Source organism: Setaria italica, chromosome III (genome assembly GCF_000263155.2).
Source record: "Setaria italica strain Yugu1 chromosome III, Setaria_italica_v2.0, whole genome shotgun sequence".
NCBI classification, from domain to species: domain Eukaryota; kingdom Viridiplantae; phylum Streptophyta; class Magnoliopsida; order Poales; family Poaceae; genus Setaria; species Setaria italica.
In genome coordinates this window covers 37,884,825-37,956,632 of record NC_028452.1, presented here as the reverse complement: position 1 = coordinate 37,956,632, position 71,808 = coordinate 37,884,825, and the positions used below count along the sequence as shown (strand labels likewise).

General features: G+C 45.0%; 3 protein-coding genes across 6 annotated transcripts; all 3 read right to left on the bottom strand.

Moving 5' to 3' along the window:
• Positions 1-44,928: 44,928 nt before the first annotated feature.
• On the bottom strand, positions 44,929-46,022 carry LOC101768366 (ribulose bisphosphate carboxylase small chain, chloroplastic). The gene is made up of 2 exons (XM_004962553.2): positions 45,756-46,022; positions 44,929-45,574 (listed from the first exon to the last, which is right to left on the bottom strand). Exons 1-2 carry the CDS (start codon positions 45,897-45,899, stop codon positions 45,209-45,211), a joined length of 510 nt encoding a protein of 169 aa, XP_004962610.1. The 5' UTR covers positions 45,900-46,022; the 3' UTR covers positions 44,929-45,208.
• A 595-nt stretch (positions 46,023-46,617) lies between these two features.
• Positions 46,618-67,652, bottom strand: LOC101767169 (helicase and polymerase-containing protein TEBICHI). Of its 4 annotated transcripts, none has more exons than XM_004962549.2 (29): positions 67,516-67,652; positions 67,122-67,432; positions 66,866-67,019; positions 66,707-66,775; positions 65,694-66,617; positions 63,640-63,704; positions 63,379-63,484; positions 63,107-63,307; positions 61,808-62,005; positions 60,743-60,904; positions 60,398-60,637; positions 59,837-60,049; positions 59,350-59,700; positions 59,120-59,272; positions 58,364-58,570; positions 56,439-56,657; positions 56,233-56,350; positions 55,073-56,058; positions 54,394-54,591; positions 53,542-53,801; positions 52,156-52,345; positions 51,955-52,068; positions 51,481-51,833; positions 48,215-48,323; positions 48,000-48,140; positions 47,806-47,902; positions 47,518-47,714; positions 47,272-47,433; positions 46,618-47,197 (listed from the first exon to the last, which is right to left on the bottom strand). In XM_004962549.2, the coding sequence occupies exons 1-27, from the start codon at positions 67,549-67,551 to the stop codon at positions 47,641-47,643; spliced, it is 6,249 nt and encodes a 2,082-aa protein (XP_004962606.1). In that variant the 5' UTR covers positions 67,552-67,652; the 3' UTR covers positions 46,618-47,197; positions 47,272-47,433; positions 47,518-47,640. The 4 variants fall into 4 exon arrangements, with proteins under 4 accessions (XP_004962606.1, XP_004962607.1, XP_022680838.1 ...); XM_004962550.2 differs by having other exon boundaries at positions 47,554-47,714; XM_022825103.1 differs by having other exon boundaries at positions 46,618-47,172; positions 47,554-47,714.
• LOC111256698 lies at positions 49,059-50,662 on the bottom strand. Its single transcript, XM_022825104.1, has 2 exons — positions 50,118-50,662; positions 49,059-50,029 (listed from the first exon to the last, which is right to left on the bottom strand). The coding sequence occupies exons 1-2, from the start codon at positions 50,353-50,355 to the stop codon at positions 49,776-49,778; spliced, it is 492 nt and encodes a 163-aa protein (XP_022680839.1). The 5' UTR covers positions 50,356-50,662; the 3' UTR covers positions 49,059-49,775.
• Positions 67,653-71,808: the final 4,156 nt, after the last annotated feature.

Here is a 71,808-nt window from a genome sequence, read left to right as displayed (position 1 = left end):
TCCATCGAATCGGGGGCTTCATCATGGTGTGCCTTAATATGTGATTTTGCCTCACTTTCTTGTTGGTTTAGACACTTCTTTCTATCTTTCTATCTCCAATAAAATTAAGGCAAATGCCTAGAGAAAATATTCAACAACAACAAGATAGCCTTTCGGTCCCAAGCAAGTTGGGGTAGGCTAGAGTTGAAATCCAACAAGAACCACAAATCAGGGCTCGCATTTCTCTTGGGTTTCATCTCTGTTGGGGAATTGGCCCAGGGTCGCGGGCTGGAAGGATTGTCTCCGCCGGGACACTTCCGGAGTTTCGGAAGTTCTCCTTTTCCCTACGGAGAGAACATCCCCCTTTTTCCCCCTCTCTCTGCGGCAGCCACGGACCTTGGGGCCGAGGAGCCATGGGAACCGAGAGAACCCTAGAGCTACCGGGGGTCTCTCAAACTCAGAACTTAGGAGGCTTTCGCTGTCACCAAAGCCCTTGTCGGAACACGCCAATATCGTGCCAGCCGGTCCGAACCGTGTGGGGGCAGGAGGACCCAACTAAATAATTCGGAGCTCCTTCGAAGATCTCTACCCTACCTGGAAGCCCCACGCCTCGGGGAAGAAGAAGGATAGAGGCAGAACGCCGGTCCCTACTCCTACAGGGGCCCTGGGAGTAAGAACTTTAACTTTACTCACCCTCGGGGGAAAAGGAGTGCGCCTGCGTCAGCCCTAGATATGGAGGCTGATGCATCCACCCTCCGTACGAGAAGCGCGGGCAGGGAGACACCACGTTAGCCCTAGGTACAGAGGAGAGGGTTAGACCTTGCTACCCTTAAGACCGTACGCCAGTGGGTCCAGTGCCGAAGGCACTGTACCGCAGGCATAAGGGTCCTTAGTCCAAAAAGGCCCCGCTCCCTTAGGCTATAAATAGAAGAGTTATGGGCTCACTCAAGATACAAAATGCTAGGCACTTAGTCCCCTAGAAGCTCTTTTGGACAAGTGTCTTGTTCAAGAGCCACCATGTCTTGTTCAAGAGCCACCCTCTACTGTTTGGGCATTTCATAACCACCAACAATCTCCATTAGAATGGCTAGGTTTAACGTTGGCCTCCTTTACCAGGACTTGGGACCTGCTATGTTGAGACAACATAGGTGGAGTTAGAGAAAACATTCAAAACATGCAAAATAAGTTAGTAAACAAAATCTATGGATATGAGTGTTAATAACCAAGTCTGCTAATGTTAGTGTTCAACTGTCAAAACTATATACTCCAATGGAAACACATACTTCAATTTTTCTTGGGTTCTCCAATTTTTACAATTAACAATTATGGTCTTCAACATATATGCTCTCAAATCCTTAGTGGTAAAATTCCACCTCTGTTTACCCTTAATATTAGCATAAAAATAACCATCATTATCATTGATCATACATAATAATCAGATCATATCCACATATAGCTGTGTTTTGGAGCATACCGTGTTTTTGAGGAAAATAGCGAGATTTGGAGCATACACATTCAAGGTCCAAAACCAACAATTAGCCTAGAAGAAATGAAGACCAAAATGCCCAAAAAGGGGCTAGCTGATCGGCAAGGTCCATGTAACCACCCAAATGTATCCAAATTTGGTGAATGTTCATTCTAGGAGACTTAGGAGCAAACCACTTGGAGATCACCGGTAGAAATCTTAGTTTCCATGACGTTTTGAAACTTCGTCATTGAACAGACCACATCTATGATGAAAATCCCAAGTTCATCTTAGATCATCGGTGGTAGCCCTTAGACAATACGAAACTATGACAAAAGTAAAACGAGCATCATAGAACAACATCTCACATCTTCACAAAATGGTGCGCCATCAACATCTCCTATTTGTGATGACTGTGACTCGTCATAGAACCGGTGTGCCACATGTAGAGGTTAGACCCATAGGTCCACATGTGATGACAGAGGTACGAGTTATTACAAGACATAGCTTGAAATAAACTTAACAGTGCAGGTTAGGCAGAGGTTCTAGGATTTTAAACATAAACGGTTCAGGTGGGAGATGAGCATTTAAGATTTCTTCTAAGGGTATTGTGAGACTCATAACCATACCCTAGTTTTTCGGGGCTTCCTCCTCGGTGGATTCCTGCGGTGCCTCTGAAAATAGCCACAAGGGATAACCCTGAGTATGAGGTACTCAGCAAGGCTTACCTGACTAACCAATATAATAGTTTTTCTTGGAACTATATGATAGCTTTTTCAGTGTGCTTGGCTGACACATTTTTGGCAAAAGAGCTTACTAAGAGTGAGACCTTAGCTTTGTCTTTTATTTTGATTAAGTTATTATCTAACCATTCTAAATGATGACCAAAGATTAATTGCAAACAACAAGGTGTTAAGTCATACACCAAAACATTAGTGGAGAGATATAGCATTCATGAATTTATGCTACGATGCTCAACAGTGATCAAGTGCATTCATAACTGAGAATTGCGGCGATCCGGATCAAATTACATCCTGCAGGAGAGTACCCTGATCACCAGCTATATACGACTGTCCAGGTCGTACGTAACAACTTTTCGATTAGCAAATCCAATGATTGGGAATAAGACTACCCGAACCTAGGGACGCACCCCCACATGGGACCCCACGTCTGGCCTGATCACCATGTGAGTTTCAGGCTACGCCCCTGCCAATCTCTAGCACGTCAAGCGCGAGTACGAATTATTCCCGATCAGAGGGTTTACTAACCTACTGGGCTTTACTGGTCCCATACCCAGTAAGTGATCAGATGTCTTTCACTTGATCAAAGGTTAAGACAACGAATCGGGCCTTAACCAAATTAATCTAGCAGACAGAACTACATCCTTAGCTTCTGTATGCTTCTTATCTTCCAAGTTATCTTTCCGTAACTAACATGCCTGACTCAATATTTACCTTAAGGTTCGGTAACCAATTATTTAAGCAACTAAGCATTTCTAGACTTGGGTTATTTACTAAATGATTGAACAAGTAGCAAAGATGTCCTTGAAACAAGGTAGGATAATGCACAAGAATGGGTTTCAAGCAACTCCTGGACTTAGTGCATACATATAGCAAATAACCGATAATTGGACACATGAAATATCGACTCTAAAATAATAGGTATAATTCATCGGGGCTTGCCTTGTTCTATAAAAAGGTTAGCACTATCTGAAGGATTGGCCTCGCAGGGAACCAACTCAAAGACCTCTTCAAACTCCGGAGATCCTTCTGAAAATTCCGAGAAATCTCCTTCTGGTGCTTCGGTGTCTATGACAAAGCGTATGCAGGGGTTAGGAATGCAACTTTTTTGAATACAAGACTATACAACTTTCCTTCATGATAAAGTTGCAAGCCAACAAGGACTATATAATTTATCATGATAAAGTTGCAAGCCAACACACAAAAACCCGAAAAGATTAGCCCAACAATTTTATTTCCTTAACTAACCTTACTTAGGGCTTTTTCTTTTATTTTTAGAAGATATTATAATTATTTTCTAATCTTGAAACCTAATTTCCTATGAGTCAACAATAATTTGTGATTATGAAATGTTATTCCATATTTTATGTATTTATTAAGATTAAGCATTTATTTAATTACCTTAAAAGAAAGGCATTAAATAAATACCCAAATTTTTATTATTTTGCCTAGGGTATAAAAATTTTAATGCATAAAGGAAAATAAAACAATCCTAACAAAATTGGTTTCACTAATTTTGGACACCCCTAGAAATTTCTGTGATTTAAATGGTGAGATTCGGATTTAATCTATTTATTCTACAAAGGAAATCTAACTTTTTCCCGAAAAACTCCCCGGCCTACTTTTCTCACACGCCCTAACTCTACCCCCTCTCTCTTACGCTGGGCCCGCGGCTTGGACCCACCTCCTTCTCCTATTTATCTTACCCGCCGGCCTCGTAAACCTCTACTGGGCCTACTGGGCCATTTTCTTTTTCTTTTTCTTTTCTCCAACCGGCGATGGCCCGACGGCCCACCTCTCCTCTTCCTTCTTTTCCGCGAAGCCGGCCTGCTGGACCACCTGGGCCTCCGGCCTTTTCTTCGAACGGCCCTTCCCGCACCGGCACTTGGGCCGGCTGGACTCTAGGTCCACTTAAGCCATCGCCCGACCTACCTCCTCCCTCTCCTCTCCTCCCTGACGCACGGGCCCGCGGTACCAGAACCTTCTTCCTCCTCCCGCCAAAACCTGAGCGTAACAGGGGGCGGCGCGGCTCGCCGGCCGGCGTCCCACCGGCGACGGGGCTAGGCCGGGGAAGCATCCCCATGCCCTAGCGCACCCGTGCGCAGCGGTAACTCCCCAGGAGGTGGTCGGAGCCACTCCCTCCACGACGGCAGGCGGCGGCGCCTACGGCCGGTCGTGGCTAAGCACGACGACGGCTCGTCCTACCCCGACAACTTCCTCTACGGCTTCCTAGTGCCCTAGACGTCTACCTAAAACTGACCACAAGGAACAACAGCGACAGCAAGGGGGTGCTCACCGTGAGCAGGAGGTGCGGCGGTGGATGGAAACAACGGCGAGTACGGGTACTCCGGCAAGGATGCTGGGCAACAAGTTGACCGGGGTGTAGCTGGGGTACCTGTGGAGGAGTAGGCGAGAGGAATCGATGGGAGGTGAGGTGTGGCAGTGGAATTTGGTTGGCGGCGGTGGCTTGACAGAGAGGGCGGCGGCGGTAAAAGAACAGACGGTGAAAGTGGTGGCGGGAGCGGTAGATATACGAAAGACTTACCGCGCGCATGGGCGACACCATGGCCTAGTGCTAGGCTTGCGTGGTGAGGAGGTGGCGTAGTTGCTATGCTGGCGGTCGACCGAGAACACCGGCGGCGACACGTCGGGCTCGGCTCTATCACCCCCCCCCTTTCTTGTTTTTCTGATGCCCGAAATTCAGATCCAAATCACGGTCGATTTTGAATCCGACGGCTCCACGGTCCTTTAAGCAATGTTGTAGATAAACTTGAACTCTCCAAGTTTTATTTTTGCTCTGACCCGAGATAAACATCCTAACATAGTTGAATTTTGAATTCCTTTCCCCCTTTTAACTGAATCACTCTGAACTTGAAGTTCAGTTCGTCAGTCCTTTGAGCAGAGTCACTTACCCGACTTTGAAAAGACTTTCAGTGGCCTAATTCAATTCTTTTTAATCCAACTACTGACCAATCATACTCTACAACTTTCAATGATTCCATTTTGCCCATAATCACCTATGCTTCTTGCACCACATTCTCCTGAATTTGGCTCCAAACATAGGCACTTACCACTGGTTTCAGACTTAGAAAAATGACAACTTCAGTGTCTTGGCCGAAAATGGCAGAGTGCCAAATTTAGGCCTCAATTTGAATTTGTTTCCTTTGTGATTCTTGATCAACAACACCCAGGTCTTTTTATCCAAGGTCCATACTTCAGTATTGTATAGTTGTCTTGATCCCTTTATTTGAAAAATTCGGCAGAAATTAATTTCCAAAATGGACTCTGGTGCTGTTTTTCTGAAATTCCTATTGTCGGATGGTGAATAGTGCTTTTCTATTTTGATTTCTTCTTTTGGTTTTCTTGAAATATTTAGGTCCAGATTTTGTCCCTAGTCTTAATCTTCAAGTTCTAAACACCCTTATCCTTCCATTCCATATTTTTGCCAAATTTTTCTGAATTTTGAATTCAAAATTCAAATTTCGGTCAAATTTGACTCGAATTTGATTCTTAGCCAATTTCCTTCTCCTTTTCTTCATGATTTGCTTCTATTTCTTCAGAATTACTTTGATGACTAAATAGCAGGTGTTACAGCCTCTCCCCCTTAACAGAATCTCGTCCTGAGATTCCAGGGGTTAAATTCTTGGGTTTGAAAATGGAAAGGAAACTGCGTCAGGTCAAATATCTTTCTCTTTTCTGTACAAGGAAAGTGAAGTGGTGGCTTTTGTTCATCTGCTCCTGATAGTTCCAAATAGCTCAGGATATTTAGACTCTAGGTCTTCAGCCTATTCCCAGGTAGCTTCATCTGGAGTATGATTTTTCCATTGTACCTTGTAAAATGTAATACTCCGAGTTCGGGTATCTCTTGTCTTTTGATCTAGAATTTTAATAGGCCTTTCTTCGTAGGTTAGGTCTGGTTCGAGCTCAATTTCTAGATCTTCTAAAATCTCTTCCGGAACTCTTAAGCACTTCTTAAGCTGAGATACATGAAATACATCATGTATAGAAGTAAGTTGGTCTGGTAATGATAGCTTGTATGCTACCGGACCCTTTCGTTCCAGAATTTTGTAAGGACCAATATACCTTAGGGCTAATTTACCCTTTATCCCAACACGTTGCACTCCTTTCATCGGGGATACCTTCAAGTATACAAAATCTCCAATATGAAATTCCAAAAACCGTCTCCTTTTATCTAAATAACTCTTCTATCGAGACTGGGCTATTTCCAAATGTTTACGAATTTTTCGGACCTTTTCTTCAGTTTCCATAACCAAATCTGGTCCTAAATGTGTCCTTTCTCCTACTTCCGACCAATTCAAGGGGGTTCGGCATCTTCGACCATACAAGGCTTCGAAAGGTGTCATTTTAATACTAGCTTGATAGCTATTATTATAGGAGAACTCGGCTAGGGGCAAACATTCGTCCCATAGCTTAGGACACATGCTCTTAACATGTCTTCCAAGATTTGGTTGACCCTTTCTGTCTGTCCTCCGGTTTGAGGATGATAGGCAGAGCTTCTGATTAGAGTAGTGCCCATATCTTTTTGCAGTTGTTCCCAAAACCTAGAAAAAAACTAGGAGCCTCGATCGGAGATAATTGTCTTTGGTACTCCGTGCAAAGATATGATCCGGGCTATATAGATTTTGGCATATGTCGACACTGGATATGTAGTCTTGACGGGGATGAAATGGGCTGACTTAGTAAGTTGGAATCATACCCTTTTGAAGTAGTAGGCAATCCAACTATGAAGTCATGGAAATATCTTCCCACTTCCAGACAGGGATTTCCGAAGGTTGAAGCAAACCCGCTGACTTTTGTAGTATTGGTTTAACTCTCCGGCAGGTATCGCACTCGGCTACATATCTTGCAATTTCAGGTTTCATCCTGGCCTACCAGAATCTTTGCTTTAAATCTTGGTACATTTTGTTGCTTCCGGGATGGATTGCGAGCTTAGATAGATGTGCTTCATCTAAGATCAATTTTCTTAGGCTTTCATTCTTAGGAACTACTATCCTTTTCTTGAAATATAATCCTCCATCTTCTTCTTGAGTGAGTTCAGGAATCTTTCCTTCTATCCTTCGTTGATAAAGCACCTTGGTCCAAGGATCTTCTTTTTGGACTGTTATGATTCTTCCCTTTAAGGTGTCTTGCACAATAATGTTCTGGAGGGCACCTTGTTTTACTATTTTCAAGCTTAAATCTTCCAACTCTTCACATAGGGTCTTAAGGTTAGACTGAATAGTAGTACAGTGGCATTGGGCCTTTCTACTCAAAGCATCAGCCACCACATTAGCCTTACCAGGATGATAGTGGATTTCTAGCTTATAATCTTTAATTAGCTCCAACCACCGTCTCTGCCTCATGTTCAAGTCCATTTGAGTGAAAATGTACTTTAAGCTCTTATGGTCAGTAAAGATACGACATTCACTACCTAAAAGATAGTGCCGCCATATCTTTAATGCATGGACTACAGCAACAAGCTCTAAATCATGCGTAGGGTAATGCTCTTCATGACGCTTCAGTTGACGAGAAGCATAAGCAATAACTCTACCGTCTTGCATAAGAACACACCCTATCCCTATCCCTGAGGCGTCACAGTACACGTCAAAGGGCTTCTCTATATCAGGTTGAGCTAGCACTGGGGCTGTAGTCAGTAGCTTCTTTAGGGTTTCAAACGATTCTTCACATTCGGGGTTCCACCCAAATTTCACTTCTTTCTTTAACAACTTCGTGATTGGTTTGGAAATTTTTGAGAAGTTGGGGATGAACCTACGGTAATACCCGGCCATTCCCAAGAAACTTCTTACTTCATGTATAGAGGTTGGTGATTTCCAATCCAATATGTCCTTGACTTTTCCGGGATCTACTTCAATTCCTTTTTCGGACAGTATATGCCCAAGGAATGGAACTTTCTTTAACCAGAATTCACATTTGCTGAACTTGGCATATAACTGGTGTTCCCGGAGTCTATTTAGAACAATACGCAGCTGTTGCACATGTTCCTCTTCATTTTTAGAAAAGACGAGGATATCATCTATAAAGACGACCACAAATTTATCTAATTCTGGCATGAACACCGAATTCATGAGGTACATAAAATGCGCTAGGGCATTTGTCAGTCCAAAAGACATAACCAAGTACTCATACAATCCATATCGGGTTGAGAAGGCTGTTTTAGGTATGTCTTCGGGTTTTATCTTAATCTGATGATATCCTGACCGAAGGTCGATTTTTGAAAAGACCTTGGCTCCAGCTAGTTGATCAAATAACAAGTCAATCCGTGGCAACCGATACTTGTTTTTAATGGTTACCGCATTCAAAGGGCAGTAATCCACACACAACCTTAATGTGCCATCTTTCTTTTTAACAAATAGTGCAGGGCAGCCCCATGGTGAAGTGCTAGGTCGGACAAAACCTTTATCTAGCAATTCTTGGAGTTGAACTTTTAATTCTGCTAACTCCTTAGGTGGCATCTGATATGGCCTTCTCGAGATAGGAGCAATGCCAGGTTCTAACTCAATAGTAAATTCTACCGCTCTATCAGGCGGTAGTCTAGGAAGATCTTCTGGAAACACATCTACAAACTCATTCACCACAGGAATAGATTCTAGAGTCACTGCTCTAGTCTTTTTGACCATCTGGTCCAAACAGGGATGAGCAGGTAATTGGAGCTCAAAAGGATGGCCTTGGTCATCTCTCATACTAACGACCCGGTTATCCATATTGATTTGAAATTTATGTTCCTTCATCCAATTTACCCCCAAAATAATATCTATTCCTTGATCTTCTAGAATTAAAGGATAAGCACCCACCTTATTTCCTTCTAAATTCAAAATCACATTGCGAGCTACCTGACTTGTATTTTGAGTAGCTCCAGTAGCTTGAATAGCATATTTGACATTTAAGGTGTGCACTTCTAGTTGGTGTTGCTTAACAAACTTTCTACTTATAAAAGTATGTGACGCACCCGAATCAAATAAAATCATGGCAGGATAATCATTGACAAGGTACATACCTACCAGAATAGGCACACCTTTCAGAATCTCCTCCACATTCATATAATGAGCCTGCCTCGTCTTGGTATTCAGAAATTTGCGACGAACAAACTTCTGTCCGGTGCCTTGACCAGAGGTTTGAGCCCTCAAATTCGTGTTTCCCCCAGCTTTGGGAAAACGGCAGTCCCGGGCAAAGTGTCCCGGCTTCCCACAGTTAAAACAAACCTGTGGATTCCCCAGAGGAGTAGGGCTGCAAAATCCAAGAGGTGGCGCACTTCCAGGGTGAGGAGCATTAATAGGAGTTCTGACATTCCAGGGCTAAAATGGCCTCTGCTGAAAAGAAGGCCGATACGCGGGTCGAGGAGGACCTCGGTATACTACCTTCATCCTCTGCGGGGCATTCCCGAAGGTTCCAAAAGGAATATTCTTCCTCTTCAAGGATTCTTCTTTCTTTAAAGTTTCATCTAAGATTCTCATCTTTTCTTCTGCAGTAATGGCTGTGCTTACCGCAGAACTATAATCAACAAAGGTGCAGGTAGACAACTTCTCCTGCATTCGTGCATTAAGCCCACGAAGATAACAGTCTCTTTTTCTGGACTCTGTGTTAACATGTTCCGGTGCATACTGGGCCAAGTGATCAAACTCATTGGTGTATTCCAGAATGCTACGGGTCCCTTGCTGCAGCCCTAGGAATTGCTCCAGCTTCATTCGCATAATACCTTCTGGCACAAACTGTGTTCGGAAGGCTTCCTTGAAGTTTTCCCAAGTAACTTCCCTTTCGATCGGTTTCCTTGCCAAATAACTGGTCCACCATTCCCAACGGGACCTTGGAGTTGGAGTCCGGCAAACTCCACCTTCTGGGTGGTAGTGCACTGGGGGATCACCCGAAATTTTTGCTCCATCGTCTGAAGCCATTCATTAGCTTCTAGTGGGTGCTTAGCTCTTAGGAATATCGGAGGACGAGTTTCCAGAAACTGGGTGTAGGATACACCACGTTCTGGGTCCCGTCGGTTTCCACCATTGCCGGTGTTTTGCACAATCATCTAAAGCAGTCGAGCCTGTTCGGCTCCTGAATTCATGAGGCTGGCTATGGCATCAGCTAGTGTGGGGGCTCTAGGTAAGTTCTCCTCATGGCCCCCTGACCCCAAAGCTCGAGGACCTCTCGGATCCGTCATGCTGCCAAAATCAAATAGAGTATTAATATCTATGTTACAGTTTACTAACAGTTCCATGTGCACACTAGTATTTCACACATCACAGCATGACTATTGTAATTACACACAAACCACACTTATATACATGATTATTTATATTACATGACTCGAAGTTACTTTTTACAAAACCACCATACTACTCTGTCCACTACGTTTATCTTACATCATAACATCTCTTGGTTAATATCTTGCTTTAGCCGTCATAGGGGTAGATGCCTAGCTCTTCAGCATTTAGTCCTAGCCGGGCTATCGCAGCCTGCAGAACATCCTGGTCCATCGTCATCAATGTCTATCCCGGAGGAGTGACAGGTGGGGGCTGATTTACTGAATTCTCACTTTCCGACTCTAGCCCAGGGTCACTTGAAGTATAGGAGGTATATGATGCAGAGGTACTAACTCCAGAATTCCCCTCCATTTCTTCTAGGTCTTCTTCTTCTTCCCCGCCTTCCTGCTCGGCTTCACCCCACTGCTGCAGAGGTCCATAGCCTTGTGGATCTAACCCATATGCATTGGCATCGGCCCAGGCAAAGTGATGGTTTTCCATTGGAGCTTCACCCAAATCATCTCCCATGTCGACATCAAAACCTTCTAAATTTTCGTGAGCGTATAAATCGATCTCGGGAGCTGCAGGTGGAGCAATATCACCCTCCACTCCTACAACGTCCACCAACTGATCTGCTTCTTCTGGGTTTGGCGGTTGGGGTTCATCCGGTGGTGGAGGCGGTGGAACATTGACTATATTCTGAGCAGGTACCTGAGCCTGCATTTCCTCCAAAGCAAGACGAAGAGATAAGATTTCGTCCAGCTGCTGGAACCTTTCTACCTCGAGCCTGTTAACATTAGATTCAGCTTCTTCTCTTGCCCTGTCTGCCATATTCCTACTGGCATCCATGAATTCCTTCATTGCCCTGAGCTTCTCTTCATATTCATCTATCCTTCTAGACTGTTCTCTCATGATCTTCTCCATGTCATGTTCCCTTGCTAATGCTGCTTTCTTGTACAACTCTTTATCGTGTCTGGCACCCATCACCTCCATCTTGACATCTTCATTTCTCTTCCTCTGATTATAATATTCCCTGATGCAAGACTGATGCATGTTGTACATGGCCATCATATAGTCGGAGGCAGCAGCAACCAAAACATCATGCTCCACGCGAGACGAATTCTTCAGGGCTTTAATCCTTCTCTTCCAAATTCCATCATCTTGATGCTTTATAGGATAGAATCGAGCAGAGCTTGACCCTATTTCTACTTTGTGTTTCTCACATAGGTCTGTGAGAGCGGTCATAGCTGCCCTTTCATTTGTATCATTAAACTCGAAGCCCGACTCCATCACTTCATCAAGACGCCAATTGGGGTTGGTGTCTTCATCCGAGATATGAACATAAACAGTACAACACTGCTTATGACACATGTCCTCCTTCCTCCAATAGTACTCCGGAGGATTATGGAAGCCTAACTCCTGCAGCGTTTTCCATAACAGCTGCACAAACCCTGGCTTGTCCAAGTAATGTCCTCGGGTCCATCCGTCCTGGTCTGTGTAGCCTTCTTGGAACATCCTATAAAAGAAACGAGGTTAGGTCTAATGGCACTCACCAAACCCAAAAGTTTTTAAAACAGGCTTATGCAACATGATGCAACGACTCCTACGTACTCACAGACTCATATACACACTCGTAGAGAAATTGGTGGCATCGTAATCTCTTCCTAATAATATACTACCGAGTACTAGCGACACGCAGCAAACAGTTAGCATCTGCAAAACAAACAACCGGTTAACACTACTGTCACCTGTGACTCACGTTTTCTTTATTTAAAATAGAGTCTCAGTGTTTAAATGGTAATATCTATTGATTATCCCAACCTATGGCTCTAATACCAGCTGTGGTGGAATCGTCCAACTTAAACTGCTTTAAATGCGCCTAATCGCTGCCGATGCAGCAATTATCCGAGACGCACTTAAAACAGTATAAGCCCGGTCGTCCGTCGAGTTCCCCTAGGACTCCTCGAATGATCCACGTCACGTCTCATAGCCATACATCAGGATTGTTTCCGCGATGGGAAAGCATCAACAAATATTACATTTTTACATACATACACGAGGTACGAGTTATTACAAGACATAGTTTGAAATAAACTTAACAGTGCAGGTTAGACAGAGGTTCTAGGATTTTAAACATAAATGGTTCAGGTGGGAGATGAGCATTTAAGATTTCTTCTAAGGGTATTGTGAGATTCATAACAATACCCTAGTTTTTTGGGGCTTCCTCCGCGGTGGATTCTTGCGGTGCCTCTGAAAATAGCCACAAGGGATAACCCTGAGTACGAGGTACTCAGCAAGGCTTACCCGACTAAACAATATAATAGTTTTTCTTGGAACTATATGATAGCTTTTTCAGGCAAAATAGCTTACTAAGAGTGAGACCTTAGCTTTGTCTTTTATTTTGATTAAGTTATTATCTAACCATTCTAAATCATGACCAAAGATTAATTGCAAACAACAAGGTGTTAAGTCATACACCAAAACATTAGTGGAGAGATATAGCATTCATGAATTTATGCTACGATGCTCAACAGTGATCAAGTGCATTCATAACTGAGAATTGCGGCGATCCGGATCAAATTACATCCTGCAGGAGAGTACCCTGATCACCAGCTATATACGACTGTCCAGGTCGTACGTAACGACTTTTCGATTAGCAAATCCAATGATTGGGAATAAGACTACCCGGACCTAGGGACGCACCCCCACATGGGACCCCACGTATGGCCTGATCACCATGTGAGTTTCAGGCTACGCCCCTGCCAATCTCCAGCACATCAAGCGCGGGTACGAAGTATTCCCGATCAGAGGGTTTACTAACCTACTGGGCTTTACTGGTCCCATACCCAGTAAGTGATCAGATGTCTTTCACTTGATCAAAGGTTAAGACAACGAATCGGGCCTTAACCAAATTAATCTAGCAGACAGAACTACATCCTTAGCTTCTGTCCGCTTCTTATCTTCCAAGTTATCTTTCCGTAACTAACATGCCTGACTCAATATTTACCTTAAGGTTCGGTAACCAATTATTTAAGCAACTAAGCATTTCTAGACTTGGGTTATTTACTAAATGTTTGAACAAGTGGCAAAGATGTCCTTAAAACAAGGTAGGATAATGCACAAGAATGGGTTTCAAGCAACTCCTGGACTTAGTGCATACATATAGCAAATAACCGATAATTGGACACATGAAATATCGACTCTAAAATAATAGGTATAATGCATCGGGGCTTGCCTTGTTCTATAAAAAAGTTAGCACTATCTGAAGGATTGGCCTCGCAGGGAACCAACTCAAAGACCTCTTCAAACTCTGGAGATCCTTCTGAAAATTCCGAGAAATCTCCTTCTGGTGCTTCGGTGTCTATGACAAAGCATATGCAGGGGTTAGGAATGCAACTTTTTTGAATACAAGACTATACAACTTTCCTTCATGATAAAGTTGCAAGCCAACAAGGACTATATAATTTATCATGATAAAGTTGCAAGCCAACACACAAAAACCCGAAAAGATTAGCCCAACAATTTTATTTCCTTAACTAACCTTACTTAGGGCTTTTTCTTTTATTTTTAGAAGATATTATAATTATTTTCTAATCTTGAAACCTAATTTCCTATGAGTTAACAATAATTTGTGATTATGAAATGTTATTCCATATTTTATGTATTTATTAAGATTAAGCATTTATTTAATTACCTTAAAAGAAGGCATTAAATAAATACTCAATTTTTTATTATTTTTCCTAGGGCGTGCCTCCGTGGCTCTGCCCGTCCTCATCCTCGGGGGCTTGGAGCCTATTTCAGGTTGGCGTGCCTCCGCGGCTCCGCCAATCCTCATCCTCGGGGGCTGGGCACCTATTTCAGGTCAGCGTGCCTCCAAAACTCCGCCAGTCCTCACCCTCGAGGGTTGGGCACCTATTTTAGGATGGCATGCTTCCATGGCTCTGCCAGTCCTCGTCCTCGGGGGCTAGGCGCCTATTTCAGGTTGGCGTGCCTCCGTGGCTCTGCCAGTCCTCATCCTCAAGGGGCTGGACGCCTACTTCTGGTCAGCGCGCCTCTGTGGTTTTTCCTGTCGTCGTGTTTAGGCACTAGGATCTGCTTCTCGGATCAATTTTTTCTTCTTTGACCATTGGACCGATTATACTAATTGCGTCAATGCTCAAGGGCTACTCCTCTAGAGTGCATCTTGTGACGCCCTCCATTTCCTTCGCTTCAACCTACTAGATGTCCGCCATCCATCAACTCGGCACTCTACTTCACTCTGCGTGTTTGGCTCCATGTTCGTTGGGATTTTCTTCTTTATTGAGCATTGTGCAGCCTCTCCGTCACCATTACGCCATCATAGCTTTAGTCAACTACATTCCAAGCTTCGCTGTGATGACCTCAAGTTCCTGTTTGCCTACACATCGCTCGGGGGCTTGAGGGATATGGGTACCCCATGGGTCCCCACTGACCAGGATACTGGTCGGACTTGACAAGTAGGCCCGCCTGACCAAAACGTGCGGGCCAAGGATTTGAAGATACTTGGTGCATAAGTCAATGAGACCGGGAAATTCAAATCATCCCGGATATTGCGGATACGTATTATAATCCGATTCATATCACCTTCCATGTAACAACCGAGTAGATTGGATTCAAACCGACTTGTAACTCTAGGTCATCAGTGTGGCAGATCCGCTTCGGATTTGCTTGATTAGTCATGATTAAGCCGCCTGATATGCGACGCTCATGCCTTAACCAAGTAAACACGAAGTGCCGTCGGATTTCATCCGATTTAACCACTTGAACAGGACCGAATAGCAAACCCACACGAAGGTGAGCGGTTCCAGAGAATACAACAAGTCCACTGAGTTAACAAATTAACCGTTTAGTTTGGCCATAAAACAATATCAGAGTTTACAAGGTTCTGAAGAAAACAACAGAAGGTAAAACAACGCACGGAAGCTACTTCGTCGGGGTCGGATATCCCTGGTGAGGCCAACCGGGACATCAATGATCCCTCTCCTCGCCGTCCGAGGAGGGATCCCACTCAACCGTCCAACCCGGAGGGAGTTGGAGCAGCCAAGTGCCAGCAGAGGGAGGCTCAGAGGCAGCAACTTCACCTGAAAAAGTGGAGCCACAACAAGGCTGAGCTACTAAGCTCAACAAGACTTAACCGACAGGGAGTACGCTACTCCACCACTTCTAGACATGCAAGGCCTTTTTTGCTGAGGGGTTTGTTTGCCAAAAGCGCTAGGTGTATCCCTACTTTGAAGTTTTAGATCAGGTTCTAAGTTCATTATCCGGTCTAAGTTTGCAACCTACTTCTAAACAGACATAGAACCAACCAAGGTATATACATCATCATCAAAACCATGTCATCATCAGATTCCTTTATTACTCAGGGTGACATAGCGATCAAGCAGTCTCAAACTGTGAGAGGCAGACGAATCGATTCGAGTTTCTTAACCATGCATGGCGAACCTAATCTCACGACATCCGCGCACCACAAGGGTCGCTTCCTGTGTCGGCCGTCCCCATCAATTCCCAGGCGCGTGTCAGGTCCAAACTTCCCTTGGCATGCAATGCTCCACAGTCCCGGTCTCTATTATGACCGCACTTGCACCCACATGATGCACCATGGGAACCTCGTTCCAGGGACAGCAGGGGTATAAGCCATGCCCTAGTTCAATCAGGTACTAGGCTTCCCCATCCCATACTAGGTATGAGATTAGTACTTTCAAACACTTGATCACGAACACCACCACTGTCGGGCCTTAGCAAGTTTCATAGACAGACGGGGCGATCAACCGACCACCAAAGAGTTACCCAAAACCCTGCCCCATCCATCGTCCTTATAGTTGTAACAGAAGGGAAACAACCAACTCCTACAGCTCGCGAGTGACAGGAAATCACTCGGCTTTTACCGTTTCCTAATTAAGCAAAGCATCTACTCGGTCCAACAACTAGTGATCAGATCAAGGGATCTAAGTCATGCCTCTATGGTTCCAAACAACTCCTATACGTAAATGCACTAGCATGTTAAACAAGGCATGCGCAAGTTTGGTAAAACATAGGGGATTCATGCATCCGGGGCTTGCCTTCGAGCAAGGAGGAGGGAAGCTGCTCGTCTGCTTGGGCGGCTTCGGCTTCTGGAGGCAGGAGCTCGACTACACCTTCATCTTCTGGCGCCGAGTGCAGCTCGTAGAAGCCGTCGGTGAGACGCAGCTCTACACGAATGCAATGCATTGGTTAGCATTTAGACGGTTATTTTCAACAGCAACACTTGCAAGTTTGAGCCCAGAAACTTGCGGCAAGTTACAGGAGGGTGGGGAGGTTCGATTGAGTTGGTGGAGATCAAGATATAAGGGTCGGATGGGGAGGAACTTATGATCTGACCCTTAATCTAGAGGAATAGATGTGCTAGGGGTCCTCAGACGTAACGCTGAAAAGTCCCCAAGTTTTATACATACACCCTCGGTTCAAGGAAAAAGATACAGCCGAGCCCTCGGGCGAGGCGGAGAAAGGTCGGCGGAACAGACAGGGTCGGGCGAGACGGAACTGGGGTCGGGCGGATAGGAGGGGTCGGACGAGGCGAACAGGGGTCGGTAGCTTACCTTCGTCTTACAGATGAGGCTTGGGCGGAAAGACTAAGGCGTGGGACAGCGGTGAGGATGTCCGGTGCTACTTCGGCAGCGGAGGTGCTTCGGGTGGATCACAAGCAAGCTCTTGTGCAGCACGGGAAACAGTGGCTGGTGGATTGGGGGAAGGTGGTGTTTGAGCGGAGAGGAGGGTTCCTCAAACTTAGGCGGTGGCGCTGTGACCACGAACAGGGAGCAAGCGGGAGGGCAGCGTGGGCAAGGGGAACTCCAGCGGGGCTCCGGCATTCCATTTTATAGCTGCGCGGAAGAGGGAAGGGGGAGCGGCACGAAGGCCGGGGAAGTGCGATGGAGTGCTCTGCCGGGGCGACGATTGAGCGACGAGGGCGGTGGAGCAGGACTTCGGGGACGACACCGGCGGTCATTGGGCACTGATGTCAGGGCGGCGCAGGCGCGGGTTTGCCGGTGGTTGAGATTTGGTGGAGGTGGGCGTCGTCGTGCGGTGGATCTGATGGAAGTGATTGGGGAAACGGCGCTAGAAATGAGGGTGCATAGGTGAGAAGACAGGCGGCTGCGGTCACGCGGGCGAGTGTGGAGCAACAGATTGTCGGGGCGGAGCTTCTGACAAAGCGGAAAAAGAGCTGTCGCTGCCGCGGTCTGGGTTGGTGGAGGAGGAATCGTCGCGTAGCGAGGACCGGGGCGGCGCGACTGTGGAGGGTGACGGAAAAGACGGGCGGCATCGGGCTCTGCAGTCAGGATTTGGTGATGTGATGATAGGCGCGGGCGGCGAGGTGCTGCAGAAAGGGTGGCAGAGGAGCTTCCGCCGCGATTGGGGAAGGGGGTGCGAGAATCCATCCGGTCGTGGCCGGCGACGAGGCGGAGCGGCGGGCGTCGGAGGAGTTGAGCCACGTGGCTAGGGAACTCTGAAGCGGGCATGCAACTCGAGTGCGCCTGTCGCGGGAGATCTGGGAGAAAGATCTCGTGGGTCCACCGGTCAGCTTCGATGGTCCACGGCTCAGATTGAAGAGAGGCGTTGTGGGAAGACTTCGAGAGATCCGGCGGTGGGTTGGGGGTCGGCGGGGTCGGAACTGGGGGAAACATGGCGAGGGGTCGGATCGCAGGGGGTCGGGAGATCTGGAGGTTGAGCACTTAGGCTTGGTAAACTGAGGCAGGTGATCAGGGACTCGGATTAAGATTAACGCGAAGGGTTTCAATCGAGGTCGTTACAGCCTACCCCCCTTAAGAAGAATCTCATCCCGAGATTCGGATGTAGAAGCAACTGGTGGGGGTGTGTAGCCCTTACCTCCATGGCTGGAAAGAAAACCTGGGAAGTGCTTGTTCAAGTACTCTTCTGTTTCCCACGTTGCTTCATCCTCCATGTGGTTTCTCCAGAGGATCTTGTACATTTTGACCACTTGGCGTCGGGTGCGCCTCTCTTTCTGGTCAAGGACCTTGGCCGGGTACTCTGCATAGGTTAGGTCAGGCTCGATTTGAAGCTCCTGTTCTAAGATCTCGGTTAGGACCTGGACACATCTCTTCAGTTGAGACACATGGAAAACATCGTGTATGGCCGAGAGCTATTCTGGGAGCTGGATCCGATAGGCAACGGGTCCACAAATTTCCACAATCTCATATGGGCCAATGTAACGGGGAGCCAATTTCCCTTTCACTCCAAACCGTTGCACTCCTTTGGTTGGGGAAACTCGAAGATACACATGATCACCAATGTCAAACTGCAGGGGCCTTCTTCTTCTATCGGAGTAACTCTTCTGTCGGGATTGGGCAGCCTTGAGATTTGCCTGAATTACCTTCACTTGCTCTTCGGCTTCTACCACTAAGTCAGGGCCATAAACTTGTCTCTCTCCCGCTTGGGACCATTTCAATGGTGTCCGGCATCTTTGTCCATACAAGGCTTCAAACGGTGCCATCTTCAAACTGGCTTGGTAGCTATTGTTGTAGGAGAACTCCGCCAATGGCAGGCACTTGTCCCAATTTTTGCCATAGTGGATGACACAAGCTCTCAACATGTCTTCAAGGATCTGATTGACTCTTTCGGTTTGACCATCGGTTTGAGGATGATAGGTTGAGCTACGAATGAGTTTGGTGTCCATGGTTGCTTGCAGCTGTTCCCAAAAGCGTGCTACAAACTGAACTCCTCGATCAGAGATGATGGTCTTAGGCACACCGTGTAGGGAAACTATGCGGTCGAGGTACAGCTCTGCATACTGCTTGATCGTGTGGGTGGTGTGGACAGGAAGGAAGTGGGCGGTCTTGGTCAGACGGTCCACGATAACCCAAATTGAATCATGTCGCTGCGACGAAAGGGGCAGTCCAACAATGAAATCCATGCTGATATCTTCCCATTTCCAAGAGGGAATAGGTAGGGGCTGTAGAGTACCTGCTACCTTTAGATGACTGGCCTTGACGCGTTGGCAGGTGTCACACTTTGAAACATACCGGGCAATTTCCGGCTTCATTCCGCTCCACCAGAAAGTTTGACGGAGATCATGATAAATCTTATTGCTGCCTGTGTGGATTGAGAACTTGGAGAGATGAGCTTCATCTAGGATCTGCTTCCTCAAGTTGGGGTCGGCTGGTACGACCAGTCGGTTTACATAATACACTTTTCCAGTTTCATCCTGTCAAAACTGCTTATATCCTTCCTCCTTCAAGGAAATCTTCCTGGTGATCCGCCTTACTTCCTCATCCTCCACTTGTGCTAACCTTATTTGGTCTTCCAAAAAAGACTCAAGGGCGATGTGGCTGAGGGTTCCATGGGAAACAATTTCCAAACTGAGTTTTCCTATCTCATGACACAAAGTTTCAGTGAAGGTTGTTGCCAACAAGCAGTTGCAACAGGGCTTGCGGCTAAGAGCATCGGCCACCACATTGGCCTTGCCGAGATGATAGTGCACTTCCAAATCATAGTCTTTTATCAACTCCAACCATCTTCTTTGGCGCATGTTGAGGTCGGCTTGGGTGAAGATATACTCGAGGCTCTTGTGGTCGGTGTAGATGTTGCAGCGGGTGCCCATCAGATAATGTCTCCATATCCTTAAGGCATGGATCACTGCTGCCAACTCAAGATCATGGGTTGGGTAGTTCAGCTCATGAGGTCGTAACGCCCGTGAGGCATAGGCAATGACTCGGTTGTCTTGCATAAGAACACACCCAAGTCCAGTGCCAGAGGCGTCACAGTACACGTCAAACGACCTAGAGGGGTCGGGTTGAGCCAAAACTGGGGCTGTGGTCAGCTAGCGCTTTAAGGTTTTGAAGGCTTCTTCACATTTGTCGTTCCACACAAATCTGACCTCTTTCTTCAGCAACTCTGTCATCGGCTTAGCTATCTTGGAGAAGTCCGGCATGAAACGCCGATAGTAGCCTGCCAGTCCAAGGAAACTTCGGATCTGGTGCACTGAGGCAGGAGGCTTCCAGTCCATGACTTCCTGTACCTTGCTGGGGTCGACGGCTATGCCATCCTTAGAGATAGTGTGTCCCAAAAACTTGACACTATCTAACCATAATTCAAACTTGGAGAACTTGGCATAGACCTGATGATCTCTCAGCCGTTGGAGAACTACGTGAAGATGGTTGGCATGTTCTTCTTCGCTCTTCGAGTACACCAGGATATCATCAATGAACACCACTACAAACTTGTCCAACTCGGGCATGAACACCGAGTTCATGAGGTACATGAAGTATGCGGGTGCATTGGTGAGTCCAAAAGACATGACCAGGTACTCGTAGAGTCCATATCTTGTGGAGAAGGCAGTCTTAGGGATGTCACATGGTCGGATCTTGATTTTTGATGATAACCTGAACGAAGATCGATCTTGGAGAACACTCTAGCTCCAGCTAACTGATCGAACAAGATATCAATGCGGGGGAGTGGGTACTTGTTTTTGATAGTCACCGCATTGAGAGGTCGGTAGTCTACACACATGCGTAGACTGCCATCCTTCTTCTTCACAGACAGGGCCGGGCAACCCCAGGGTGATGCACTGGGTTGGATGAAACCTTTTTCCAACACATCATGCAACTGGGTCTTCAACTCGGCCAGCTCAGCTGGTGGCATCCGATAGGGTCTTTTGGAGATAGGGGCGGTGCCGGGGATCAACTCTATGGCAAACTCCACATCTCTATCGGGTGGCATGCCGGGCAAGTCCTCTGGGAACACATCCGGGTACTCAGAGACAACAGGGAGGCTTTCTAGCCGGGCTTGCGATAGAGGGTACGCACAGGGAAGTGCGGACTTAGGATGTTTCAAGAACAGGGTAGAACTGCCATGAAAGGGCGAGTTGATGTGGAGGGTTCGGGCAGCTGGGTCTAGAACCACTTGGTGTCTGGTCATCCAATCCATTCCAAGGATGATATCTATTCCTTCCAGGTCAAGGATGATAAGATTTTCCTTAAAAAGGTTTTGGCCCAGCTGAATAGGTGCATTTGACACTCATCCTATCAGATGTGATTATTCCACCCGGGGTGGATATTCTAAAAGACCCTCTGGTTTGGCATTCTTGTAACCCACACTTGTCACGGGTCTTTCTCCCGATAAAACTATGGGAAGCTCCTGAGTCAAACAAAACCAAAGCTGAAAAACTGTGAATCAGAAAGGTACACGTCATTATCGGCGCACCTTCAGGAAGCTCTGCTGCGTGGGTGAAGTTCAGTCGACCCTGGCGAACTTGCACCTTGGGCCTTTTCCCTTTGTTGAGCGTTGCATTGCTTTGCCTGCGGTGCGGGCTCTGATTTCTGGGACAGTCCTTGGCGAAATGCCCCACATCGCCGCAGGCAAAACAGCGGTTACCCGTTGCAGGGCGTGCGGGCGGTGGCAGGGTTGGCCGGGGCGCCTGTGGTTGGAAACCAGGAAAACGGGGCGCTGCTGCTGGCGGGGGTCGGGCAATCCACCTTCCCGACTGCTGGGGTCGGTTGGGCGCCTAGGGTGGAACCATTCTGAAACGCTGCGCAGGTGGGTTGGGCGTTGGCAGTGGGGCTTTCCTCTTCCTCTCGGCTGCCTGAGCCTTCATGCAGTCCTCTTGTGAGATGGCCAGGTTAACCAACTCATTGTACGTATCCACCCTTATCGGGTTTAACCTTTCTCTGAGCTCCAAGCTCAACCCTCTGCGGAATCTGTCCCGCTTCTTCTCGTCGGTGTCCGCGTGATATCCGGCATAACGACACAGATCGTTGAAGGCTTGAGCGTAGTGTAACACATCTCGGTTTCCCTGGGTAAGAGCCAGGAATTCATTGAGCTTGCGCTCCAGGAGACCGTCCAGAATGTGGTGTGCTCTGAACGCTGTCTTGAACTCGTTCCAGCTGACGATATGGTCGGCTAGCAACATGGCGTGGTAGTGATCCCACCATAGCCGGGTGGAACCACGTAGCTGCTGAGCTGCAAACCGAGCGTTATTGTGGTCGGGGCACTGAGCGGTGAGAAGCTCGAACTTGGATTCGATGGTGCGAACCCAGGCGTCTGCATCGAGCGGGTCTTGGGTCTTCTGGAACAGTGGGGGCTGCGTCCCCAAGAAGTCTTTATAACGAGCAACATGAGGTTGCTGCTGAGCCCTTCCACCATGGGGCTGCTACTATTGTTGCCCTTGTACCAGATGTCTCAGCAGCTCGGTTTGAGCCGCTAAGATTGCCTGTAGTGGAGACGGGGGTGGGGGTAGGGGAAGATCCTGTCTTTGCTCGCTACTGCTGGGCACAGAACCAGATCTGGTGCGATGCGCCATCTGCAAGAGTTAATGTTCCATTAAATTCATAACCTTAGAAGTATTCCAACAGATGGGAACGCACATGCTAACTCCTCAATACGACTCGGGCCACAAGGCAACCCAACACAGCTTTATAAAGGAGACACACACTTCTTCTTGCCATTTAGTTAGCAGCCATTTCAGCTCTGCACATGACTTTGGGCGAACCCTAACCAGATTCCAGGGGTCCCATTATGTCTGACCTTAGACCAAGGGGTCGGGCTAGGCGAACAACTCAAGAAAATGGGACCGGCCAAAACGAACCACAAAAAGGGGTCGGACGAGGCGGAGAACTGCCTCGAGGGGTCGGGCGCATCCGATCTCGTGACCCGGGGTCGGCCAAACTTGGATAGACCCACAGAAAACGGCGTGTGTGGTCACAGCACAACTCACATGGTCTAGCATTCCAACGTTCTGCAAAGAGTCAAAGGTCAAACTCAGGATCTGATTTCACTGGGATCTTTTTACAAAGGTGTTCTGAAACACAAGGAGTACTCAACTCAAGGCTAACCTATTACAGGACTATCCAAATTTTAGGCTGCCGAGGAGTACAACAAAAGAATGGGTTCCCTACAACTCTCCATACGAGGGAACACTGTGAGTTGGAGAAGGGGCGTCGTCCTCTTCAATGTCCATGCTGGACGCTTCCTCAACCTCCTCAGGGTCTTCCTGAGCTTCCAGCTGCATCTGGAGGGCATGCATGTCATCGAGCTCGGCATGATGCTCGTCCAGATGAGCATTAGCAACTGCCAGCTCCATTTCTACTTCCATCTTTTCCTCTGACAGCTCGATCATGCCGTCCACCAAGTCGGCTACTTCTCCCTCAAGCTCAGAGATTCGGTCCTGCATGTCGTGGATTTGAATGCCTCGTTGGATGAGCTGATATGTTTGGCCCACCATGTCTCTTCTGGCGGCCTGGAGGTGTCCTTGGGTATCCGCGGCGATCCGAGCAAGGATAGCCATGGCCCGTCCTTGGAGCTCAATCAGCCGATATAGGGCTGACATGCACCGGATATTGGTGGAGATAGTGACCATTGAGTAGGAGGTGGCAAGCACCTCGATGTTGCTGACGCAGTCAAGCCACACCGGGTCCAACCAGTTCCTGGCAGAGAACAGGCCGATGGGGTCTAGGGTGACCTCCAGCGGGTGTAGCTGACAGAATTGAGTGAGGAGCTGTAGAGCAGCTGACTCCCAGGTGTCTTCCTGTGTGTGGCCGTATGCTGAGATTCCAAACTGGGGCCAGTCAGGCCGTGCAGGAGGGGGAGGTACTACTGCCTGCACGTTGCATCTTTGGACGCCTCGCTCCAGGTACAACTGTCCCGCATACAAAGGTGGAGACTGGTACCCGAACCACTTCAAGGTGCACAAGATAGCGGGAAAACCCTCGAAGTGCAGACACGTCGAATGGGAGGTGCCATCTGCGCCATACAGGACATGTCCGGGGGCGGCCATCTGGAACCAAGAACCAAAACAACGTGAGATGAACTCTAAAGGCCAGGGGTCGAACAGAAAAAGCATCCGGATTTTAACCAAGAACAAGCTGGAAGAAACTAGAAATCCTTAGAACCGAAGAAGAGCTTTTCCGAGCAAGGTTGCTTTTGAGGCGGGTAACTTTACAGATTCTTAGCTTATGTCGCATGCACGGCCTACCTCGTTCTTAACCAAAACAACTGCCAAAACTTGGTCTTACGCGGTTAGTACCGGTGGCAAGGCAACCAGTACGTCTCTCCCTATAATAACTAGTCGGTTCTATCACGTTTCCTAAGCGATCGCGGTTAGTGCACCTGCAGAAAACACAACCACATGAACCTTTCGTGCCAGCACCCACGAAAGCGTTCTCAAACATTACCGTTCACTATAGGAACGGCACCCATGCGTTCAAGGCTGCATGGACATCACTCAACTGTGGAAATAGGTCCCCTTGGAATGGAACCGTATAACCCCTCGTATACTCGTGATGCGGAATCAGCGCACGTATAATAGACGTGGCAAACAACCGTGATGATAGGTTCGTTGGAATCGAACCATACCAACCTTCGTATGAATTAACATACGGAACCTGCGCACGTATGATAAACGTGGGCGAAACAACCGCGATGATAGGGTCCTTCAAATAGAACTCCCTATCAACCCTCGCATACTCGTGATGCGGAACTCGGCACACGTATGATAAACGTGGCGAAGTGCTGGAGGGGTTAGCAAGATAACCAATTAGATATTAGCCACCTAAAACCAACCACAAAATCCCCTAGGGACTCTCGTACTAAAGTCATCCTTAACGATCGTACGAGATTTTTCAAAGAATTGCTTGCAACTTTTATCTTTTAAAGAAGTGATTAGGGCCTATTGTGTTCTCTATCTTGCTAAACCGGCTCTAATACTAGCTGTGGCGGATCCACTTTGGATTTGCTTGATTAGTCATGATTAAGCCGCCTGATATGCGACGCTCATGCCTTAACCAAGTAAACACGAAGTGCCATCGGATTTCATCCGATTTAACCACTTGACCAGGGCTGAATAGCAAACCCACACGAAGGTGAGCGGTTCTAGAGAATACAACAAGTCCACTGAGTTAACAAATTAACCGTTTAGTTTGGCCATAAAACAATATCAGAGTTTACAAGGTTCCGAAGAAAACAACAGAAGGTAAAACAACGCGTGGAAGCTCCTTCGTCGGGGTCGGATATCCCTGGTGAGGCCAACCGGGACATCAATGATCCCTCTCCTCGCCGTCCGAGGAGGGATCCCACTCAACCGTCCAACCCGGAGGGAGTTGGGGCGGCCAAGTGCCAGCAGAGGGAGGCTCAGAGGCAGCAACTTCACCTGAAAAAGAGGAGCCACAACAAGGCTGAGCTACTAAGCTCAACAAGACTTAACCGACAGGGAGTACACTACTCCACCACTTCTAGACATGCAAGGCCTTTTTCTCTGAGGGGTTTGTTTGCCAAAAGCGCTAGGTGTATCCCTACTTTCAAGTTTTAGCTCAGGTTCTAAGTTCATTATCCGGTCTAAGTTTGCAACCTACTTCTAAACAGACATAGAACCAACCAAGGTATATACATCATCATCATCAGATTCCTTTATTACTCAAGGTGACATAGCGATCGAGCAGTCTCAAACTGTGAGAGGCAGACGAATCGATTCGAGTTTCTTAACCATGCATGGAGAACCTAATCTCACGACATCCGCGCACCACAAGGGTCGCTTCCTGTGTCGGCCGTCCCCATCAATTCCCAGGCGCGTGTCAGGTCCAAACTTCCCTTGGCATGCAATGCTCCACAGTCCCGGTCTCTACCGTATTGTGACCGCACTTGCACCCACATGGTGCACCATGGGAACCTCGTTCCAGGGACAGCAGGGGTATAAGCCACGCCCTAGTTCAATCAGGTACTAGGCTTCCTCATCCCATACTAGGTATGAGATTAGTACTTTCAAACACTTGATCACGAACACCACCACTGTCGGGCCTTAGCAAGTTTCATAGACAGACGAGGTGATCAACCGACCACCAAAGAGTTACCCAAAACCCTGCCCCGTCCATCATCCTTATAGTTGTAACAGAAGGGAAACAACCAACTCCTACAGCTCGCGAGTGACAGGAAATCACTCGGCTTTTACCGTTTCCTAATTAAGCAAAGCATTTACTCGGTCCAACAACTAGTGATCAGATCAAGGGATCTAAGTCATGCCTCTATGGTTCCAAACAACTCCTATATGTAAATGCACAAGCATGTTAAATAAGGCATGCGCAAGTTTGGTAAAACATAGGGGATTCATGCATCCGGGGCTTGCCTTCGAGCAAGGAGGAGGGAAGCTGCTCGTCTGCTTGGGCGGCTTTGGCTTCTGGAGGCAGGAGCTCGGCTACACCTTCGTCTTCTGGTGCCGGGTGCAGCTCGTAGAAGCCGTCGGCGAGACGCAGCTCTACACGAATGCAATGCATTGGTTAGCATTTAGACGGTTATTTTCAACAGCAACACTTGCAAGTTTGAGCCCAGAAACTTGCGACAAGTTACAGGAGGGTGGGGAGGTTCGATTGAGTTGGTGGAGATCAAGATATAAGGGTCGGATGGGGAGGAACTTATGATCTGACCCTTAATCTAGAGGAATAGATGTGCTAGGGGTCCTCAGACGTAACGCTGAAAAGTCCCCAAGTTTTATACATACACCCTCGGTTCAAGGAAAAAGATACAGACGAGCCCTCGGGCAAGGCAGAGAAAGGTCGGCGGAACAGACAGGGTCGGGCGAGACGGAACCAGGGTCGGGCGGATAGGAGGGGTCGGACGAGGCGAACAGGGGTCGGTAGCTTACCTTCATCTTACAGATGAGGCTTGGGCGGAAAGACTAAGGCGTGGGATAGCGGTGAGGATGTCCGGTGGTACTCCGGTGGCGGCGGTGCTTCTGGTGGATCACAAGCAAGCTCTTGTGCAGCACGGGAAACAGTGGCTGGTGGATTGGGGGAAGGTGGTGTTTGAGTGGAGAGGAGGGTTCCTCAGACTTAGGCGGTGGCGCTGTGAGCACGAACAGGGAGCAAGCGGGAGGGCAGCGATGGCAAGGGGAACTCCGACGGGGCTCCAGCATTCCATTTTATAGCTGCGCGGAAGAGGGAAGGGGGAGCGGCGCGAAGGCCGGGGAAGAGCGATGGAGTGCTCTACCGGGGCGACGATTGAGCGACGAGGGCGGTGGAGCAGGACTTCGGGGACGACACCGGCGGTCATTGGGCACCGATGTCAGGGCGGCGCAAGCGCGGGTTTGCCGATGGTTGAGATTTGGCGGAGGTGGGCGTCGTCGTGCGGTGGATCTAATGGAAGTGATCGGGGAAACGGCGCTAGAAACGAGGGCGCACAGGTGAGAAGACAGGCGGCTGCGGTCGCGTGGGCGAGCGCAGAGCAACAGATTGTCGGGGCGGAGCTTCTGACAAGGCGGAAAAGGAGTTGTCGCTGCCGCGGTCTGGGTTGGCGGAGGAGGAATCGTCACGTAGCGAGGACCGGGGCGGCGCGACTGTGGAGGGGTGACGGAAAAGACGGGCGGCATCAGGCTCTGCAGCTGGGATCTGGCGATGTGATGATGGGCGCGGGCGGCGAGGTGCTGCAGAAAGGGTGGCAGAGGAGCTTCCGCCGCAATTGGGAAAGGGGGCGCGAGAATCCATCCGGTCGTGGCCGGCGACGAGGCGGAGCGGCGGGCGTCGGAGGAGTTGAGCCACGCGGCTAGGGAACTCTAAAGCGGGCATGCAACTCGAGTGTGCCTGTCGCGGGAGATCTGGGAGAAAGATCTCGTGGGTCCACCGGTCAGCTTCGGTGGTCCACGGCTCAGATTGAAGGGAGGCGTTGTGGGAAGACTTCGAAAGATCCGGCGGTGGGTTGGGGATCGGTGGGGTCGGAACTGGAGGAAACACGGCGAGGGGTCGGATCGCAGGGGGTCGGGAGATCTGGAGGTTGAGCACTTAGGCTTGGTAAACTGAGGCAGGTGATCAGGGACTCGGATTAAGATTAACGCGAAGGATTTTAATCGAGGTCGTTACAGTCAGCCTATATAAGGCGGTCAAGGGAGCCTCCTAAGGGCGACCCAACAAATCCCACATCAATTCTCGAGCAATACAAACAACCAGAATACAGGACGTAGGTATTACTCTCTAGAGGCCTGAACCTATCTAAAACCCTCATGTCTCTTGTGTTCTCGCGATCACCTTCGAGTTCTTAGTTTCACAATCGCCTCCACCTACAAATCAACCACTTGGGTAACCCTCTGGTGGACTACCGGGCTTATAAATCCGACAAAAAATTTAGAATATTTTGAACAAATTTAGATATTATTACAATTACCCTATGGTAATTTGGAGATTAATGGTGTTATTATCCCAAACAAATAATTGAATTCTTCATCTATCTTTAGGACATGGCCTACAATGGTACATATGAGCCTAAATATAAATTTTCTCATATTTTTTTAATCTTATAAGGGGTCCATGTAGTTCAATTTTGAGCCTAAATAAGCAATAAAAATAGTTAATGATTTGGTTAAATGAGCCAAAAAATCCATGGGCCGTTTTCTGCTAAGACCCGACTCATCCTGACCGTCCATCTCTGAGCCAACGATTCATATCGATACTAAAATGGATAAAAGAGCCAGCCATTAGAAACCCTAGCTCTTTATCTCATTCACCTCCTCAGATTGGCCGCCTCCTCCCTTCCCATTCACCTCTCTCTTCCTCCCTGTTTCCTCCTCAAATCTATCGCCGCTCACCTCGCCTCACCCCGCCACCACCAGCATGTGCCCCTCGCACTTCCCCTTCATCGGCCACCCATGGAGGCAATCTCTTTGGCAGTGGCGTTGCCATCTGTGCAAATCTCCTAGCACCTCCCATCCAATTCACCTCTCTCCCCATCTCCTCCTCAGATCCAACGCCACCCTCATCGCCTCCCCCCGCAACAAGGACGAGCGTCCTAGTGGGGCTAGTTCGCAGTTTTTCCATCCGTACTCTCCCGTCCTCCACTAGAAACCCCACCATGGCCCATCAGGGGGGGAGGGGGAGGCATCGCTCAGCACGGCGAGGCACTTCCCACGACGCGGGGAAGCAGCAACCCGACGGCCGAGGCCTCCATGGACGGTGGTGTCCCATTCTCGACGACGCACGCATCGGCGAGACCCTCCAGCAGTTTGTCCCCGTGCAGATCGATGAGGAAGAGGTCCTCCCATGGCCTCCTCTCATGCGGATCAACGACACCATGGCCCATCTGTAGTCGGCGATGCCTCTTCCCCAAGCAGATCGATGATGACGAGGTCTGCCTGCAGTCGGGAGAAATTTGGACTTTAACCATCCCAAACAATGGGCTTCGCAAAATTACTATCGTAAACATGGGCTTCGCAAAATCACCATCTAAATCACTGACAACTCGTTTTCCTTACCATTTTCCTCATTTTAGTGATTTCTTTTTCATTTTATATTTTCTGGGCACCTAAACTGACGAATCTACCCTTGCCTCATCTGGTTTGATCGATTGAATCAAAATCAAATCCCGTCAGTTCCGGCACCACGCATGGGAGTTAGGAATTCACCCAACATGGGAGCTAGCAAGGCTGTGAGTATCGTTAGGAATTCACCCAACATGGGAGCTAAAGAATTGTAGAAAAAGTTGCAGGATGAATATTAACAATTTCATATGACACAGTCTGGAAGGGAGAGAGAAAAAGCTCTCGCCGAGATTTATGGTAAATGGGAAGAGAGTTTGAGATGCTATACAGATGGTTTTCACTTGGAAGTGTTGTGGAGATTGAAGTTCTGGAAATAGATGGCAATGTGTATTTTTATCATTTTTCTGTGCACTTAAATCATGCATCTATGGTTATTTGGAAGGATGTGGCCATATCTGGGTATAGATTCTACTGCCCTGAATGAAAGATGGAATGGTCATTTAGCCTCGGCTACAACAGTTAATGGTCACAATTGGATGTATTCTAGTTTGTGGGTTCATTGTTTCTAACATAGAAGACAATTGGCTAGGAGGACGGGCAAGGGCGACGGGTGCAGAGAAGTATGTGATTCTTAGGGGATTGATCCAATCCCCACAAGTTATGCATATGTGCAAATTGGTCCATTTCCATGCTTGCAAATGGAAAAGTAAATTAAAAATGAATAAAAGGGAGAAAATGGTAAGGAAAACGAGTTGTGAACGATTTAGATGGTGATTTTGCGAAACCCATATTTACTATGGTAATTTTGCGAAGCACATCGCTTGGGACGGGAAAAATCCAAATTTCTCTGCAGTCGGCGATGCATCCATCCCAGATCGACCGTGATGAGGTCTGCTCGTGGGTTGGCATCCTCCCCACGCAGATCGAAGATGGTGAGGTCCACCTGCGGCTGGTGAGGGCTCTTCTCCACGCGGTCGACGATTCTGAGTTCGCCTCGATCTCTCTGCAGGTTTGCAAATCTACTTGCAATTTCAATGCTAGTTCATGCAGGTGCCCATTGCGTTTACGGGTTCTCGTCTTGTTTATCTGCTTCGATTCATCGATTTTGCTCAGCTGTATGGGCGCATGCTATCACTGTACAAGGAACCTTGCGCTCCCTGTTAATTCCTGTAGATTCAGAAAAAAATTAGCAGCGTTCCTTGGCTCATGGTGCCTTCAATTTCTTCTCTACGCAGAACTTGCTGCTGAAAAACATGGTTCAGCAAGAATCAATATATCTGCTTGTGTTCATGGTTGGACTTGATAATTGAAAGGAATACTTATAGCTGTGCATGCATTACCAGATTGGTAACTAATTGATTACTTCTAGAATTTGTTCCGACAGAACCACTGTCAAACTCGGTAAGGCTTTTCATTGAGGCAAAATTAACTTGGCTTCAGACATTCAGTTTACAACAAGAATCACCATATGCTTACTGAACACTGCTGGATGTTGTCCACAACACTGCAAATCTTTTTTTCATCTGATTGTTGGTTGCTGACCCTATAAAGTTAATGCATCTATTGCTCTGAAGTCTAAAACTGTAACTGATCTAAGCCTCTGAACATTAGTTCTATCATTTCTATTGTGCTTTGTTCAGTCTTAAACATGTAGAATCTGGTAGCATTAAAACATGGTTGGTACTCATGGAGGGGGGACTTTGTGTGGGAGTCCAAAAAGAATGAAAATTCCTACTAGTAATATCTAAGCTTCCTATTAAAAAACTAGACCTGTGGGGGTATGACGCCCCCGGCATTTGCTTAAGAAGAAGATCTTCTCACGTAAGCCTAGAAAACTCCTGAACTCCTATCTCACCCTTACACAGTGGGTCCATGTGTTACTAAGCTTCCTATTAAAAAACTAGACCTGTGAGGGTATGACGCCCCCGGCATTTGCTTAAGAAGAAGATCTTCTCACGTAAGCCTAGAAAACTCCTGAACTCCTACCTCACCCTTACTAAGTGGATCCATGTGAGAATTAGATCAAACCTTCTTATGCTTTGGTATGGTGGCAGGTGAGAGGATTTTTTTCGCTTCCGTAAGAAGTCGAATCCGAGATGTGAGGAGGTTCTACTTGAGCCTCTAACCAAATCAGCGGTCGCTCGCACCTGAGCTTCCCGTTATTTTTTAGGATGCTGCTAATTTACGGCCGGCCGTATTTCAGGTCGATCGCGGCCGCACCATTTTTGACAGTAATGATTAGGAAAAGCAAGTCGCTTTCCATTTTTGTCTTCTGCCTGTGCAGGCAAGGTTTGACTCCTGATATGTCTGCTTCTGCACTAGAGAACAAATTGAACCACCCAAGAACCGCAGAACATTGGGAAAATTGCCCAGTACAAAAAAAAAAGGCATAGGTACAGCGTGCCAGATCACCAATGCAAGCAAATTATAACATATACAAAGGTAAATTAGAACGTATCTAAAGGTAAATTAGAACATATACAAAGGCATTTTCACCCATCCATTTCCAAAACATTCACAAAATCAAGTCTTCAGGCCTAATCCCGTGGCACCAAAATGAAAACATGGATTAGCTCCATCATCAAGTTCGTGCGAATCTGCTATGACACCAAGCACAAATCAGCAAACAAGAAAAAAATTGATCAGTATATAAAATAAAAGAGGGCACATAATCGGAATATAAATTTGCCAAAACTAGAATAAAAATTATAAACTAAAATAAGTTTATAAGAAAAGTTATAATCACTGTATGAAAGTATTAGTGTACTACTCTAGTCTACATTGCAGCGTTAGGAAATTAATTGTAGTTGCAAAACTCTCCTACTAGTCAAACATACAGTAGCTCACATTAACTGCTTTTACTTTTCATACATGAATTAGTAATGTGATTAGAATTGCATGATCAGAACAGTTGTACCAATATCAGCACTGTATCTAGTTTCTTTTCAGCTCAGAATGTTAAAAGACTGTAAGGTTGCAGATTTATAAAATCATGTCATTTTGCATGCCCATTATCATATTATTGTCTAAAGAAATGCATTACATATTCTTTTCCTAGTTCAGAGCTATGTATGTTGACTAGTGCCACATGACTCTTTTAAAATAGTAAGATAATTATCATAACACATGATTAAAAAATGATAAAATGATCTTATAGCCTACAGTTCTACTAGTAAGTCAAGAAAAACAAAGGAAAATGTATCAGGAAATATGTACAAAATATGAACTCACATCTTAGAATTGCACAACCTACTAGCATTTAACAACCTAGCAATATTTTTTGCCTGTGGTTTTTATTTCAGGATTGCGCCAAGAAAGTAATAATCAGAAAATATGTAGTAGACTTAAAAATAGGTTAGATCAGGCTAAAGAACTAGCTTATATATCTAGTACACGGTAGTAGTAGTTGTCTTTGAGCTACTATTGAAAACAATAATTATAAGGGATTGTGAAAAATGCTCAATGAAAAATTGCCTAATGAAATATATTGTTTTGCATAATCCAGAACCATATCAATGCCCAATTCTTGTCATAATATTGCCTAATTCGGGGGGCCATAGTATTTGCTATTTTAGAAATTTATTGTTGCCTTACGAATATATTGTTTTGCCTAATTCAGTAGAATATTATTAGCTAATTCGCAGACGTAGTATTTTCTAATTAAGAACCATATTATTATTGTCCTGTGAAGTATACTGTTAGCATATTATTGCCTAATAAATTACAATGAGACATTTGCTACTATTACTTGACCTAGTATAAAATGACCTTGATGGCCTTGGCTAAATAGAATGCATAAATTTGCTTGCACTTCCAGAAAAACCTAAACCATTCAATAATTTATAATTCATATGCCCTTTCACCTTTTTGAACAAGATTGTAGGAAAGTTCATTACAAAAATTTAACCAAATCAAAACAAAAGCAGTTGGCAAATTACGATAATGTGAAGAAAAAAATAAGGACAACAAAGATTTTATTCTTGCAGCAGTCACAAAATACTTATATGCAAAAGGATGTGAAATGTCACACTTTCCAAAGACAGCAACAAGGCTGCAAAAAGCACTCACTGTCCATGATGGTCAACTTCAGATCGGTTAGCACCTGAACCACATCCAGCGCTGATCCTGCGAGTGGCTTACAGCCAAGAACCAAGCAGAGTTAGCAGAGGACACAGGTCAAACAACAGAAATAAACAGCCATGGGGAATGGAACGACATAAAGAAACAACAGTTGGGAATTTACTCGCCAGTTCTGAATAATAGAAAGAATCAACCACGAGCAGTTAAATGGCAGAAATAAAGAAGCATGGGAAATGATCTACTAGTTCCGAACCATAAAAAACACATGCGAGAGAAATGAAAGAAGAATGGAAGAGAAATAAAGGAACACTTGCCGTTGAGACCTAGTCACCACCAGCAAGTTAAAACAGATGAATACATGTGCGGTTAATGCCTATGAAAAATTATAAAGGTCGCATTTGATGCATTAAATCCATTACTGAGGTTATACCTGATACATCTAGTAACAGTGCTGCTAGTTCTGTATGACCTCTTGAAAATGAGATGCTTAATGGCATTGCCTAATGTGTTTAGCTAATTTATAACCATATTTTTACCTAACCTAAAAGGTATTATTGTCTAAAGGTGGGAGTTGTGACACAACAAAACCAGGGCTGAAAAAATAAGTTATGAATAATTAGCTTCTATATATCTAGTACCAACACTGCTGGCTGAAGGCAAAGCAAACAAAATGAAGTGCGCTCTTGTGCCTAATTCAGACCTATATATTGCCTAATGTTTAGCAGTGTTATTGCATAACGCTAACAGAGGGCAAAAAAAGCAGGAAAGCTTGCCTAAAACATAACAGAGGGCACATCATAGCATGTTTCCATATGAAATGGTTCTGCTTGCTCACATGAAAAGGCTAGGAACGCTGCTGGCAGCCTCTCCTCGCCATCCCGAACCACCCAGGGTTTCCCCCTTGCCGCCGCCAGCCATCCGAGAGAGGAGAGGGGAAAAGAGGAGGAGGAGGAGAGGAAGGAAGGGGGGCGCGTCGGAGGGAGCTGCCGTGCCGCGCCAGGAAGGAACCGGAGCTACCTCGTCGCCGTCCTAGGAGGAGGAGTCGCCGCCGCATTCATCGAGGAAGCCACCGCCGTTCTGCGATGCTTCACAGTGCCGGCGTCCCTCTTCTTCTCCACCCTCGGTAAGCTGCGCCACCACCTGCCCTTGCTCTGCCTGACCGGCCTTCGTGCTGCCCGTATCCCTTGCATGATCGGCCTTCGAGCCGCAGCCGTCACCACCGTCACCATGGCCGCCACGAGTTCGGGGTGCCGGAACCCCGCGCGCCGCCACAGGCGTGTCATGGGAAGGGGGTTCCCCTGCGCCGCACACACGCAGCCACCTCACGCCTGCCTTGCCGCAGCGAAAGCCTTCACCTTTGGCCGGGCTGCAGCCCCGCGCCGCGCCCCACCCTACCACCGCGCCTGCTTTGACGCACCACGCTGCCCGCAGCCCCACCGCGTGCTAGCCCGCGCCGCGCCATTATGGCTGCAATCACCACTTGCGTCACGCCGCCGCAACACTGCGCCCGCCGCCGTAGCCAATCAGGTGCGCGCCCCACGCTCGGCCACACGAGCATGGCGCACGGGATCCGGTTGGCACACCGGATCCCGGCACAGCCTGGACGGCCACGTGTGCGGGCAGCAATGCCACGTAAGACTAGGCCGGCCACGTGGCTGCCACGTGGGGCCACGTGGCACTGACTTGTCAAGGGTCGGGCCCACTCTTGGGGCCATTGACCCGTGGGGCCCACCTGCTGATCAGTGGGGCCTAGTTGACCACTAACCAGATAATGTTGACCAAGTCAACATTGATCGTTGACCGGTCAACACTGACGTCAGCCGACACGTAGCACTCTCCCGTGCTGCCACATGGCTTAAACAGAAGCTGACACATGTCACCTAATTTATGAATTTCCAAAATTAAATAAATAATTAAATAAATCCTTTTACCTTTGAAAATTCATAACTAATTCATCTTAACTTAGAAATCTTGGAGTTTTTGCCTAGATTAAATGCCAATTAATTTATATTCGCTACTACCTCGAGGACTCTTATGATCCCGACTACACCGAGGAGGACTTCAACGATGACAGACAAGGTGTCATGTCACTCCCAATCATATAGAACCTATGCATGCTTAGTTGCTAACACTTTATTTATGATGCTTGGATGATGATTGATTGCATAGCCTATGTTTCTAGCCATGCCTTGATAATTATTTATCCTGCTTTCCTTGTTACCTACTTGTGGACTAGCTGCGAACCTCTAGCTAGTCCACCTTACTTATATCCATATACATGCTTTTGAGTTTTGGATGGACATATGCCATGGATTTGGTGATGGGATTCCTTGTACACCCTCGCGTGTGTTTTGGGTGCGTGTGATCCTTTGACGTGTTTTGGCGAGAGCGAGCCGCGGTTGGTAATGAGGAGTGCCTTGCTAGGGGAGAACTTTCTGGACTCTCTCCACCCCCTGTGCTTGTGGCAAGTACCTTATTTGACACTGAGGAGCAGGTGGCATATCTGTACATTGCTGGTGCTTCGGCAAATACTTTGTGGAGTTGAGTGCTCGCTCTTGTCCCTTAAGGATCGAGTCAGTTTAAGCATATTTCTTTGGACCATTTACATACATACCGTTCCCTCACGTTATGGGCGGGGTTCGGTCCGAGACTAGTGGTGGATAGCACTCAGCCTGTAGGCGGATTGGAGGATCAGTGTAAGGAATTCGAATTCGATACGTTGACCTACTCTGACCAGACTACACCCTGGCGTGCTTAGGTTTCACAGCTTCGAGATCTTCGACTAGTCATGGCGTGCCCTACAGTCGAAGACACTACCAGACTCGAGGAACAAGAGAGTGCTAGCCACCTACTAGGGCTCCGACCGTTAGGTGGGGTTTAGACGGCATATCCCCATTCAGGCTCCATCCGTGCAGGTACAGATGTATAACCTTTGCAGAGTGTATAACCTATAGCTATAGTCCGTGTCCATTGGGATGGATAGTCCCCTGATCTGTTACTCTGACTAGACTTATTGATGAGGACATCACATGCTTGGATACAACCATATTGGCATCTTTTGACTCCGAGGTGAAACGATTCTTTATCATAATTATATGTGACACATTTGATGAATTGATGCTGCACCATGATGTGTATTCGTTGTCAATTTCAGAAATACATACATGGATCAAAAATAGTGTTAAACACACATGGAAGGCATGGAGGACCAAAGAAGTAGATTGGGGGCCAAGTCCAAGTATTCCTAACGTCCTCCACCAGGCCACCACGTCACTTTTGGCCCAAGGAAAGAAAGAGATCCAATCCAACACGTTTTGGTGCTGGATTCGGACTACAGTTCTAGCCCAACTTGCAACGACCGTCACGACCTCATCCGGACTCCGTTTTGGGCGTTCAAGTACTCTTTGGAATCCTTATGAAGTCTATTTTCATATGGATCCGGACTCATGTCCATATCTAGTCTGAGGCGACCGCAATCATCGAAATACTACCGAGAGGTTTTCTGTCCACAGGTGCTGCGTCGCCCTATTTTGGCCCGATGGGCCGTGTATCAAGTTGGGTCCATTAGGGACGTGTCCTAGGGTTGGAGCACGACCCCAACACCTCCCTGGTCGTCCTCCTAGGTATTAATAAGGATTAGAGCCGCCACGAACAGATTGGGTTTTGTTTTGTTGAAAGTTTAGCCATTGCTACTTCCTTGTAGACGCGTGTGTCGACTAGACCATCTGTTCTACTCGATTCAGAACCCCAACTTTGTGTTTTCAGATTTGTTTTCATCTCCATATTTGCAATTCAGTTGCTTGTTCTACTTGTTCTTGCTTGTTCTTCGATTGCTTGCAGGACGAGTGCCCTAGTGGCCGGGTGACGCGCTCCACAAGATCGCGGCAGCCATTGGAGGTGGTGTATCGGTTGCTAAGGCGCAGCTTGGAAGGCTGTAGTCGGGCCGTGAACGTCGTCTCCATCGACCAATCGAGTTATCCACGCCTCTCTCATCGAAAGATCGGGAATCAACCCTAGCGGGTTCGTATCAGTTGGTATCAGAGCAAGGTTTATCGGTGAGAGACTTCTAGTTCTTTGCTGTTTTTAATTTTCCATAGTCCAGAAAAAGCCAAAAAAAAATAGTAGATTAGTTTACCCGCAATCCTATAAACCCTTTGAGCCTTTGCTAGCACTGCTTAGTTAGGGCTTGTTGAGTTTTTGGTTGCTTCGGTTGTGTTGAGTTGCTGGTCTTAGTTTTAGTCCTTTAGAGTTTTGAGTTCTTGTCACGTTCCAGTCACAGCCGTGTGCTACCGTATAAAACCTTCTGTTGGCTGAATCTGAATACATGTTTATATTCAAGTCTGAGTCCTACTCCGAGTTTGTTTAAGATCAAATCCCACGTGGTGCTGAGTTCAAGTTGGAATCGGTTTGGAGTCCGAATTGACAGCTGCCCTGTTGCTGTCTTGAGTCCAAATCTGATTTCTATCCTTTCGGAAAAAGTTTGTGTGGTGTGTGACTCTTGTGAAGTCCTTTTGTTCATATAATCAGATTTGAGGATCCCCTGGAAAAAAAAAAGAAGAAAAAAAAACAGAAGAAAAAAAAAGGAAAAGAAAGACAAAAAAAACAGGAAGAAAAGGGGCTGTTCGTTGTGCTTCCCTATTGTTTTCCGGTGGTGTGTTGTGACTTCCTTTGTGTCCAGGCTCGCGTCTCTAGCACGGTCTAGGCTAGGACCAGCACAGTACCACCGTTGAACTATTATTCAGCTTGCTTTTGTGACTAACGTGGTGCTAGTATATTTCCTTGCTTTAGCCCACCTAGAGCTCCACATATTCGACTACAGCTTGATAGGCTTTTGTTGCTGCGGCATCGATACACTTCACTCCACGGTTGCAGACTTGTTGGTTGCCGTCACCTCCTGTTTGGCTTGGTAAGAACTTGTAAGGGCTTGTTTTTACAAGTTGAGTTTGAGAGAATTACAACCAACACATCATAGTAGTTGACAGGAGGATACATATTATTTTTGTGTTTCTTGTTTCCTACTAACCATGACAGGTGATACGGAGATTTTGGAGCTGATGAAACTAGACTCTCATATTCAGGGTGTTATTCAACACTTGCCGTTATATGATGGTAAGTTTGATCCTAAAGCTTACATTGATTGGGAGATAAAAGTAGATAATGAATTTGATGAGCATGACCTGTCCGAGAAACAAAAGATTTATATTGCCTCTAATATTTTGACTGAATTTGCCTTGCTACAATGGAAACACATTTGTAGGCGTAAGAAACTTCTAGAATCTTGGGAAGACTTTAAATTTCTTTTTAGAGATGCATTCATTCCTGAATATTATGCTGATTATTTGCTTGCTAAATTAGACAACTTGAGGCAAGGTAGTAGGACTGTGAAAGAATACTTCCATGATTTTAAAATTTGTATCATGTATGGTGGATTAGACGAATGCATGGAAGATGTGATGAGTAGGTTCATAAGAGGGCTCAATTCTGAAATTCGAACTTTGTTAATTAGCAAATCATGCATGCATCTTGCTCAATTGTACTGTCTTGCTCTCAATGCTGAAAAGGAGATTCTATTATCTGTGAATACTTGCAATAATGATGTGACCCATAATGTCCAAAATTTGTCCACCTTGCATGCTAATGACGAGCAACAAATAGTGGAACCCACTGTTGATTTTCCTTTGTCACAAAATGAATTACTTGCTGTTCCTTGTGATAAAGAAGACTTGTGTGATGATGATTCTTTTACTCCTATGCCACAAGTAACAAATAAGTGTGATACTTTTCATTTGGAAACATATAAATGTGCTGAAGCAAAGCTTTTTCATCCTATTAGTTGTGCACAAGATGAACTGAATTTGCTATCCTCTTTTAATACTTTGGGTTATATTGAATTTGATGTTCTGTGTAATCTAAGTTGTCTAAAAGAGAGACTTAAATTTGATTCTAGTTTGCCAAGCTTTAATCATTGTTTGCTTCATCCAATTGGCAAATACGACAGCAAAGGAGAATATTTGGTGCATAAAGTTTATTTTTGCTCTCATATGAAATATCCTTTTGGGCACCAATACCAAGATCAAATAGAGGGCTGCACTAACACTAATAATGTCTTGCAAAGCTTTTCTAGTTTTTCTCATATGCAACAGGGTAAGACCAAAGAAGGGAAGCATTACTCGTTGTGCCCATGCAGCATGGTCATCGCTCCGTGCTCCAACATCAAAGCAACTTCCTTAGAATGCCATTGGAGCAAGTCGAGGACGACTTGCAGCCAAGAAGGGGAGAATGATGAGGACATCACATGCTTGGATACAACCATATTGGCATCTTTTGACTCCGAGGTGAAACGATTCTTTATCATAATTATATGTGACACATTTGATGAATTGATGCTGCACCATGATGTGTATTCGTTGTCAATTTCAGAAATACATACATGGATCAAAAATAGTGTTAAACACACATGGAAGGCATGGAGGACCAAAGAAGTAGATTGGGGGCCAAGTCTAAGTATTCCTAACGTCCTCCACCAGGCCACCACGTCACTTTTGGCCCAAGGAAAGAAAGAGATCCAATCCAACATGTTTTGGTACCAACTGATACCAACTGATACGAACCCGCTAGGGTTGATTCCCGATCTTTCGATGAGAGAGGCGTGGATAACTCGATTGGTCGATGGAGACGACGTTCACGGCCCGACTACAGCCTTCCAAGCTGCGCCTTAGCAACCGATACACCACCTCCAATGGCTGCCGCGATCTTGTGGAGCGCGTCACCCGGCCACTAGGGCACTCGTCCTGCAAGCAATCGAAGAACAAGCAAGAACAAGTAGAACAAGCAACTGAATTGCAAATATGGAGATGAAAACAAATCTGAAAACACAAAGTTGGGGTTCTGAATCGAGTAGAACAGATGGTCTAGTCGACACACGCGTCTACAAGGAAGTAGCAATGGCTAAACTTTCAACAAAACAAAACCCAATCTGTTCGTGGCGGCTCTAATCCTTATTAATACCTAGGAGGACGACCAGGGGGGTGTTGGGGTCGTGCTCCAACCCTAGGACACGTCCCTAATGGACCCAACTTGATACACGGCCCATCGGGCCAAAATAGGGCGACGCAGCACCTGTGGACAGAAAACCTCTCGGTAGTATTTCGATGATTGCGGTCGCCTCAGACTAGATATGGACATGAGTCCGGATCCATATGAAAATAGACTTCATAAGGATTCCAAAGAGTACTTGAACGCCCAAAACGGAGTCCGGATGAGGTCGTGGCGGTCGTTGCAAGTTGGGCCAGAACTGTAGTCCGAATCCAGCACCAAAACGTGTTGGATTGGATCTCTTTCTTTCCTTGGGCCAAAAGTGACGTGGTGGCCTGGTGGAGGACGTTAGGAATACTTGGACTTGGCCCCCAATCTACTTCTTTGGTCCTCCATGCCTTCCATGTGTGTTTAACACTATTTTTGATCCATGTATGTATTTCTGAAATTGACAACGAATACACATCATGGTGCAGCATCAATTCATCAAATGTGTCACATATAATTATGATAAAGAATCGTTTCACCTCGGAGTCAAAAGATGCCAATATGGTTGTATCCAAGCATGTGATGTCCTCATCATTCGGGTTCGTATCACTTATACTACACTTCTACCTTCCCCCCTTTTTTGAGATAGGCTGGCGTTTGACGTTGAGATGTGAGGGAAGGGAGCTCTCACATCACCTAGTGTGTTTGTGTACTAGATTCTTAGGTGAAGGATCTGGTGGTTTGTGACGACTTCCTTGTTGTGAGGTGTTGACCTCGAAGATGGTATTGCTTTGATGCATCCTTGATTGCTATTGTTGCTACATAAACTTCTACAACCATATATAGGTTTATCCATGCATATAGTATTATTCCCCCATTTTCTTGGCTTGCTGCTATTGGGAGTTGACATGCCTTACCCACTTCTCGGGTAGATGGTGGCTTTTCAGGGTCGGAGCCCGACTACAACTTCAACAACGACGAATAGGAAAACTAGGGATGGTCCCTCGCTCAAGTTGCCTCTGGAGGTGGTGTTCGCTATAGCTCATGTTTCCACTGCGTAGATGTTTTACCTTTCATGATTCAATCCTGATGGACTTGTACCTGTATGAGCCGAAGAGATGTACTCGTTATTTATAATATTATTACTCTGTTGCTACTTTATATTTCTGTGTTGGTATGGATTTGTACTATCTGCGTTAAGAATTCGCATATGATAGCCTTCCTGGGACTATCACAGAGATGCGTAGGCTTGAATTCTCAGAAATGTGAATTCAGGTAGTTTCACTTGTAGTCCACACCTTTTGTACATATTTTATCTCCTTTAATATAAAAAATCAGTAGGGGCCTCCCCTGCTGTTCCAGTTAAAAAAAGATAAATAAAGCACTAGCAAACTAATCGAGCAATGCTTAATAGGTATTCAAAATGGAATGGGCGTGAACCTAAGTAGTATTCCTCCTCCTTGAAGTACTCCTTGTAGTTCTGCCCCTGGTTCAGCTGCGGGTCTTCAGTGGCTCCTAAATATGTATATACCATAATCAAAGGGGTCTAAAAGCGAACTAAATCCAAAACAGATCTACAGAAGGTCCAAACAAGATCAATACTTAGTCTACCATGTGCTTCATGATTTAAGAAAAATTATGAAACTAGTTCCATAATTTTTGGAGTTAAAATGAAATAGTTATGAATTTTTGAAGTTTAAATCAATTTTTAGATTTTTAAATAATTTTCGAAAATTAGAAAAACACATGGGTGCCATGTGGCCGCACTAGAGCGTGCCACATGCCCTGCTGGCATCATCAGTGGACCATGACCAAAACTTAATGACTTACTTGACCAAAACGTTATTGCAAAAACATGATCATTTTTTCAACCAGGTGCAATGCGATAACAAGAACTACATAGTGTCTTGGGATGACCCATTTGCCTTTACATATATCCACCATCTAATTGTGCGAGTTCCATCCCTCTCTTTCCCATCATTATTTTTTCATGACCATTAGAAGTTTATCCTAGTTTGACAATAGTTTGGATATAATATTTTGCTAGATTATTTTTACCTACCAAGTTCCACATGAGCCTTCCACTTGTTCACATGAGTGGAATATGTTGATAATGTTCTAGCATAGGCTTAAGGGACTTGTAGCTGAAATGAAAGTTATGAAGTTTTCTTAAATTTCAGAGCATTATATTAAATTCTATGTGGCTTGTTCCTTATTAAAAAAAATGTATATCCTCTATAATTATAAGTTGGCTACTACCTGAGCATCAATTGATCATCTAATGGAGCATTATGTTTTAGCTTTTATGTGTGTAGGATTGGCACTGAAGGGCAATGCTGATTTTTGTGGAGGACTCGCTCAAAGGACCAGCAAGGTTTCAGTATGGGAGTGTTTTTTGACACTCCTTATTGATACAATTCCATCTCTATTTACCTTGAACATTATTGGCATAAAATAATATCATTATCATTATCATTGATCATAGTAGACAATCAGATCATATCTAGGTATTGTTATGTTTACAGTATGTCGTGTGTTCATATGAAAATATAGCTGAACTCGCAGCATTTACATTCAAGGTCTAGAAACCAACAACGAGCCTAGAAGGAACGAAGACCAGAAGGCAAAAATGTGGGCTGTCGATCGAGGTCCACTATGTCGCCCGTATCTAGATTTGGTGAATGTTCATTCTCGGAGAAACGGGGGCAAAGCACTTGAGGATTTAGCAGTCATTGTCAAGCCATGTGCAAGCTCAGAATTGGAAGGCGCAATCAACATTCATGAAGATCCGTTCATATATTATGGATTTCGGTAGCTAGGACCCACATGCAAGTAACATGATTCTGCTAGAAAATAAGGGGTTGACAAGGGCGGACCAATCCAAGAGCCGGGGGGAGGGGGTGCTGAAGTCTCCTTCCTCTTCCCCTTCCCTTTCGTCTTATCCCCTCACTTTCTCCTCCCTTACTCCAATGGAACCTGCATCCAGTAGGGGGGGCTGCAGCCCCCCTCCTGGATCCACCATTGGGGATTGACTTGGTGGGAAAAGCAACGTGACTTACCAAAGGAGTGCCAGGCGCAATCAACATTCATGAAGATCCGTTCATATATTATGGATTTCGGTGGTTTCGACCCACATGCAAGTGACATGGTCCTTCTGAAAAATCAGGGATTAACTTGGCGGGAAAAGCAACACCACTTACCAAAGGAAAGGGAGCTTGCCAATCGGCCAGGATCCTTCTTGGCCGATCAGCCAAGCATCCCCCTCCTCACATTTGCCTACCATTTATATCACAGCCTCCTTAGGATATGAATATCCCCTCCTTAATTGGTCCCCATCACTCGCATAAGAAGAGAGGCTTGAGGAACATTCATCCAGAGGGAGCTAAGGGTTGTTCAAGTCGTCTGGAGTTTAGCTTAGGTATGCTCTGGCTAGCGTGATCACTCTGCAAGGAAGGTCCACCACTGAGTTCTAGAGCTAGGAATAATAGATCATAGGTATGATCTCCATGGTTATCTTTTTGTCACAGCAATGTAATTCCTGTTTTCCGATTCAATAACAATCCATATGTCTCCTTTTTTTCTATTGTTATATGTGTATGTTTATTCCAATCTATGTATGTTGTAGATTGCTCCAAGTGCTCTTGCAATCGTAGTGACTAGAGTTAGATATATAATCTATCATAGCAGTTAGACATGTGACGATTGTCTCCCCCAATGCACTCTCGGTGCTCATGCTCTTAGAGCGTCTTGCGTAGAACTGTATGGGCCTAGTAGGGCCGAACGTGGAGGTTTTAAATATGCTTTAAGTGAGATTCATATTTTGCTTGTTATCTAGAGCTATAAAACTACCATGTAGGCATGTTTATGCTTTTCTAAGTTACCTCTCTAGGGTAAGTTATCTATTGTTGATAGCTGTTCGTAGTGTTCTTGCAAACCCGAATCATGCTTACTTGACGCTTACTTGATGTTACCTCTCTACAGATTTCTTATCCTCTAAACTTCCATTTCTCGTCCCATTAAAACTTCCAGGCCCACTAAACAAACAATAGAATTTTAATCTCTCACATCTAAACTCTTTTTCCCACCCACCAATTACATCCAACCAAACAAGCCGATAGTACATAGATATATAATTATACGTCAAGAAACAGATGAGGCAGTGGAGGAATTGCGTATACAATATATTACGATGTGTATGCGTATAAGTTTAGCCGGCGCTAGCATTCACATATGCATGCTCCTCAGCCTACGTTGATACATGTACATTCGTACATACACACAGGACGGAAACACGAAAAGAAAGGGAATTAACAAGCAGGCGACTTTAAACAGAGCGTCAAATAATTAAGTTGCCAAAACCGAGTAGACACTTCATCCACGGTCGCTCACGAGCGAGCGGTCCGCGCGATAAGCTTATTTGGCGCCGCCGGTCTTACTCGGAGCCTGGGGGCTTGTAGGCGATGAACATGACGCACTGCACCTGCTTGATGTTGTCGAAGCCGATGATACGGATGTAACAGTCGGGGTAGGCCTTCTTGCACTCCTCGAACTCAGCGTACACCTGGGTGGCCTCGGTGCAGCCGAACATGGGCAGCTTCCACATGGTCCAGTAGCGCCCGTCGTAGTAACAGGGAGACGTGCTGTTCTCACGATAGACGAACCCGATCTTGCTGAACTCGAGGCAGGGGATCCAGTTCTTCCGGATCAGGTAGTCGATCTGCTTTAGGACCTCGTCCGTGGAGAGAGGTGGCAGGTAGGAGAGGGTCTCGAACTTCTTGTTGCCCTCCGCCGGCCACACCTGAGCAATTAACAATACCCATGCATCAGTTCCTGACTTCCTACTACTCAGTTGCATTTAACTCAGATCGATTGTCGAGCTGTTTATTCGGTCGTGCATGCTCTGTATGTACTCTGTTTCTCTCTACTTAACGAAAAACATGCTATTGCGCGTCTTAAAAAAAAGATCGATCGATTGTTACCTGCATGCACCTGATCCTTCCGCCGTTGCTGACGTTGCCGAAGCCGGAGCTGCTGGAGCGGCGGCTGACGGGGAGTCTGGCGGTGGACTTGAGCCCCTGGAATGGAGCGACGGAGGTGGCGGCGGCCATCGCGGTGGGGGCCATGGCTTACTAGAGACCAAGCTAGCGAATAAAACTGAAGCCTCAGTAGCTTGAGTTGAGGCTTGTGGCAAGGGGCACATATAACCAAACCAGAGGGGATGTCAGGATATGGCAGGAGTGGCTGCTGTTGGACAGTCCAAACGTTTGTGGCTAGCTCATGCGGCGTCAGCTGCTCTGTCGTCGTCTGATGCACCTTTGCTGTATACGGGATGCAGGCGCCAACCAATTAATGAGAGGAGAGGAGCTGGTGGTCCACAGGCGAGAGATGATTTGCCTCCATCCAACCTCATACGAACCAGACAGTCCCGGCCAGGTACAATACAAACGGCAGCAAAGCATCTGCGTATGAGCGTATCCTGTGAAAGGCATATGCAAAGAGTACGTGCACACGAGTCCATGTCGATGCAAGGGAAAGACAAGACAACCAATCGGCTTATTTGTGCCTTCCAACAGTTTTGGAGTTTGCAAACCAAGCTTCGGACATTCCAACGTTCGATGTTGGAAGCGAATACATCCAATCTGTGGTTTTCAGTAATAAATATTTGGCAGGGCAAATTTGTTGGACCGGACGAATTTGAACCGCAGAGACAACACGTGAAATATATGCAAACACTAACAAAAACGCAGCTCTCATATAAAAACGAATATCGTGCATTTGCAAAACTTATTCAAGTAAAAGGCTAGCTATTAAGTCAAGAAAATGTATGCAATAATATGCATCAGACCACCCAAACCATACTTTCACTGGATTTTATTATGAAAAATTACTGGTCCAAAATAAATCCAAAACGAAATACAACAGGAAACTGGGTGAAATTGTAGGCTTCCTGGTTTTAGAGCCTGCCCCGCTTTCAAAAATAGCACTCAAAATTTACAAGAAAGCAAACATACGCCCTGTACATGCTTGCATGGTAAACGAAACCTTTACAAATTTCTGGTTATATACATGTTGATGATCTCAGAAGAAATGTACACGCCAGAAAAAATTTTCCTTCACTTCCAGTAACTCATATACAACATCCACGAACCTTGACGGGCTGCATGCCCCAATTGATGCCAGCATGTCCCATACTTGGCATATGTGGATCAGATGATATTTGACAGACCATTTGGCAATAGCCCGCTTGCCGCATGCGACATGTACCATCAATCATTACCACTGGTCTTTCATGCCTTGTCCTCAATAATCCAGCTAGTCATTGTACCCTTGATTTCACATACAATCAGTGATGAAAGAAGACAGTGCAACCATAGCAACGGAAATGGATCAACTCAACTGTTGCAACGCCAGAAAGGGTCACCTGGTTCAGTTGAAGTTTCTAGCTAAGAGATCGTGAGAATAAACAAGTAGACTAATTTCCAAAAACAAACGTACCTAGCAAACTGGTAAGCCAACCATGCAACGGCAAGTTCAAAGCTGAAGGCACAAATGGACCACAGCCACAGCCATTCTTCTTGTTGAATGCATAGATAATGCAGAATAAGATGCCAGTGTGAACCGGCAAGCTCCATGATATTGGTAGTGCAGGTGAATTTTCTGTAACCAAGATAGTAAGTTGGAGATTTAGAGCAGGTAATTTTAGAAACAAACTGAATTCTGTAGACAGAGAAGAGTTAAAACCATGGCCTCGGCAAGGCACGTTGGAACTTGCTCAACCTGCTTACAGAAACATCATCTTGGCCCTTACATGTCATGAAAAGTCTGCTTCCATGGAGTTTAGTCCAAGTGGTATTCAACATTGCATCAACGAGGCTCAGGATAGAAGGGTTCTAGAGAACCCCAAGTTTTTCCAACCTTAATTTTTGCGCGCAAAGGTACTGAAACAAAAGCAAGCAGCAATTCCATTTTAGCTTGGTTTTGAAGAACTGAAACAAGCCCAACCATCTAAATTCAGATTAAAAGTGATACCCAAGAGTGAAGCTGCTTCCTCCATACATATCTGTAATAGCCTTCCAGCCTGTGCTACCATACATGGATCAACTTCCAATACCAATTCATCATGCACCTACAAAGAAAAAAAGTACTTATATACATCCACATTTAAAAGCCAAACAGAAAAAAAAATCAAGGAAAACCAATATCATTTCAGTGTCATAAAATACCTGCAAAATTAGGTGACACTTCCCACCGATTTCTGAAAAGTTCCTCGTAACTTCATCTGTTGAATCATCTTCCTTCATTCTGTTGGTAATTAACGAATGAACTCTAATCATAGCCACCTTGATAATATCAGCAGCAGAACCCTGGAAACAAGTGCATATTAATCATATATTCAACAAGATGAAGCATCTAAAACATGTGAGAATGCTCTTATTACCTGGCAAATAGAATTTACTGCTTGTCTCTGTGCTTTAGCTTTCTCTTTGCCATTGCCAGCCATTATTTTTGTAAGAAAACGTCGCCGGCCCATCAAGGTCTCCACATATCTGAAAAGTGATAATAAATAGAAAATTACTTTGATGCATTACCTGGGAATAGGGTCCCATCAAGGTCCCATACTCTATTGCTCTCCACATCTAACAAGCCCATACTCTATTCAGACCCGACGGGGGCGGGGGCAGGTCCGGAATTCCCCCCGCAGGTCTCGGGTTTGGGGACCCGACACATGGAACGTGCGGGTTTATACTCCCCCCCCCCCCCCCCGCGGGGGACCCACGGGGCCCCGAAATATACAATTCGGCCCAAAAACTAACCCAACCCAACAACAACAACCCTAGGTATATAACTCCCAATCTTAGTGGGTCTTCCACTCTCCCCGTCTCCCCTCTCCCAGCCACCCCTCTCCCAGGTAGTGCGCCGCCAGCGCCCCGCGCACGCCACCGGTCGCCCCCGCTGCCGCCCGTGCGCACCGCTGGCCACCCGAGCCCCTCGCTGCCGCCCGCGCCCCCGACCCCGAGCGCCGCCGGCCACCTGTGCACCTCGCCACCGCCCGCGCCCCTTGCCTTCGACCCCGAGCGCCGCCAGCCGCCCGTGCCCCTCGCCATCACCCGCACCCCTCGCCCCCGACCCCGACCCCGAGCGCCGCCCGCGCCCCCGACCGCCGCCCAAGAGCGCTCCGACACCCGCGCCCCTCACCCCCGACCCCGAGCGCCGTCGGCTGCCCGAGAGCGCCCCGCCGCCAACACCCCTCGCCCCCGACCCCGAGCGCCGTCGGCCGCCCGAGAGCGTCCCGCCGCCCGCGCCTCTCGGCAGCTTAACCCCCTTGCCCACGACGGCGGCGGCGCAGACCCCACAGCCACGGGCGGCAGCCAGCAGCGCCGAGGGGGCAGCGCCGGGGGCAGGGAGCCCAGCGGGCGGGGCGGCCCCCGCAACACAGCAGCGCGGCCCCCACGGGCCAACGGCTCGGGTGTCGAGGGACCTGCCGGGTTTCAGGCACCCGCGGGTTTCAAGGTTGGGGCAGGATTTCCACCCGAATAGGGTTTCGGGTTCAGGGCGGGTTTACTATTTGGGTTTCAGGGGTGGGTCCGCGGAAGCTTCACCCGGCTCCAACCCGCCCCATTGCCATCCCTACCTGGGAAGGCTGTATCAGTCAGTTTCCCTTGTGGGTAATATTTAGCCTTTAGAAGTCTAGCACATAGGCTGTCTGGGTAGTAGATCAACCTCCATGCCTGTCTTGCCAAAAGTGCCTGATTGAATAAATTCAGGTCACGGAATCCCATTCCCCCTGCCCATTTTGGCATTATCATGTCCTCCCATCAACACCACTGCACCTTGCTTCTTCCATTTGACGCACCCCACCAATATTTCCTGATAAGCCTCATATTTGCGTAGGAGGCAATTTAAAAACTCCAACTATATAATGGTAGTGCTTGGGCCACCCATTTTATTTGAACTTCTTTTGCAGCTTGTGATACATTCTTGTCGCTCCAGTCAGCCATTCACTTCCCAAAACGAGCACTCAATGGTTGGAACTGATCACGCTTCATTGTTCCCTCCGGCGTAGGAAGTCCAAGATATTTGGTCTCAAAAGCTTCCTGTTGCAACTGTAGCACGCCACGAACCTCCGCTCGGGCATCTTGGGGACAACCAGTACCAAACATTATGGAGCACTTATCTGGGTTGATCAATTGGCCTGTACTTCGAGCATAGTCAGATAACACTTCTCTAATGATATTGGCCTGCTGGGAATCTCCTTTGAAAAAACAAGAGGCTATCATCAGCAAACAACAGATGGGTAATAAGCGGTGCTTGCCGACAAATACTCAGAGCTCGAAGGTTACCATTGGCGAACTGTTTACTGAGCAGTGTGGACAAACCATCAGCAACCAAAAGGTTGCATTTGTTGCTCTGATCAGAAAGATTGCAGGTGCTCAGAGCTTCACGAAAATGTTGCATTTGTTTCTCTGATCTTGGGGAGACAGAAAGATGTTCATAGCCCCACATTGCTTCATTGAAATCACCTATAACCAACCAGCGTAAATTGGATAATTTCTTCAACCGTTGGAGCAGTTCCCACATATGTTTCCTGTCCTGTACCCGTGGTTCACCATATACACATGTCAGTTGCCATTTTGGTCCGTCGGCATGCTCCTGGACTTCTACATCAATATATCTCTCTGTACATTTTCTTAACCAAACCTGTACAGATTCATGCCAAAATAGAGCCAAGCCACCACTTAGACCATCACTGTCGACACCCACATAATTCTTCAAGCCTAGTTTCCATCTCAAATAATTCAACTTTGCACTGTTGTGTTTCACACAAGAACACGATTTTTGGGTTATGCTTCTGTACTTGGCCAGCAAGATCACGAGTTGTGCGAGAGTTCCCTATCCCACGGCAGTTCCAACTTATAGCATTCATAGCTTCTTAGTGGCACATGGGATATGCATAGCAGATATGGCGAGACTCTAAAGAAACAGATTTACAGCAAAGGAAATTACCATGTGGTTGGAAGATTATGCCTCCAAGAGATCTTCCTATGCTCCCCAGAGCTTCGCATGGGCACTAAGCATCTTAGCCAAACGTCAAACCCTTTGGTTGCAGGTCAGCCACAAAGTGAAACAGCTTGAGTGCAGGTCAGCCAAATCGTCGAACACCTTGACTGCAGCTAAGAGCACCCGAATCGCACGCGCAAAGAAGGCAACGTCGCGGGAGGTCGCGGAAGCAGGAGGGGCACACACACCTCAACGACGACGGCAGAGGTATGGAGCTCGACAGAAAACAAAAGGAGAAAGGGGGTAACTCTGGTGGTGGCAGCCGGCAAGGTCAAGGAGAGCACACCGCGTACCACGGCAGGGAAGGAGGTTGAGCTCTGGAAGTTTGAGGTAGAAAAATAGCACAAGGATGGGCGAACAGGGAAGGGCCAGCAACGGAGAGGTCTTTTGCTGGAGATGGAAGGGCGCCGGCGATGGAGTACGGCGGTGCTAGGGTAGGGCAGTCATCCGACCAACAAGAGAATAAAAAACTGGAATACTATACAGCAGCTCACATATTATTTTGTTAGATAATACATGTTCAGCTGTCAAAAAGTAATATCTGGAGCAACATTTTTTTTGTAGACCTAATTCTACACTAGCATCAAAGGGATGATACTATATATAAAATGACTATGAACAGAAATTGCTACCAGGTAGACTAACCCTTTTTGGCGACAAGATGCCACAGCTTCATGTAGCCATGAGGAAACACCAGGAAAATATCTCTTAAAGCTTTGAATTTTCTGTGCAGCTTCCTCTGTGCTACACTCAAGTTGTTCTGCAAGCGAGTTTGCACCCATTCCATAAAGGATGCCGTATATGAATCTTTTAGTGTTCTCTCTCTCTTTAGAAGAGATCAAGGCCTCTTCTTTGCCAACCCACCTTGAAGCGATCATAGTAAAAACATCACCATCAGGTTTACTTAGAAGCTCAATCAACATAGGATCTTTAGAAAAGTGAGCCATTAAACGCAGCTCAATCTGTGAGTAATCAGCAGTTACCAACAACCAGTTCTCCTACAAAATGAAAATAGATCATGACATTATCTAAAGGACTGTTATAAGAAAAACATATTCAACTATCCTAATTACAGAGAAAACTTATTCAATAAGTACATAAAAGCCAAATGAACAAAACCTGAGTGGGAATGAAAAATTCACGGGCATTAATTTGATGATGATCAACCTCTGACACGCTTGAGTATTCTTTATCAGTTTTCCCTGTGTTGAATTCCACCACGTGCTCAACACACTACAAAATAACAGCGTAAGTCAGTCGGTAATTTATCATAGTGAAATCCAAACATAACACACAAAGCATCTACTAAAATTAAATAACCTGGAGATTTGGCTCCTCCATGGATAAACGGCCAGTGGCAGTTGATGTCTGAAGCCAATTTCCATGGATGATGTACCTTTGTGATTGAGTGCACAACTGAGCACGTGAACAAATGGAACCCAAAGTGCCATTCAACAATTTTGCCAATGTTCTGTGTTCCTTAATTATTGGGATAATTGGGTGTTGGTCCCTGAGCAAAGAGAAGAATTGAAAGTTTTTATTAAAAATGAACAAATTAAACTGCTCCTAATTAACTGGGTTAAACGATAGAAGCTTAAAGAGAGCATGCTGTCCAGATTGATAAGGATTTTTTTAAGTAAACAACAAAGCCAAGGCAATTCTAAATAAATCAAGGAAAGTCAAGGGCCAAGTGAAACAAAAATAGTGCCATATATTTCAAAACAGATGTAAAGCCTCCCTGGCAAGGTCGCTGTAGTGTTGTCTTGCTACAGATATTCAGAGTGTACATATTAGGGACATAGACGACAGCCTATAAACTGAAAATAAGGTAAACAATTACATCTTCCTGTATTTTATGCATTTTGCATAATCTTTTTCAACTCATGTACCAAAATGAAGTGAACCAGATAATCAATAGGTAACAAAACTGACAAACACTTTCTAGGTAAAGTTCATTTGCACCATAGCCATCCCCATGGAATACGAGGCCAGAGGGATGGAGGGAGTAGGAAGGTAAGGTAGAACTTCCCCTCCCTTTGGTACAGTAGCTTAGGTTAACTTATATATAGCACACAGTGCTTTTCCAAATAAAAAAAATCTTATGTGAACATGTATTAAAATTATTGCACAAAGTCACTTAATGCGACTCCAAAAAACAGAAAAAGTTTGCCTATTTGCACAGTAATTGTCTTAACGCATGTCCAGAAGACAACATTAAGGAACAAACTCATGTTTCATAATAATATCACTGCCCACAAGCACTTTCCTAGCTTTCATTAAGACAACATAATAACATATCTCAAATCTTAGTCTGTTTAGATGACCTGGTTATTAAAACTTTCTGTGTGGTAACTGCTTCCTGTGGGTGTGAGTGGGGGTGTGTGTTTGGGAGGGGATACTTGTGACCCCTTCTTTATATTATTTTCTATCTTCTTAATGAAACGAAACACAGGTCTCCTGCATTTTTAGAAAAGAATATATATACCGTAACTCACACAAATTACCACTGGACCATCACTAACTCTAGACACACTCACACACAGGACATACCGGCACGTACATTTTATAGTAGAAAAATATATGGCAAAATAGTATAAAGTTCTTGCAGCAAATAATGTCCTGTCGTAAAATAATACACAAGTAGCTCCAAAAGAACCAAAAAAGACATCTGACATCAGAACTACCAACTGGAAAGAATGAGAATACCTTAGATGGTCTAGAGACTGCTTGTCAGTGCTAGGATGCAGCTTCCCTTTCTCACAACCTTTTGGAACTGGCAATTTTAAGTGTGTGTATAGAATGTCTGCAATATCAGCAGTTGCATTTAGAGAGAAACTCTTGCCAGCTAATCTGTAAGCTTCTTTCTCTAGTTCCTTCAGCTTTTTTATTATAATATGCCTCGCACGGAGACAAGCATCCATGTCAGCACCAATTCCCCAAAGTTCCATATCAGCAAGAACGTTTACCTATCAAAATGAATGCATAAAAGAAATTAAAGCATAATATGAGCAACAATCTTGTATTCCAGTTACAAAAGGGTGCCATTTTGGATATCAACACAAATGCTAATATGCTAGTTTGACCGCTGATTTCTAGTATAAAACATATGCAAAATATAGCAAAGTAACAATGTTTTGAAACTATCTTTCAAAAAGAATATAGCTACAGCATTTTCAAATGTTCAATCAAAGTATTCAAAAATATGTTTGCCGGTCAAAGTTTAAATGAGTTAACAGCACACAACCCAAAATGACACTGTCTGACTGGAGGAAGTACTCCCTCCGTTTATCTTTATAAGGCGCGATATGACTTGACATGGTCTCCCAAATTACACTTTGACCATTTATTTATCTTATCTTATATTATTTATGGTTATAAACTTATGATCATTGGAGAGTACATTTGATTACGAATCTAACCATTTCAAGTTTATGTTATAAAAATTAAAAATTGTTAGCTAAATTAATGGTCAAAGATTGTAAAGTTAGAATGTTGATATGCGTGTGCGCCTTACAAACAAAAAACGGAGGGAGTATTAGGCAAGGATAAGAGTTATACCAATGGGCCCTCGATTGTGTGAACCAAATCATAGAGATTTTGAGAAACAAGTAATTTATTCAGAACAGTATACAAAGCCTTAGTCTGTGCAGCACGTCTACAACAGCCATTGTGTGCTGCTTTGTGCATCTGATTTCTCCATCTTCCATCCCGATTTGCAGCAGAAGCACCTTCACTATGAAGTCGTCTTTTGACTAACTGTTTATCACAAAAGGGTGAAAATACATAAGTACTACATTGTCAGAAATAGCTTGATTTCAAAATTAACTACCATGTATTGCCAAGATCAGAAGAAATTGACAGCAAAGATAGTGCTGCAAAGAACACACACATAGCCCAGGATGCTCAAATAAGAACACACACGTACACAGTAGTGCTGCAATTGCTTGCTGCATTTTCTGATTTCTTTCCTACTTGTACACAGCCATAGGCTACTGCAAAGGATGAGATATTCTCCTAATTACTGCAGGCACAAAAGCCCTAATTGTCTATTATTCTCCTTAACTGCTAGTTGAAAATTTACTAACTAAAGGACTCTGCACCTAGACACTTTGAACCTGGACAGGTACAGCACACACAGGATTATTTCCAACAGAACTCAGCCTAAAAGGATTAGATTGAAGAGAATGCATCAGCAATGAAAAGCTAAAGGTACTGCAGAGCACAACATATGATTTACCTTCTCAAGATTTGGCACTGTTCTGCTTTCTTCATCGGGCCAAAGAACCCATGCCATGAGGCATATGTCCAATCCACTATAAACAGAGATTGGTGATAGCAACACATACGAGTTGTCAAGTACTTCAATATTTTCCAACACTTTATGGTCAAGATGAAACCTTGCAAGCCGTTGGCAAGAGATATAAGCTGATTTAAGTGCCTGAATCTGGACCTTCAAGTTCCATGTCATTTTCTTGACACTCTTCTGTTGCATAATGTCAGCTATTTTTTTCCATCTTCTCTGAAAATTACCCCACATTTCGCTCGAATCTTTGGCACCTGTAGTGACTAGATCTTTTGGGAAATTGCAGTAATATATGGGAGAATTTTCCCAACAGACAGCCAACCCAAAAACTTCGAAAAGGTTTGAAGATGGTTTCATTGCTTTCTTGATAAAATGGACATCGAAGCAAAATTCACTAACAGCAGACCATTGATCAAGAAAACAGTCAAATCCCCCTAGGAAGTTATATGCATTTACAGGACCTTTGTCAGCCAAATTTGTACTACTCGATCCAGCAATAAAATCTGTTGACAAAGGTGATGCTGCTTCCTGTGTAGTAATTTTTGCATTGTTAGCTAGGTTCTCTTTCATTTGAATGTAAGAACCAGGGTGTTCCTCTCTTAGACTGTATGTAGAAATCCTTGGAGCAGCATAATCAGAGGAGTTATTTTTATTTTTATCATCTCCAGCATTGATCCCTAAAGCTACCTTATTGCTCCTAGCTTGATCTCCACAAGGAGAAACCACTGTATCTCGCATTGGGGAGTCCTCAATAGCTGGGAGTGAAGGTGCAGTGAACTGAGGAACTTCTACACCAAGTGACTTGAAAGCTGAGAATGCTGCTACTCTAGCAGCTTCTGCCTCCTCAAGGACAATCTTGCGAGCTCCGTTTTTTATCTTCTTGGCTATACCAAATTGCATTCGTCGTAAACCAGAATCATCTAGTCAATTGAACAGATTTCAATTAGAGCAAGCTTAAAAACAAACAAGAAATAGGCTAAGTAACTGTATACCAAAAAAATCTTACTGAACACATCCAGAAGCAAATGAATTAGATCCTAAGTAAATAAGTACGTCAAAAAGCATGACAAGGAAAGCATGAATAAAAAGTGTACCTTGCCCAGACCAATTAGAAGATTCAAATAGAGCTTTTGCAATTTCAGGAATAGATGCTTCAGCAATGGCAACAGGGGTACGCAGACCAGACTTATACAAAGCCCTTGCACGTGAGCCCTATTTCATTGTTTACATAAACATAAGTAAGAAAATAAGATGTGGCAACCCTTGGATAACTCATATATACATGATAATGGAACCACACCTTGACAAATGGTATTGATGTAAGTTCAGCAATCTCTGCCCTAACTCCAAAAGAGACACGATTTTGGAACTTCGCAACAAGACCTTCCAAATCACTCCAACCAAGTCTCTGACAAAATGCAGAAACCATTGAAGCAAACCTTCCAGCATTTTCCTGTAGCGCCTGAATCATACCTCTGGCAACCTTAAATGCCTCACAAACATCAGCAACAGGAACCTCCTAAAAGAAAATTAAATGAGAACAGTTAATATTTCAAGGAGAAAAGATGGAAACACATAGAACACTGAAAACATGGAAATAATAACAAAGACAAGACCTAAAGGCTACATTAAAGAATGCACATCCATTATAACTTACAGGACATAATCTTTCTGCTTGTGCAGAACACAAAAGAAACGAAATCAGATACTCCCTTCGTTTCAAATTGTAGGTCGTTTTGGCTTTTCTAAATCCATAGATATAATTATGCATCTAAACATACACTAAATCGAAGTGCATAGCAAAAAATATGCACCTAGAGAAGTCAAAACGACCTACAATTTGGGACGGAGGGAGTATATCTCAACTGGGACATTAGAAAGTAATAAAATGGTCCACCAATCAATTACATTGATATGGATGGCATATGCAGAAATTAATGTTCAAGAAAGTAGGATAAACCACTGGTCTTATTGTTTGTTATGATAGGAGAAAAATAAGAAAAAGAAACAAAAGAACAGATGTGGTTCAAAATAACAAAGAAGATCCTACCAGATAATGAAGGGAAGGTAACAATGTAAGACGGGTAAACATCATGAATCACATGTTTATAACTATACATATTTTTTCACGTACAGGTCCCAAGGGCCTGGGCTGTGGGCTAGCCTTGCCCCTCATGGATAGCAAAGTTAGTTAGATTAGACTAGTTTAGTTTGTTGGTTTGGATCCGTGCTTTGGGCAGCTCCAGCGTCCAAATCGAACACAACCGAAAAGGTACAGCCACAGAGGATTAGTTCGATTTTAACTGAATCGAACAGAACTGCTGCAACATGTGCAGGACCCATATAATACACAATTTCTTCCTCCTGCGCTGCAAGTTGCAGCCTTGAACGGCAACGCTGCTGCTGAATCAGCCTGCTTTCGACACAAGGAATCTTTTACCTGTGTTCGACTGCTGCAGTGTATAAATCGAACCAAACTTGATCTCTCTTCTCCCATGGTTTGATTTCCATGCACACTGGAGCTGCTCTTAGAGGTTATGTTAGATTAGTTTGTTAGGAGGCCACTTCGTGGACTTATTTCTTAGATGGTACCTGAGCTATAAAGGCAACCAATTGTGATAGGAGTTAGCAGGCAAGAAATATATCAAGAGTTCTTATCTCCCTCTATCCAAGCCATTGTGGTGAGGCTGTCACCTCTGGTGAAGTCACACTTCTTGGGTTCAGGGCCACCCAGATCAAGATTCGTAACAGTTATGGTGATGGAAACCATCTTCCCATTGGCATTCGTTCACTAGATGCATCCTACCCACCATCCTCTCTCTTAGCATTTCAAGGCGGGTGGATGAGATAAAAGATAAGTAGGAGTAATTGTAGAGAGATAAAGCGGAGACGGGTAAAGGCAGAAGACAAATGAAAGCATGTTAGCTGTCACAGATATTAGAATTCTAAAACTTGTGACATTTTAACGGGGTTACTTTACAAAAGTAGAGTTTGCCAGTGGGTCTCCCTATGTCAATATAAAACATGACCTAATATTTCAAGTTGCCATCTATACAATGCGATAACATTCAACTTCTGTTTCTCCACCAAATAGTTTTTTCAATTTGCAAATTAGGCTTTCTACCTACCTTAAGCACTATGCATTGATTCAGGACTAACACAAATGTCAAATTTGAGTAATTGCAAACAAGCAGATAAAGCTGACAAGTAGTTATTAGAAGATACCTGAGCAAGCCTCGATAACATCAAAGCCACATAAAAGCGTTTAGAAACTCTAAGTGTCTGCTCATTAATAAGAGAATTTCCACCAGCTTGTGGAGTCTTGTTGCGTAAACCGGTGTTTCCCTGAGGCATTCCACGAACAGGCATTGCCGCCCCATGAGCCATGTGCATCAAGAACGGTTCAATTACTCCAACTCGATTGCCCACTGACTGCATTCAGATGTACCAACAACAAAAACAGAAATTTAAGAGAGAGAGAGAGAGAGAGAGAGAAAGAGAGAGAGAGATTGTGTATTCTGTGAATTGAAATTGCACAACGTTTTGATTTTTGAACCAACAAAGTTGAGAAATACACAATTATATACATTTTATGACACTGCAATGGCAACACCATCCACAAAAGTTCAATGTTTGCAATTGTTCTCCAAACGACATGGTATCATGTCAGCTGTTCCCTTTTTTTTGTTGGGCCAAAGAACACATTGAGATTCTGAAAACTAAGAAAAACAGTTTAAGTCCTAAAAGAACTTATGATCCAGATCAATTTACATATGAAGTAGCAAACTGCAACCAGGTATAATGCAAAGGAGTCCAATTAAAATATTTTAGTCAGATTCATAGTTGCATGACAATACCAAAACAGATTTCGCACTTTCTGATTTTGACTGATCACTTTCTTAATTCATTTTTGTTCATGTTTAGTTCAACATAAGGGTTCTTTTCACAATTTTCTAATCAAAACAGATAGACCTTGCATACCTGCTCAAGAGAAGAAAGTTGCATGAATCTCTCATAATATAATTCCCAATCAGGTTCAAGATCTACATTTATGGGCGTGACCAAGTAAACCAAATGCAAATCAGATGCCAGAACAAAGCCTTCTCTTGCCCTCGAAAGATCATCAAGCACAACCTACAGGTAGAAACAGCAACATGCAAGATTATAAAAATGCAAGAAATAAATAAAAAAGGAAAGATTAAGTAAGCTACCAGTGATTCCTCAGGATTGAGTGAACTTCCAAAAGCCGCTCTACCAAGGGGTGTAGAGGAGTATATTTTCGTCTCATTGTTCCACTCAAGAAACCTTTTATGGCATAACCAACGAAGGGAGTCTTGAGCTGACTTCACGACATCGTCAAAAGGTTTGGTGGAGTTAAGCAGCGTACACCGCACATATCGATTAATATCATTTGCAGTTTGCACAATTCCACCAGCAACAACCTCCATAATTGCATGAGTCATTCCATTTTTATCTTCAGAGAGACAGGACTCCAAGGGAGGGCAATTGCTTCTAATAATACCTGTAATCCTCTTGACCTCTTCAGGCTTGCATACAAGTATCTGCATGGATTTGTCAAATATTAGACAAAAGACAGAATATTTTGAATAAAAAGATAAAAAAATGAAAACAAAACTAGTGAACTATGAGAACCATTCTCTAAGTACAATAAAATGCAACAAAGATCTTGTAGCTTACACTTTCTCCTTTTGTGTCTATTCCAGTTCGACCAGCACGACCAGACATCTGTCTGTAGCGAGTCCCATCAATAAAATCACGACCTATCTTAGGTTGCCTAAATATAACCCGTCTAGCAGGCAAGTTAACACCAGCAGCTAATGTTGAAGTGGCAGTCAGCACACGAACAAGGCCTTTACGGTAGCATGATTCCACAATCTCCCTTTCCTCAACCTGTCAGCATAACAGGCTATAAAACTCATTGAATCAAACAGAACAGGTCACAGATAATGAACTCAATGATCTGGCCAGCATTATTGTCAAGTAGATAAAGTAGCCCTGAAATAGCACTCAAAAATCTAGAACCATTGATGATTATGTAAATTGAAAAGCCTAACATTGTTGTGTGTGTATGGTGGGTGGGGAGTGGTTGATAGTTCCTCCAGACAGCCTCACCCAGTTGTGGTTAGGTTAAAATGGAATCGCTTTCACAGTTAGTACTATACACTCCGCGAAGAAAAGAACATTGTTGATATTTTGTGTATTTTTATTTTACGAAGATAGAAATGGCAACTTCCATACCGTAAGACCAGCATGATGGTATGCAACACCAAAAGGAAGGGTTTCTTCCAATACAGGATCCAATCCAGAAGGGCACCTCCTCAAGGCATCAATAGCTGATGCAGCATCTGAAAATTCTGAACTAACATCACTTGGTCCAACAGAGGTTATTTTCAAGAACTTGGCAACATGTCTTGCAGTTGACTCACAGCCTTTACGGCTGGAGCAAAACAAAAGCACAGAATGACCCTGAAGAACAACCTGGAAAAAAAACAAGTAGATCATTTGATTCCTACACATAATCAACTTGGAAAATGTGGTGGGAAACAGAAAAACTGAGACCTGCAGAGTACATATCAAATTTACCTCGTTGCACATTTCAACAATATGATCTGGATCCTTGCCACCAAGGTCAGCTACTTTTGGAAGGATACGAACAACGTTCATGGCTTTATCAAATATTTGATTACCAACTTTGATAAATTCCTCCAGTGGAACTGGTCGAAAGTCAGTTTGGTAAAGAGCAGCCTATGATTACAAAACAGCACAAGATAAACATCAATTACAAAAGTTTGAGTTTATGATGAGGTATACTAACATTTTAGTATGGAAAATATAATAGACATTTGACTAGACATCATTCATTTTACCCAAACAGATCAAAAGTTTTTTTCCTCAGAGACTAGGTCATGCATGATTGGAAATTGAAAAGAAAATAGTTGTGCAAAAGAAGACAACAGAGAGAAGACAGCGCCATGGCTTTACGAGAGGTGAATACCGAACCCTTTGAGGTGGTACTCACACAACTTGTGAGCACCCAAGTTCCAGCCTAGGTGGGCAGCCTCTGAACTGGAGGCTCTACCAAGCTAGCTATTGAGGATTTAGGTTTTCTTCAGTAATAACTCTGGTTTATTGCCCATAATCTGCAATAGGTAGCCTTTTTCGTCTAGTTAACTGAGCTATTTTAAGTTGTACAGAAACTTGGAGTCAAGTTGATTCGTTTCCAGATCAAAGACCAATCAAATGATACAGCATGATTCAAATCTTTTGCCATTTGACCAGCACACAACAATTATGCACTGTCACATGATAGCAAGATATTCATGTTAGGCTACAGAATTGAAAGAAGATGGTGGCATTATAATGCCTTAAAAATGATGACAGAATTTACAATTGGAATTTTAAAGTTCGATTGCTCACATATATCAGAATAAGCACATTCACCCCTGAACTAATTACTTTGTCATCACTCATCAGATCTTAGCTAAATAATACAGGAAACTTTACTTTTTCTTCAAAAATGGTAAATGAAGTACAACACTAAGTTGAATCTCTGTGGGGTTAGTAATGTTCTTTCTACTACATATTACAGCATCGCTTAAATAAGTATAAATAAAATTAAGAACATAACAAAGACAATGAATATCTTACTTGAAGCCAATCAGCCACAGCAGCAACGTTGGGCATAGTAGCACTCATACCAATTATCTGCAATCCATGAGTTGACATCTTCCCACTGCTAGAGCCTGAGGTTTCTCCACTAGATGACTCTGAGTTCCCTTCACCAGCAGCATATCGAAGCTTTGTCAGCATCAACTCTAAAAGGTACCCTCTGTGTTGGTCACCAACCTATAATGCAATTGCATAATAGAAGACACCTTAGCAAGTTTAAATTATTACATACTGCTCAACAGAGGAAGTCAAAGTAGAAAGGAAAAAGGAACCAACCCAGGGACATTGGGGTAAGGTAAACAAAAACAGGTAAAGATGCATCATTATGTGCTCCTTAGGTAAGGGCTGGAGGGTCAGGGATTGTCATACTGTCATAGAGCTTTAGCCTCGAATGGACAGCTGGGAGGCTGTAGCTCCTGGGCCCTAGGTACAGGTAAAGCTCTGAGGGAAGCTCAGAGGAAAGAAAAAAGCATGCTTCCTGTTTGACTTGCATGTGTTAAGACTTAAGCATGCCGCCATTAATTCATCCAGAGCCAGGATACCTGGTTCTTTTCTTTATTCTTTCTTGTTTAATGGCTATTGCCAAGGATAACAAACCTTCTTATTTACAAATTGCTCTTAATAATTATGATCTAACAATATGTCAATATGAAAACTCAGCTAACAGGTAAAGTAACACATAAGATTAGATAAGATGGTTAGCACCAAGGACTCCAAGCCTTGAACAAAAAAGTTACCCAAAAATGTAAACAGCAATGCAGTAGCGTAAAAGTACATCACTTTGGACTAAATTAATTGGAAGCATGATCTATACCTTATTATCTCACTTTTCAATTAGTTATCTATAATAATACCTCTATTATTTGTAGAGCTTGACTGCTAGTATGTTATGATTGTACATATACAGCTGTACATTAGTTCAATTGCGCAGAGATCCCAGAAACACCTATACAGACTTTTGCAGTGCTCCATCTGTTTCACAATTCAAATCCACACTGACCGAGGAACTAAAAGTTAATAAAATCAGGCCAATACATACACTAATTAAATGGCAATAATGTCATGTACAGTATTAAAGGAAGGGGAAGAATAGAAATATTACAATAGTTGTGTAAGTTTTCTCAATGCTGCCACAAACTTATACTGTGAGATGGCAGTTCCCAAGACAATGGGCTTACAATGCAAAACAGATTGAATATGATAACCATGGAAGTAATAAAAAGTGGGAAAGCGAAGAGAGGATTTCCTGAGAGGCACTTTGGCTTTAAATAAGCTTACCATATGAAGTTCATCTATTACAATTACACCAAGTTCAGAGAGGCGGCCATCCTCCAACAACTTGTTTACCAAAGAGTTTGCCTTCTCTATGGTACATACAGCAACTGCAGTATCCTTAGGAAGTGATCCTCCCCCCTGGTTTCCATAGAAGCTACGGACATGCCTACCCAGTGGTTCAAGAAGTTGTTCAAGATGTTCAGCCTGTAAAAGTAAATGAATAGTCAAGCACAAGTAAGTTTCAAAACATCAGAGAGCTGTAAATATCTGAAAACCTTTTCAGCGCATATCGACACATAGGGAAGGACAAGAATTGCCATATTCCCACTTGACAGTATCCGCCTCAACATCAGAACTTCAGCAACAAAACTTTTACCAGCACTGCAATATAAGAACAAAAAAGATATACATGAGACTAAACCAAGCTTTTTTTTTCCAAGTTAGGATAGAAATATGGGAGAAAGTAGTGGACAACTGAGATAGTGAAGCGTCCAGGTATGCCCAAGTATGAAAAGGCATGCAAGATCTGCAAGTACCTTGTGGATGCACAATACACAAGATTCCTTTTCTCCAAGACACCGTCGACAAGTAAACACTCAACCTGCAATGGACATGGGAACATACAACATAGTCCAAAGGACAATCAATACAATCAAAGATTCGCAAACAAGGATTATATTTAAAGAAAAGAATAATATTGTCTTTCAACATAACATACTTGATTACTTATTTATTTACCTGATACTTAATGAAAAAAGATGGGGGACTATACTAAACATATTAAGAATATGTATTTCAGTTGGGTTCACAGAATTTAGCTACCAACATATTCTTTTGGTTCAATCAAAGCAGTCAAACCATATACCAACTCACTGAAATAAAGGTGAGTGACAGTTGTGACTTATGTCTAACAAGAGTGTGCCACCACAAGTACACAACAACAACAACATAGCCTTTCAGTCCCAAGCAAGTTGGGGTAGGCAAAAACATGCCGCACAGGGGCTTCGAACCAATGTCCACACGCTAGAAAGGAAGAGGCTTAACCACTGCACTACAGCTGAACTTGCGTGCCACAACAAGTACCAAAACAAAAAAAAGGCATGTTTGAATGTCCATTGGACTTTCACGGTCTATGGCTTGGAAGTTTTAATCCAGACAATGCTTTCACAAGTAAGCAATCTGGATTTGACCATGCCTGATACGCATCGTCAATCCTGGCGATGCAGCCCAATCCAGCCTGAACATCACAGCCCTAGTAACCAATCTGTGGCCGCAAAGGTCAATGTAGCAATCCAAGCACATGGCGACACAAGTATCACTGTTGAAAATCAATGACCTCAGACCACGCCATGGCGCTCCTGATAGAGTCATAGGCGGCCCATGGTTTCAGCTGCGGTGTTGAGGTCTATGGTGGCAGCACGCTAGGCTTCATTGAGCTTTACGGCAGCAGCACTGGGCTGCGTCAAGCTCTACATCAGCTGCACTGGGCATCAATTGCTAGTTCGCTACAGGGGAAGTGGCATTCATGCTCTTTAGGACAGCATGGTTGTTGTCATTCAGGAACTGACTATGCAGCCACCAGCGAGGCTGAGCTCACCGTTCCACCTTGGACCCCGTCGGCACTCGACATTGTCTTGTGTGGTTGCACAGGATCCCCCAACCCTCCCTTCTCTTTCCTGGCCCCTAGTAGGCAGCAGCATCATGTCCATCGAACAGACCAGAGGATGATGAAAACCCTCCCTTCTCTTCCCTGGCCCCTAGGGGGCAGCAGCATCATGCCCATCAAACAGACCAGAGGATGATGGGAACAGAGCAAAAGAAGAGGAGATTGGACATTTGGATGAACTTTTGACTTTTCACTTTTGGATTGGATTTTCAGCAATCTAAATTGGATTGGGTGGACATGGACTTTGGATTTGTTTTATATCGGATTAGGATTTCCATCCATTCCCACCTCTACTTGCAATGTAAATGGCAACATGGATTTGAGGGGTGTTGGCAGTGGGATCACTGATTCCCTGCTTTGTTTGGTTGCACAAGGTGTAAAGATATTGATTACCAGTGTACTGTTTAGTCCATCTTGGAATACATCCTGCAGACTCCCCCAAAGACAGAAACTTTGGTAGGAGGCGAAGCAAATCCCTACTAACATATCAGCAGAGACAAGGCCTTGAGGGAATATGATGAATAACATGAATTGTATCGCATCACAGTGGACTGGAAGGGGTATCGGGTTTCTACTGGCTGGTATCAGATTACATGGGACTCGTTGTCTCATTTACAGTCAGCGGTGAATGAAACAAGATTTAACAGAATCAATTAAAGCTGTAATCAGGTTATGTTACAGATGGCCAAGCCAAACACTATCTTAGTACGAGTTTGGATGTGACGTGTATGATACAAGTCCTAAAGATGTTTAGGAGCAAAAACAATTGGCGAGCCTACTAGTAGAGAGGGTAGCAGTGGTTTGTTTAATAGCTGCCTGGAAAAATTTTCTAAGATTACACAACTTACACGGGAGAAAAATGGTCAGGAAAAAGAAAGCTACCTACCAGGGATCAAAAAGATAATTAGCGCAAAGAAACCTAACCTGCCAAGGATACAGCTCTGAAATGCCTTTTTTCATGTATACAGCACAAAGCTCTGGAGGGAGCCAACTTGATAGCTTTGAGTGGTCCTTCAGAGGAACAGAGCTAGTAGGTGTGCTAGCTTCCACTTCTTGAGAAACAAATTTACTCTTGGAATCTTTCTTAGGCTTGCAACCATTTGAATATGCAGCAAGTGATTTCTTTTGATGAGAATCTTTGTCACCCTCTTGGATTGAATGAAGCTTCCCTTCAGTTGTCGACTTGAATACACCCTGACATTGGATCATAGCTGCAGAATCAGAATCCGTCTGCAAATCAAGAACACCTGTCTTCATCTCATTTCCAGGATCTATGAGATTTTCTTTTCTCTGAAGGCCACTTTCTTTCAATTGAACATGGTTTGTTTGTACATTACCAGCTTCATTGCTGCCTTTCTCTTCACATTTCGAACCTGAAACTTGGATGTCATCCATATGAAAGAAGTCCAGGTGCTTCACAGGCAAAGGAGAGCTGTCTATATGCTGACTGTTTGCTACCAGTAAGTCAACTTTGTTTGACAATTTCTCCATTTGATGTGTATCAGTGCTGCCTACTGTATTTTGACAGGCAAGCTCATCCTTTCCTGATCTAGGAAGAGTCTTAGAGGATACTGCTACTGCGCAAGATGACTTATCCTCTGCTGCATCAAACTCAGGCCTTCCACGGACCTTGTCAGCCCGGGCAGATATCCCATCAGCTAACTCAATTGCTGCATTCCAGAACTCCTCCCCAGGTGAAGTAAGGGAATTCCTTGATACAGATTTTGGGGTTTCCCCAGGGGCTAAAGAAAATCCAACTTTGCAATGCTGTGTGGTATTTGGGGTAAAGCTACATCTTTGCAATGCTGAAAACCCCATACAACTCACCTTTACCCCCTCAACTGATTCCTGAGATAAAAGGGCACAATAAAATTCCAAGGGAAAAAAAAAGAAAGGTTTCCACTTTGCAGATTTGACTTGTTCTGGTATAAACAAACCTCCACAGCCTCCGAGCCAACATGGTGATTGATGCATTGCTTCTTGAAGGCCACATTATCATCTGATTCCTGCAAAGAACCAAACTATGAGTTGAAGCTCATGAATCACCTTTCATACAATGCTGCCCGGATTGGAGGAATCGTGTATCTTGGCCCAACCTTTAGAGCTTCCAAGCCACCGCAATGAACAATGCACTGCTTCTTGGCAGAGGCATTGTCACAAGGAACCAAGAACGACTGGCTCGCACTCCGCCTCTGCTTCTTCTCTAACTGCTCGCCGTACCCAGAGTCATCCCTCATAGGGGGAATAGCACTGCAACAACAAGATTACATCCGTAATTTGCAAAAGAACAGTTCTTGGCAGTTGGCACCAGCACAAGATTTCCCCCTCCCGTTTCGCACACGAATGGCTCACCTGCAGCAATGGGACAGGAAGTCCGTCGTGAATCTCTTGAGCTCCAAATCGGCCCCATCACCCGCCGCCGTAGCGGAGGAGGCGACATCGACGTCCATCGCGGCCGAGAGGCTCCGCCTTGCGCCCGCGTCCCCGCCCCTCGGCGAGCCCGCGGGGGCAGCCGAGGCCGCCACCGTGGCACGGGTGGAAGGCGACCGGACGAGGTACCCCTCCAGGGACCCTTTGGCGCCACCGGGGCTCCCATGCTGCGACCCGAGTCGCGGCGGGTCGTCCTTGCGAGAAGAGGGCCTCCGCTTCTTGGCCGGGAAGAACTGCGGAGGGGGCAGATCGCGGGGAGGTTAGGGCTCGGAGGCATGGAGGGGAATGCGGCCATGAGCAAGGGTTAGGGTTTTACCTGGTCGATTTGGGGGCGAGAGGAGCCCGACGCCATTGCGAGAGGCGAAGGGGAAGGAAGGTATTCAGAATTCAGTTTCGTTTGAAATGGGCGGAGGAGTGGGGAGGGGAACACAATTCTTCGTTCGCCAGGCCGGCGTTCACGTTTGAATACCGGGGACCGGACGGAAAGGGATTGCTCTATTATACAGCTCGCGCGATGTCGGGCTGTCCGCTGTCCTGCCCGTCTGCCCGATGCTATTTTCAGGATGGAAGATGCTTTTACATTTTCTTAGTATTTTATTCCATTTTAGTTCTCTTTTCCGTCCATAATTCAACATATAGAAATTGAACATAGAGATATAAGACAATTCAACGTCAATTCCAAATCCATAATTTTTAAATTCAGATACAACACTAATACTCCATCCGTTCCAAATTGTAGGTCGTTTTAGCTTTTTAGGTTCATAGATATTATTAGGTGCGTAATAATATCTATAGATGCACCTACAATTTGGAACGGAGAGAGTATATAGAAATTGAACGTAGAACACCACACACTCATATTTCTACTCCCATTCCCTCCCATCATTTATGCTAAAATTTCCACAATATATGTTCAATAAAGTCTAAGTAGTATCCATAAGCATGATCTTGTATGCGTGCTTCATCTTCTTCGATGGCATCTTCTTCCCTTCTCTCCAATGATTCTCAATTTATCCTTGCCAATCCCCACCTTGCGCTCCTCAATGGCCTTGCCCTTGATCTCCATCCTTCCATCTTGATTCCTTCTTTTGCTTCCTCTCCATCACAGTCCTCTTCTTTGTTGCAATCATCTCTTGAACCGCTGTCTAGATGATAACACCATTTCATCCTTTCTTCAATGTCTCCTTCTCTTTCTCCCTGAAAGCGTGTTTTCGTGGACGTCACATAGCTTGGACAGCCACTATCTTTCTCATCTTGAGCGCCACTCTTCTCATCTTTTTCATTTACATCTCTCTAAGTGCCAAACTCTAAAGAGGATGACTTGCCTGACCTTTCCTTACATTCTTATGTATCCATGCCAGGAGCGAAGCCAGAGCTTCAAGGCACAAGGGCCTTATCTTCCTTTTTTTTTCCTTCCTTCCTCTTCTCTTTCTCTTCTTATTCATCCTCTTCGTCCATAGTTAGAAATTGTATTGGGGTGGGGGCTGCATAGGGATAGGGGAACTAGAAACCCCCTAGGCTCCCATATCCGCTCCTGGTTAGAGCAAACGACCAATAATGTATCATCACAAAGGGGCTCCCATTCAGATGTCGCCTCCCTCTGCTTGTATAGCTCCTTAGAGTGGTTAGTCCGCCAAACTAAAAAATTCATTTGCAAATAAGGTTGCAAGATTTTATGAGCACTTGGTTGGGCACGATCAGTCTGCTCCACACAAGCTGCCCATCAATTGCAACACTTTTGAATCGAACTCCATTGATTATTGGGTGAATTGGTTGTTCGATGTGGAGGTGTCTTCACATTTTGATTGGAGGATGTTTTCACATTTGCATAGAAGTACTTCGCCATGTGCTTCCAATAAGTCTTCATGTTTTGATTAGCCCCTGTGGTTGGATCAATACTCTCTTTAGTATTCCTCATTTTCATGAGAATATTAGTGTGTCAAAATTTGTGAAAATTTAAAATCATTTTGTGTGCCGTGGTGTATTCATATAAGATTGGGTCAAACTAAAGACTAACCCTATAATATTCTTTAAATCTAAAAGCTAGTAAGTTAAATTGTGCATTTTAAAATTATAATCATTCTTGTGTGATTTGACTTGTTTGGATTTAATGAGTTCTTAAGTGTGAAAAGTGTGATTTTGAGTTCATAAAAACCCTGTCAAATATTAAAACCTAAACAAGCTAATGCCCTATTTGGATCCACCACTTTAGATGGCTAAAATTTTGTGTCTCTTTTTTAGCCAGCTAAAGATCAGCTAGCTAAATTTTAGCTAATTGTGTTTGGATCCACCAGCTAAATAGTGGTTGAGGAGTTATTTGTCTATCTTACCCCTCCCACCTCCTCGTATATCTTTCTCTCTTATGATCTTATCCACCTCCCACCACTTCCTCCTCCTCCCCCAGAAGCTCGCTATCACCTCCAGCTCCCTCCAATCCCTCGCCTCCACCGGCCGCCTCCCTCAAATCCCTCATGCCTACACCTCCTCCACCTTCCCAGCTCCAGCCTCCACCACCTCTCTTCGAGCGCCGGCCGTCCCTCGGCTAGGAATCGACCGATTCCCATCCACTGGTGTGGCGGAACCACCCTAATTAACTTAGCTAAAGCACGATTAAGTCGCCTCACATGTGATAATGTGCTTTAATCAAGTTAACTCGGCAGTCCGTCGGATTTCATCCGATAAACCACTCCACAGGACCGAGAAAGCATAGCTCATAAGAAGGTGAGTAGTTCCAGAGAATACAATAGATCATCCAAATTAAACTAGTGCATTAATTTATTATAACATCAGGTTCGAAATTCAAACATAGTTTGCAGAGTTTTTAAGCAGCGGAAATAAACAAACGGAAGCTAGTGCCGATGTCGGATGTCACGTCGAGGCCGATCATGACATCAATGATTCCCGTCCTCACCGTCCGAGGAGGGATCCCACTCGACCGTCCACCCAGGAGGTAGCTAGGGAGGCCAAGTGCCACTAGTAGCAAACTTGGGGGCGTCAACATCACCTGAAAAGATGTGCCACAACAAGGTTGAGCGACTACGCTCAACAAGACTTAACCGACCGGTACACCTAGACATGCAAGCTTTTTGGCTCTGGGGTTTGTTTCTGCCAAAAGCTACTAGTGTAGGTCCTTACTTTCGACATTTTAGCCACCAGTTCTAAGTTCTTTTACTTGTCTAAGTTAGCAACTATACTAAACAAACATAATCTTTCAAACAATTAATGACAAGCAGTAGCATTGCATTCATCCTCAAGTTCATTCTTACTCAGTGTAGCGTAGCGATCAAGTAGTACCAAACTGTGAGAGGCAGACGAATCGATTCGAATTTCTTAACCATGTATGGCGAACCTAATCCCATGATATCCGTGCACCGTGAAGGGTCACTTCACTTGTCCGCCGTCCCCATCAGTTCCCAGACCCGTGTCGGGCCCACTTCCCTTGGTACAAGGCTCCACAATCCCGGCCTCTGCCGTTCTATGACCGCACTTGTCACCACATGCGGCCACAAGGGAACTTCCTTCCAGGGATAGTGGAACGAACCGCTCACGTCCTGATTCAATCAGGTACTAGGCTTCCCCATCCCATACTAGGTACGAGACTAGTACTTTCAACACTTGATCACGAACACTATCACATTTCGACCTTAGTCCAATTTCACATAGACAGACGGGGCAATCCACCAACCACCAAAATAGTTCACAAAGCCCTGCCCCGTCCATCGTCCTTATAGTTGTAACAAAAAGACAACAGACAACTCCTATAACTCGCGAGTGATAGTCAATCACTTGACTTTTACCGAGTCCTATTAAGCAAAGCAGCTACTCGAGATCCTGTCATACTAGTATTCAGAACAAAGGAACCTAGGATCATGCAACTAGAGTTTCCAAACAATTCCGTTAAACGTAAATGCACAAACATTAACAACAGAAGGCATGCACAAGTTTAGAAAAATTGGGTTATGCTTCGGGGCTTGCCTTCACACGCTAAGTTAGCTTGAGGGCCTTCGGCGGGTTCAGCAACGGGCTCTGCTCCGACTTGGAGCAGCTCTGCAGCCGGGTCCTCATCAAGCACTTGATGTAGCTCGTAGCTTCCGTATGCGACGCTCAGTTCTACACGAGATGCAATACAAGGATAAGACACTTAGACGGTGATTTCAACAGTATTTGTAAGGATTTAAACCCAAAACTATAGTAAAACTACATGGAAAGTTGCGAAACCTACTTTATTGGATTCTACTTAGAATGAGGATTTCAACCAAGGTGATTTCACATTTTTCTGATCTTTTTTCCTCAATTTCAGATGTAATTTCCAAGTTTCTGTCGATTTAATTTGAGTTAAAAGAGTCGAATCGGGGAAAACTTACGATCTGACCCTTAGACTTAAGGAATAACTATACCGAGATTCTCAGATTTAACACAGAGAAGTTCTCAAAATTTAACACAGATACCCTCGGTCAAAAGAAAAGACACAACCGAGCCCTCGGGCGAGGCGGACAGCACTCGGGCGAGACGGACCAGGTCCGGTCGCTTTCACGGACGATTCAGGGTCGGGAAGAGCTGGAAAGGGGTCGGCAGCTCACCTTCAGTCCTACTGACGAGGTCTAGGGGT

Coding starts and splice junctions, on each gene's coding strand:
- LOC101767169 (XM_004962549.2), bottom strand. CDS start 67,551: ATGGCGTCGGGCTCCTCTCGCCCCCAAATCGACCAG. Junction 63,485..63,639: donor GTGTATTGTGCATCCACAAG/GTACTTGCAGAT, acceptor CTTATATTGCAG/TGCTGGTAAAAGTTTTGTTG. Junction 48,324..51,480: donor GCATCTTGTCGCCAAAAAGG/GTTAGTCTACCT, acceptor ATCACTTTTCAG/ATATGTGGAGACCTTGATGG.
- LOC111256698 (XM_022825104.1), bottom strand. CDS start 50,355: ATGTGGGAACTGCTCCAACGGTTGAAGAAATTATCCAATTTACGCTGG. Junction 50,030..50,117: donor CAGTAAACAGTTCGCCAATG/GTAACCTTCGAG, acceptor GTTTTTTCAAAG/GAGATTCCCAGCAGGCCAAT.
- LOC101768366 (XM_004962553.2), bottom strand. CDS start 45,899: ATGGCCCCCACCGCGATGGCCGCCGCCACCTCCGTCGCTCCATTCCAG. Junction 45,575..45,755: donor GAAGGATCAGGTGCATGCAG/GTAACAATCGAT, acceptor TTAATTGCTCAG/GTGTGGCCGGCGGAGGGCAA.